The 72,089-nt window shown below is 43.5% G+C and overlaps 1 protein-coding gene across 4 annotated transcripts; it reads right to left on the bottom strand.

The window, feature by feature from the left end:
* Positions 1 to 42,904: 42,904 nt before the first annotated feature.
* LOC141943021 (glycerol-3-phosphate acyltransferase 3) lies at positions 42,905 to 69,186 on the bottom strand. Of its 4 annotated transcripts, none has more exons than XM_074867439.1 (12): positions 68,978 to 69,186; positions 57,288 to 57,360; positions 50,865 to 51,135; positions 50,288 to 50,362; positions 49,695 to 49,784; positions 49,395 to 49,488; positions 48,872 to 48,987; positions 47,270 to 47,325; positions 46,716 to 46,801; positions 45,407 to 45,535; positions 44,841 to 44,920; positions 42,905 to 44,023 (listed from the first exon to the last, which is right to left on the bottom strand). In XM_074867439.1, the coding sequence occupies exons 1-12, from the start codon at positions 69,119 to 69,121 to the stop codon at positions 43,897 to 43,899; spliced, it is 1,341 nt and encodes a 446-aa protein (XP_074723540.1). In that variant the 5' UTR covers positions 69,122 to 69,186; the 3' UTR covers positions 42,905 to 43,896. The 4 variants fall into 4 exon arrangements, with proteins under 4 accessions (XP_074723540.1, XP_074723542.1, XP_074723541.1 ...); XM_074867441.1 differs by lacking the exon at positions 68,978 to 69,186 and adding an exon at positions 67,902 to 67,935; XM_074867440.1 differs by lacking the exon at positions 68,978 to 69,186 and adding an exon at positions 62,555 to 62,599.
* Positions 69,187 to 72,089: the final 2,903 nt, after the last annotated feature.

The raw sequence follows: 72,089 nt of genomic DNA, 5'->3' as shown, positions 1-72,089 counted from the left end.
CCTCATGGACAGCTCTACAAGATCTTCGCTGGTTTTTCATTTGGAAATTTGCTTTGCATTCCAAGTCCCAAGGCTGCAGCAGAGCTGTCAGCTCTCAGAAGTGCCGGAAGGGCAAAGGTAAGATTAGTTTTGATTGATGTGCAGCCATTTAGAGTTTTCTCATGCAGTCACTGCACAACCACTTGTTCAGGTGTACACACATATTTTCTGGGTTGTAAATAGTTCAGTGAAAGGACTGCCTCTACTATCTCTAGCCTTGTATTTGTACAGCACCTAGCACAACACTGCCGAGACCATAACTAGCTTCTCCATGATAATCTGTAATAGAAATGTGAAACACCAAGCAAAGTAAAGAAGCAAGCATTTAAAGGAAACCTATGTCACTGTCAGAAGCTGTAATTTGACAGTATATACATTTAATGCTCTTACATTTAATTATATTTAATAGTCAATGTTTCCTGAGGCAAATCACTGGCAAAAGAAGTTTGGGGACCCACATAAGAAGCTCCTTTTAGAGCTGAGTCAAAAAAACAAGGCAGGCAACAAAAAAATCTCCTCTACAGGAAATGTGGATTAAAACCTTTCTGGGGGGACTGAAGAGCCCATTTTATGATGCTTCCAGTTCAAGGCTCAGAAGAGAAGCAAATTTTTAAAATGCTAAGTAGGCAGAGTTGTCCATTTGACTATTTGGTTCAAGAAAGTTCAGAGGTTGCTCTTGTGATGCACTAGGCTGAGGCTATCATGGAAATCATGATAAATGTGTTTTCCAATGTACTGACCTGGATGTTAGCATATTTTTTTGCTGAACATTATGGGGTACTTCACCTACTACATAATTGATTTTCCAGTAAAGCTTAGACTCCTTTCTGATTCCAACAGAAATCTGCAAACCATTTTCTTTATTATTATCATCCAGCACCAGGGGAGGAGGGGGAGGGGGAGCAGATTATGAAAATTCAGCAGCGTTGCAGAGTACTAGTTTAGTAGCTCTGAGAATAACCTGTCGAATTCTTTGTGTGCATGTGCACACGCTCATATATTCACAAGGAGATCTGCAAAGCCCTAAAGGTCTTTGAAAGCACAATAATACTTAAGCAACTGGATGTGCCCCCAGCACTTATTCAAGTATTCAAAGACATTGGAATGAGACCTGGTAAAAACTCACAGCTGGTACTTTTTTTTTTATGTTCTATGTATGTTAGTTTTTCCCCTTCATCCTTTCACCTTCAGCACAAATATTTTTTAAATTTTCAGATTCCTTCTGTACAAAGCTGGTTTTTTATTCCTGCCAAGTTTTTCTCCAAATTGAACCCAAACTATCAAAGCCTCTTAACAGTAAAAAAAAAAAAAAAAAAAATTAATCAGGGAATCTTGGTATATTTATTTGCTTTTGAAACATATGAAAGGTGGAATTTGGAAAAAGATCTCAGGGCACACAATAGAGGAAGCTAGTGTGTACAGTTCAACGTATATGACAAATGTCACACAGTATGCAGTGTATCACCTGCTTGTAATTAGATCTACCCTATGTAAAGTTTCCCATATAATATATACCATAACTTAGGTCACACTGACAAAAAAAACTCTATCTCTTCTCCTACTCAATATATTCAGGCTGCAGAATTTGTTACTTCTTTCCCAAGTGCTTTCCCAATGAGTGCTACCCCAGGCACTAACATGTATATTCACCCTGCTGCCCTTTCAGGGCAGCTGCCTGTTCCAGGCATTCAGAGAAAACTTAAGACTGTCTGCCAGACCAAAGGAAAGGTGCTAGGTGTGACGTCAGCCTACAAGTAGTTGGATTTCTTTGCAAAGCATCATTGAGAGCCAACTGGCTGCCTTCTGGTCTCACATATACCTCCCTGAAGTGCTAAGGCTTGGACAACAGGCCCAAGCCAGAGTTGACCTATAGATGAATCCTATATATTTTATAACTGATAACCATTGTGCTAGTAGGTATTGTATTAAGTTATAACAACCTATTTATGCTGGTGTAAAAAGTGCTAAAGCATTGAAATACTGCAGCCTGAACAACAGGCCCCAAGCTGAAGCTGCTAACTTAGCATGTAGTCATTAGTAAAATATGTAAACTCACTAGTGAAAGACAAAATATAATCATGTTCAAGGCTGAGAACCTAAGTATTTGGCCTTGTTAGAAACTCCCTTGGTTCCCCGCCCTGAGCCCTGGCCAGGCTTCGGGTGGAATCCAACAGGAAAATGAAACCAGATATTTTCCGCTCAAAACAAAGGTGCCAGCTATTCTGGCTTGTTGATCTCTGGTATATAAGGCTGGACCCGTTTGCAGAGACTTTGGATGCCTCACCTATGGGTGGATGCACCGCGTAGGATTTCCCACTTGCCGGGACAGGCTCTCCAAATCCTCGCTGTAACCGGGGCTGCCCAGCGTCTGCGGATCTGGATGATGATGATAATATATGCAAGTGGTCATGTATTTCTCTTAATTACTATTCTCTCTCTCTCTCGTGTAGTAATGATTTGATGCATTCCCCTGTATTTTCCTGTTTGTTGCTTTAAGTGCACTATTCTGCTTCTTCTTACTGCATGTTTTCTGTATTACGCTGTTACATTACTTGGTTATCACCAGTAAAGTACACGTACTCTTTTCACTCTGGTGTTTGAGTTTAATTGGTATCCTTAATCAGCAAAACACTCCCTCTACTCACATGACTCCATATTACCATTTCTCTGACAGTATCTAGATATGCAAGACTGCCCCTTTCTAGTACAGGGACACAGTGCTGGTCAAGAAAGTAGCCCTCAGTGCTTGATGAAGGCTTGCTTGCCACTGCTAGCAGTACACTGTTAGAGTAATAGGAGCTGTGTGGCATACAGGTGAAATGCAGCTAGTTTGCACTCTTATTCCTTCAAAAGTGGGTCCAAGTACTACAGCACTTAAAATGCACCCTGCAGGAAGTAAACAACAGTCACTAAAACTGTCGAAGGGGTACACAGCAACAAATCAAGGCATTATCCTGCTCAGCCCTCAGGCTGACCCAGCCATGCTAACTGATGCTCTTTTCCAGGATAGTCCGAATTAAAACTATCCCCCAGTGTAAAAGCTCCTTTCCCCTCTACAATAATTTACTTCACAGTCGGGCTTTCCTCAAAAAGATTACAACGTACACGGGGACAAAACGAGTGCACAAACAGCAGTAATCTATGGAGAAGGTGGGAGGAACAGACCAAGTGTATCAGTGCACCCATGGGCTTGCCAGAGCCCCGTTTCTAAAAAGGTTCATCATATTCCAGCAGCGATGGCTTTGACTGCTTTAATTCAGCAGTACGTGTCCAGGGGCTAAGGCCGCCTTGTCATTGATACACTTGACTGGCAGGCATGGATCTTCCCTGTCAAAATACCCAAGTGTTTAAGTAATGACTAGTGCCACTTGAGTGGAAAAAAACTAGGCGAGCTGTCAATACAATGGGTGTCAGAAGCACATTGTTACTCATCCTAATCACAGTAATTGTACACAGGGACAGGCAGGGAAGAAAAGGAAATGAATGCCTATCTGCTGGCAACAATGCAACTTCATTTAACCTTAACAGACCAGGCATTGATATCATTTCTTCCTGGCACTCTCCGCGATCCTGATGTCAAAACAGCTTCTCATTTGCAATGTATGACAATTTCCTCACATCTGAAAAGACACTGCTGCAAGTCAATAGACTATAAATTGCACTTGGAAATGGGATCGTCTTAACTAAAGCCTGCCTGCTTTCCCCAGGAGGCCCAAGCCCGCTCCCCCCTCCTTTTAATAATTTGTATGTTTAGGTGTTCGGTCAATTTACTCTACACTTGTAATGTCTTATAGCCAAGACCATCAATCAGATTCGGTGTGACAAAAATATCCTGCTACAATATTACAGGTTATTAAAGGGATGATGGGAGAAGGCTGCATGCATTTACTGAGCCCCTTTTTTCTCATCTCAGGAAACCTGTCACAGGCCTAAGCTGGTGATTCATCTTCTCTTCACTATCAACAGGTAGCAGCCAAGAGTGGACTTTGATGAGCTGCTTTCACTGCACTTTTCTCCCCACCCTCTATCCTCCTCTACCGCACCCCAGCTCCACCCCACAACTCATTTTTCCCCACTCTTGGGAGAATGCATGGCCCAAGTGCTCTTGTGAAAGCCAAATGGGTCATCAGCACACAACTTCCAAAAAGGCGAGTGAAGAGTCCCAGGAAATTTCAGCGTCCATTGAAGGGCTTTCAGGAAGGGGCCCATCAAAGCCTGGAGCACTGTATTTTTTCAGGGAGCCTGATTCACCCTGCAAATATTTTGCATAAAGCTCTAAAACAAACGTTGAGGTATTGCTACCATTAAGATACTCTTCTTAAAGATTTTAAAAGAAAAAATAAGCTCAATTACATATAATATTCTTGCACATAATGAAACATATAAATAATTTTACTTATTAGGACCCACACAATTTTCTCCAAGTTTTACAGCCTAGGGCAAAGGAGGGAGGAGTGCAAGGGCAACAGCTCACTCCCTGATTTCCCAGGCTACTAACTGTCTGCACGCAGGGTGTCTATTTATGACACTGCACATCACCACCAGAGCCACATGTCAATCCCAAAATTGAAAAAGAAAGGGCTGAAATAAAGTAATAAGCACAAAGAACAACGTGAGGCCTACACGCTACCCTGGGATTTCTACAAGTGACAGCCTGGGTCAGCGAGGGTCTAAAAGGATGTAGCAGCCAGCTCACAGATGCTGAAGAGGGATATGTGATCTCTCCTCCCATGTTTAGTTCAGTGGGAGAGAGTGTCACCCTGACTGCTTGTGATATTCCAGCAGTCTTAACATTTTAAGTCAAGGGTCTTATTCCAATATTGTAACATTTCCTGCCTTCCTTTGGAATAAAGATGATACCATAACACCAGCACAGCATCTCTATGCTGGCAGATCTGACACACAGAGAATCTCTGGGAAAAAACAGGTGTTTATTTTTTGCACAGCATCTGTGCAGTGGTCATAATAGGAAGAGTGTTACTCTCACAATAAAATACATGACTAAATGGGTGAAGCTCTGCTGAAAAACAAGCTACGCACAGCCCATCTGACCTGTGTACTGAAGTATGTTTCTTATGTACATGCAGAAATACGTAAATTACAGATCGACTCAGACCCCATCACCTTGCCTCATGCTTTGCCATAGTGTATTCCTCTAATACCCTCAGGTTCCCATCAACGATCACACAGAAAAGCTCCATGCTGCCAAGGAAGAATGACAGTCTGTATCCAGTGAGTGACCGAACTGCAGAAATCCAAGTGAGACACACTGGTACAAATCCTCCAGCCTTGTTCAGGACAAAGTCTTTAGCAGGACACTACTTAAAAGAACTCTGTCACCATGAGGTACAATCTGGCTTAGTACCTAGGAAACACACTAGGCAATCAGAGACTACAGTCCTTTTAGGCGTTTCCATACATGGTGTCTATTAAATGGTTGCCTGTTTCTGTGAGGGAGCTGACACAGTGATGTCCATGATCCTTAAAATCCTGCATTCCTCATATAATTTTCAAGAAGAAACCCAGGACTGCTTTTGGAACTTTATATCTTGTATATAATTCAGTTATTGTTCTCTATTCTAATTTATTTAAGTCTCTTCTTTTTAAAATCAGTTTATCTGGTGTTTTTTAGCACTAGCTGCCCTGCAAATGTGCAGACACATTTAGGGACCATATAGAGCATTAACCCCAAAGACTTTCACTGCACTCCTGACCACTGGCCAAAATGGCATCACTGTCTGGCTGCAAACATTTCATGAGGTGACACGAACCTATGGCATTTTCTGTGTAAGAAACAGGGCATTGGACTAGACCTTGAGGAGGACACGTTTCCTAGCGCCCTGCCCTCCCATCCTGTGTGCAGGTTGAAAACCTGCTAGTCAGCCTGCCCTAAAATGCTGTTTCCCACCAATAAAAGGCAAGGAAACTTTTCTCCTGGGCTATGCAGGGCTGGGAGGACTTTTCCATGGTCTAATACGGACTAAGATGGTGATCACATCATTAGACAGAAAAGTTAACAGTTTGCCTTCAAAGAGATGGAACAATCGGTCCCAGAGAGGCCATTAAACAAGTAATGCATGAGTGTGCAAATTATTACATCAAAAGCTTTATGTGGCATGAGTGAGGAAGGAAAGACTGGCAAAAAGCATGGATTGCTGGAAATACCCCATGGCTCCGCCGATGGCACTGGGAAGGAGGTGGTAGTGCACTCGTACCTTCAAGAAGGGGTTTCAGTCGCGGGACAGTGGGCCATGCCATGCAGTGAGCCCCCGCGGACCGCCGCAGGCTGGCAGGCAGGCAGGCAGGGCGCTGCTCGCCATGGCTTTTTGTGTGTGATTGCTGACTGATGTCAGCAAGGGGAAAATGCAAATTGTCCCAGAGGGGAAAAATGTATGAGCAGGACAGGCAATGAGGAAAGAAAAGTGTGTCTAGAGCTAAAAAGTAATGGAGCAGGGACTGGTGTTCTTACCTGGATGGCTGTCAGCGCTGATGCTGCGGGACGTGAGCTCCCTCCTCTCCTCCTGAGGTTAGCAGCCGGCATGCCGAGGCCACGGGCCAGCTCTGGTATGTCCCAGCCGAATCACCATGTCTCAGGGGGACTGGAAAAAGCTGTGAGAAAACCCACAGAGGGATGGGACAGGTGAACACATCACAAACAGGGGCAGGACTGCTGAAAGACAGGATCCAAGAGGAAAAACAGCAAGACAGAAAAAGGTGTACAAGACCAGAGGAAGAAAGCCCGTGGAGACTGGCTGGGCAGGGGCATCTGCCAGCTCATGTGGTTTGCTCTGTGGGCCTGTGAAGCGTTTGGGTGGCTATATGTGGTGTGGGGGCTCTGCAGCAGCGATGCTTCCCCCATCTTTCCTCCCTGGCTGGCAGAGCCACCCACTAATCCAACAGTGCTTTCACACCTACATACTTTCCTCTTTCTTCTGTATTCACAACATCATCATTATCCAAAAATGTTGTTTGTTTTTGTGTTTTTTAAGAGTGCAATTTTAAGCATGGTTGGGTTTTGTATACTGTTTATTAAGAGAAAAGGTCACAGTGATTTTGCTTTGCAAGCCATTAAGGAGGATATTCATAAGGCTCAGATCCTCAGCACAAATTAATACAGCCCTCAAACAACCCTGGGCTTTGCAGTTTGCTTTTCCTTAGCGCCAGCCTTTCCTGTAATTTAGGCAGCCCTGCAAGAGGGCTGCAGGGCAACAACCTTATCTGGAAGGCTGAGAAGGAGGGGGATGAATTTAGTGAATGCAATTATTTTTTTTTTTTTTTGAGCAGTGACGAATTTAAAAGGAGCAAAATAGCATTCCCAAAATCACAGGCAATTTCACTAATTTACTATTATCTAGTGTAGCAGAATTTTGACAGCAACGGGCACGGTGTGAGTTACTGCTAGGCGTGTTGTGAGATGCTGTGATCTTTGCACAGCCAGCCCCTTTTTTTTATATTGAACTTTGAACACACTGTAGCGTCTGCGCCTGTGGAGAGATGGCCCAGGAAACAGCTAGAATATTAAGTACCCAGTTATATGTCTCCCAGAGGAGGCTGCTGCTAATATTATACATTACAACAACATTGCCTGAATGGTTTATTAATGGTAGCAAAACAGAGTGAATACGACATACAATGATAATAACAATAAATGTTATTTATACGGTGCCTATCTGCGACAGCGCTCTAGAGGCCTCACAAAAATACACTTAAAATGCTAGCATTGCAGTATTAAAATGTGCCCAAAGCCTCAGCAAATAAAATGGATTTGATGTTTAAAATGTGATTTACTTATACGCAGTGCCCTGAGCAGCAAATTTACATTTTAAATGGACAGATAGACATTTCTAAAAATCCCCAATGGTTGTGTTTGCCCAAGTGTTTAGAAGCCAACTTAAGCTGATATAAAAAGATTTTGAGCTCAAGCCATCTGCAGATTCCTTTTAGGCTCAGAGCAGATTACATGGAAAGAGAAGCTCCTGAAGTAACCCGTTACGTTGGATTATGTGTGCACGCAATTATAACTTTCAGGTAAATATAAATGAACTTCGTTTTAAAATGTAGCCAGAGTGCGAGGCAGCCAAGGTAAACCAAAACGCCCCTGGAGTCTTTGATTCTCCTTTTATATTGCTGGATAAACAGTGCTGCGTATTTGACAGTCCTTCTCTACCTCCCGTGCATTTCTAGCTTTGGAAACACCTTTCTCAGAGCTTATTACGTGCTGGGATTTACCTCCCCGAGAAGCCTGCCGCTCCCTGTGCAGGGGAGGCTGCGCTGGAGCGGCCTGCCCTCTGAGCCCAGCCTAGCTTTCCACGAGGGGTTGGAGCTGGTGTGCTGTCTCATACCTGCACCACCCTGGTTCTCCTCCCAGTGCCCAAAGCCTTTCCTCAACACCCTGGCTCTAACCTCATGCACATAAAACATGGCAGATTCTCAGGTGCCTGCATCAGTGTCCAAATAAGCAACGTTTAGAGGAGCAGCAAGGGCCGAACTGCAAAGCCGACAACTTCCAGGGCTCCAGGACTACAGGATATTTCTTTTCAATATCTATAACTTCAAAAGTTACCAGCAAAGAATGAATGCTAGCTGCCAGGAATTCTGCAGACTAGCCTGGGGAAAGCAGCGGCGTGGTAGGGGACAGAGACTGTAAGTTAATGCATTTATTCATGGTTGGCGATGATAGCTGGGTTGACTGACAAATTCAAATCGGACTCTTCTTTCTTAAATCTGATCAAATAGCCAAAATCATGTTCCACCACTGTGCATGGTATGCAATTGCAGAGCCATCTTCTTTTACACTTTGTAAAAAGTGTTGCACAGCCCAGAGATACCACGATACCATGACCATGTTTAAAAGGTTTATTAAGAAATAATAATGAGACTTTGACCAATGCCCTATTTATCTGCTAAAAACCTTTCCATATGCACTTCTGACATCATCATAGTGTAGCTAAAAGGATCATGAGCTCAGCTTTCTGCCTGAAGACATCTCCCATTGAATGTTCTGAATTAGGAACCAAAAGATCCCACGTTCCCTCACCTCATCTTCCCATGCCCAATAAATTTAAAATGGAAAACACTGACTATGTAAGCAGTGTGTGTGGCACAACCCAGAGGCACGCTGTGCTCATCAAGTGCTATTTTACAAAAGTTCATTTTTTTATATATATATATGTGTGTGAGTGTGCGTGTGTACACACACAAACGTATTTATCCCCATGCAGTTTTCTAAAACCACTATTGCTGTACCATAAAGAGCACACTTTGGTCCAGATTTACTGTGCAAGAGGCACAACTGCAGGGAAAATCCACCAGTCTGACCTTAATGTTACCATTGATAAATTAAGGTTATTAGCATTTATATATTTTAAACATACTTAAGTGTATGGTTTCATTTTTCTGGAAAAAATAAAAATCTGAGGTCACTTACAGGGAGGTCTTACACTCCATGGAACAGAATCTGGCAAATGGGCACAATCTGAGGGTAAAAAAAAAAAAAATTAAAAACCCCAATCAGTCAGTAAAATTTTAGTGGATTGCAAGCAGCAATACCATTTTAAACCAGCAGAAAATTTGGCCCCAGATTCTCCATAGAAGGTCTATCAATAATTACAGTAAAACTGTCCTTAGTCCCAGAGCTTGTCTGTGACCACACAAGGATCTTCTGCCATCCCTCTCCACATAATAAGCACGGTCTTTTTCTTTAACTATGAACAATGACAATTCCTCCATTATCAAAGAACCCGGGGGAGAAAAATCATCTTGTCTTTGCATAAAACACCACTCGTTTTTATGCTTTATATAAAATAATAATGAATGTGGAAGGATCGCTAAGTTCCAAATCAATCACAGTCTTTTGATGTTATTATTAACTGCACATACTCCATTCTTGTGGTTTATGGTATCATCAGAACCCCTCAATTGATTTATACCCTGGTGATCTAGTTGTCTCTATTCATTATCCCATATTTAATTAATATATGCCTCAGAAGGAGTTGTCAAAAGACAAAGTTAATTATAGCAGAAAAAAAAATCTAGTTGAAATCATGTCATATTTTAGTTTAGTGACAGCTCCCACAAAAGATCATTTTAGCTGCTTCTGTATTTTTTCTGCTTCTCTGAATAAATACTATTGTATTTTCCCACCCAAGTAATACAGAAGACTTGACTCTACTATTTACAAGGCACTTCAGACCGCAAAAAGGTTTCTTACATAATTAATCTTTTACTAAGTATTTGCAATTTTTGAGCTACGCTTAAAAACCTGATCCTGAAGAATGGAGAATTTGGCAACAGATTATTAATCTTATTCATCAGGCTCAAGTAACACCCTTTATGAGGGGAAAGCGAGTATTACACAACCTGTAAGTAAATACTTCAGAATTTTTATTCAAAATTATTCCAGCTGTGTGGGCAACCTTTTTTGAGATGCTTTCACCGTGTTCAAACAAATGACTCCTTCTGGAGGAATGTTTGCAGAAACAGTACATTTTAAGTTCACGTTGGAAAATATTGATATAAAATGAACATTTTAAGTCTTAAGTATAAATATTCACTGTGGGAATTTGATTCAAAGCTTTACACTCATCCAGAGGTGTGAGGCTCACATATCCAAAGAAAGCCATCCTGCTTGTCTCGACTTAGGTATATTTAAAATTGTAACTGTCAGAGCCCACTTACAAATAACATTGATTTTAAGACACATTTGCAGAATTTTAATGAATTATTTATAATTATGAATATATTGAGAAAATCCTATCTGTTCCCAGATATAACTTATTAAAAGAAATAAAAAATACTAGTCTTAGTAAGCTGGGGATGAATGCTGCTATGCATGTAGCACTTGTACTCTTTACATTACATATGCTGAAGCAAGCGAACTATTAAGCTGATATTTTTAATACTTGTTTAGGATTCTTTCTTCATATATCTGTGTTCATTTTGCTACTGACCTTTTACTCTAAGTCTAAGAGTAAAATCTTAGAGGGATGGCAAAGTTAGAAATATAAAACATGTCAAAAAAAGATCTAAAACTATTGCACCCATTAAAAATGCCCTTATTCCATATGCTCATACCTTCCTTTACACGAACTCTTACTGTATGTAGCACCCACCTAGATTCCTTTATAGAAATCCCTTTGTGGGACTTCACTGACAGCTGATGTCCCTTCACTACAAAGATTCCCAGATGTTTTAGACTGATGATTGCTGTCACCCCTCAAATCTTCTCCACCGCCACCAGTGCTGCTTAGAAATCTGTGATTATATAAATGTTATTCCAGGTTACAGGTCTGCAGATCTGTCACAGACCACTTATCATGACGTCAGGGACAGCAGACTACCAGGAACCAGGGCTTTGCAGCTCAACTTTCAGGTGTGCGTGTTTACATAGGGTCCACCAACTGTATCTGGGAGACCTCTATAGAATAAATGGTATTGCTGAGAAGCAGTCGAGGGCACCCGAACTCTGCTCTTGATTACAGCACTGTATATATAAAACCACTATAACGCATCTATTTTATTCCCTGAAATCTTTCAGCGGCATGTCCCAGACAGGCACTTGGCAAGCACAGTTGCTATGCTCTTCTCTAGAAAACAGCACTGAATGAAGACCTGACATCCCTCAGCCCCTAAAGCTAGCATTTTCAAAACTGGGCAGACAAAACGGGATTCCTCGGTCAACATTTCAGTATCTGATGTTCTGATCTTGCAAAGCACACACTCATATTCTTTTCTGTCTGGCAGTGTCTTTCACCTCAAGAGGGCTGCTGCTCCACTTACTTACAAAATTGATTACAGTTTTCAATGCTCTGCTAGATTTCCAAAAACTGATCTAAAGATGCCACTGCTGGGTACCACTCCGTCCAGCTCCCTTTTGTTACGGTATCCCCAAAAGCATCAACCTGCACACACACCCCCCCACCAAATCCCAGGGGATGCAATTTCTGGAGGAACCATAATGTCTAACAGAGCTCTTCAGCTCATGCTTTGTAAGTTATACAGCAAACTGACTAACATTATTTTGGTTCATTAACCATTTTTGAGCAGACTTCAATTTTTCACCTATTCGTTTACTGGTTGTAGTCATCTAATGCACCTAACACAAGCAAGTTTTAGCAAGCAGAGAAAACATCTAAGCCTCACTGCTTATTTAAATTCCTTGAATGTGTGACTTAAAACATTTGAAATAGTGAACACAAATAAAGAACACGAGAAACAAGTATAGAACATAAATATGGATAAATATATCATTATATAAAATATTTTTTATACAACTAAAATAAATATAAAAATATTGTTTATATAACTAAAATAATGTCAATATAAAAAACAAATAATAAAAATCAAGCTAGACCCTGTAAGTATCGAAAAAAGGAGATGCATCATGATCGTGAACAAGTCATTCAAAAGGGGAAAATACTTTTGCAACATTTGCAATATTTGACCCATTATGACTTCTCAGAGTGAGACTGACCATAGAACACTACACTTTACAACCACTCAACCTATATAAATCTATTTATCGACTTTCAAGTTTCTCTCTTAATTTTTACCCTTGTTCAATGCCTTTTCTCCTTAATATGCATGCTTTCACAGGTTTGGGATTTTTCTCATACAGCTGTTTAGGCAGGTTTATTGGCATATATCATTCAATAAAGTATTGTGCCCTTGAAATTGTATCTATCTCAGCTGGGACAGTACAGTGACCAGAATCAGAGAGCTCATCTGTAAGGCTGCGGAGCAAACATCTCCCATCACCTTCTCAGAGACACTCCCTTCTCCAGCAACTGCATATTTAAGAATAGAATATGATTTCCTTGCAGCAGTCTTTTCAAGTAACGCACAAATACATGCTGGCACTCAGATACAGTGATAATGGATATGGGTTGAGGAAAACAGAAAAACAGACCTGTATAGGATGGAGGGTATCAATATTCTTTCATCAATACAAGTACACTAAAAACACATTTCAAAAAGCTTCATCAGACCACCTGTGCGCATTCCTGCCACAAATCACCACTGTCCTCATGAATTTACAGAGGAACCTAGTAAGTAAATACCTCTTCTTCACTTCTATAGTAAAAATGGAAGGAAAAAAAAAGGTTGTGAAGTGTCTGCTTGGGAGTATATACAAACTAAATCAAAGGTATTGTTCAAAATTTACAGCAGGTCATCTCTTCTTTTTTCCTATTTCTTTTCAATATCGAATGAAGGGCTGACCAGCAAGGTCAAACTTTCCTTATTAATGAGGCATTGCTAGAGCTTTGTCTCATTAGGGCACTCAGAACTATGCATTTACTGCAATTTGCAGCACTTAATAGAGAAAGGTCAGAGCGGGTTACGTTCAATTTCCACTTGGCAGAGGGAGGAAAAATGGAAGCAATTCATTTGCACAAATTTGAATAATTCTTCTCAGTCTCCTTTTCTTTATCTATGTCTAGATAATTCCTGCATCTTAGCCCGCTCACAATCATCCTAAACCTGCCAACAGCCGGCTTTCTATGAAGGCTGTAATGGAGCTGACAGATTCTATGAATCCAGGTGTCAAAATAAAGCCATTCAGCTCCCCCCCTCCCTCTCTCACAACAGGGAATAGGAGCTGCCTCTAGTGAGCTCTTAAACTTATCATAAATGTATCAAGATTGCTGTGGGCCATGAAACAGCTGTAGACAATTAATCTTTCCACAATTCTTCGGCATAAGAATTGCTTTCCCCGCGAAGTAACATCTGCCATGGTGAGGTGATTATTCATGGGCAATGGGCGCCACCATAGTTTTATGCATAGAGCCATCAGTGGCAATGAAGCAAAATTTATAGTTTTCCCTGGTTCAGTAAAAATAACATTTCAGCTGCATTAAAATGTCATCCATCAGCATTGTCCCAGAGCGCAGGGCCCCATCTCATCCAGAGAAATTAAAAAGTATTCATTTTAATGGTAACTTGCGAAGCTTGCAGTGACATTGCTTTTTTTTTTCCCCCTCTTTTTTTGTAAGCAGTATTGAGGAGGAGGAGGACTGAAGGAAAAGGTTATGTGGTGCAGCGAAGCTGAGGATTAAATGTGCTACTAGGGAGTAATGATATACCAATTACTGGGCTGCTGGTTCTTATTTATTCATAACCCCTGAACGCTTAATCAAAAATCCTTGAATCAAATTGAACAACTAAAGAAGGAAAGTTATTTCACAGAGATAATGTAATTCTTCAACTTAAAAAAAAAAAAAAAGAGAGAGACAGAGAGAGTGCCAAATGGATATAAAGGCAAGACGTGGCTCTTGCCAGAGTGGTAGGGTTAGTCTTTTAAAACATTAGCTTAAAGGAGTAGGGAAATTTAAGCCGGAAATGTAATGATCGTAATTTACAAGCGAGTTTCTATTCTAACTCCTAAAGTAAAGCTGATTAATGTCTGCTTTGGCAGCATGCTCAAGGGAGAGAAGTGTGCAAAAACGTACTCTGTGAGTTTAAAGTGCTCTGCGTTGCTCCTGCGCCACGGGTAGACTGCAACCATCGGGCTGTTCAGGCAGCACCTTGCTCCAGCAAGCACCGGCAAGTCCAGGACTGCTCAGGAACTGAGGTGCCATTCATGGCAGCAAAGACAACGCACCCCAGACTTAAGACTATTTGGATACTTACATGGATGAAAGACATTCTTCCTTGGTAAAGAAGTGACTGAAACAAAGAACGGACTTTTGGAACTGGACCTGGACTGTACAGGCTCCATGGTCCAAAGGCAGTGGAGAGCTGCGGGGGGTCCAACTTGCACTGCTGAGCTACTACTAATGCTCCCGATTTACTTTAGGGTGAAACACTAAAACTAAACAGTGTGTAAAGTAGGATATTATGTACAGAAAAGGTTTCAAAATCTCCAAGAGCTGAATCTAAATATGTCTACATTTAAGTTTTCAGGAAAATTGAGCCAATCTTATTTCTAAAGCATGTTAGTTCAACAGTGGTAGCAATCTGCACACGCAAAGTCTTTTGGCATTAGAATTAGAAGGTATCTTATCTTAACTTTTAAGGATAGAGTATTTACAAAGGCACATCGGCAGTGAGATACTGGATGAAGCACGGTACCTAAGGAAGAGATTACCCACTAGAGCAGACTTGGCTCCAGGCAGCCTGGAGCACGCGCTGAACAAGTTTTGTCTTTACCTACTAGATTTACCGTAGGGTGCACACAGACTGATTTTACTGATCCATTGTAGAGGCATACCTTTACCCACTCAGGGTTTTTTCCATAGCATTTCTGTGGAGACAAGCTTTTCCTGAGGGTTCAAATGCTCTGTGTTTTGTGTTTCTCTCTCTTATGATCCACCTCATTATGACATGAGTGCCCAAAACAGAAACTGAGGCTTGGAATAGAAGTCAGATCTCAAATCCCTCAGAAAGTTAAGTGATACCAAAATATATGCTGCTGAGTCTGGAACAGCTCTAATTTCAATAAAACAATCAGAGCAGGTAGATGGACTTTTACTACACTACCTAATTCTGAAACTACAGCTTGCTCTAAGAAAAAACACCTCCTTCTCTCTTCTGAGAGTCTCTAAAAAATGCCAAACACACAGTAAGAGACAAATTCCCAGTCTAGTGCCTTTATCTGAGAAGGCAATTAATTATGGTCTAAAAGAAAAACTACATTCCCTTAAGTGAGAGGCAGGCTCTTAGGAGCTGAGTGGTGGTGAGAAACTCCAATGAGGAACAAGAAGGCTTGTGATAAATTGTTACCTAAAATGTTTGGCTTTAGCTTCATTCTCCTGTTTCCTATGCAGTAGAAGGACTGACTCAAGGCCCACATCTAGAATGAAGGAGGCTTGAGCTGATCTCTGATGGATCATACACTTTTTACTGTTTTCTGAGGAAAAGAAAAAATTTGTGGCATTATGAGACCTATCCCCAACATGGAAACAAACACAGTCATTTTGATGATTTGCATAAATACTTTCAATCCCACTGCTGATTCATTGGAAAGGACAGGTTCAGCTCTTGGGTCCTGACTGACCTCACTTGAATTATGAGGGCCTTGCCTGGAAGAAATATTACTGTTGGCAAGATCAGAAAACAGCAACAGTGCCTGCCAGGCCCTCTTGAGAATTCAGCGATCAGCTTAAGTGGCACACTGAAGGACACGAGACTCAAGAGCAAAGAAAATACTGAAGGGGAATTGCAAGTAACAAATCCTGTATGGATTCAGTGAGAGAAGGTAACAGCTAGCAAGAAATTTTCTAAGAAATAAATTTGACTTAAGGAGAATATACAGCTAACTCATCAGCGTGGAAAGGAAAAGATGTTTACTAGACTCCTTTGTTGGGTGAGGAAGATGACATTTAAGGAGGCAAAGGAGAAGAAGCCAGAGAACAAAAGCAGAGGGAAAAGCTCTAGCAAAGTTGGGAAGGCAAAGTATAAAATTAGAAAAAAAAAATCACGTGAAGGAGAATGACAAAGATTAAGAAGTAGCAGAGAAAACAGGCATCTGATACAGTGAATTTCCAGCAGTCAAGGCTCCACCGTCTGCAGCCTTACACTCAACTTGTGAAATTCCATCTAGGGAACACCGGTCGCGAGCACTCCTGGTTCCACAAGCGATCTGCACTTTCCTGGATTCAGCCTATGTGCAGAAATAGCAACCTCTGCGTTCTGCTGCAGCTGAGAAAGCACAGCAATCCAGAGAAAGTACACACTTTGCTTTTTCATAGAGATTTTACTTTCGTCTGATCTTGGACTGCATTCCTTAATCTTAAAAAATATGGGGTTTGGCTTATGCATATGCAAGTCTTTATGAAAAGAAAAAGTCTACAGACTGTGGATGACTAGCTTTAAAAAAAAAAACATGAACAAAAAAAGAAAAAATACAAACTCTTCCTCTTCTATTTTTTTCAGTCAGAGGATAAAACAACCCAGAAACTTGAACAAACAAAAATGTCTACCAGATTTCATATGCTTAACTATGGGAATGAAAATAAAGCAACATTTATTTTGTGTGCTACGGAGCTGCCTGGAGGCTTACATCAAACTATTTTAGTTATAAGGTAAGAATTGGGTTTCACAAGCACTGAGAACGGACCCAAGATCCATTCAGTACTGCACCTATCTCTGACAGCTACAAGTAGCAGATTCGCCAGGAATCTGGATGGAGCATTTGTTCTCCTGGGTATTATTCCCAGTTTCCAGCAAGGAATGTGTCAGGGATCTCCTGAGCCAGAGGCTGCCTCTTACACATCACTTGTGATAGCCAGTCCCCTCAACAGCGTAATTGTGCTTTTGATGAACTGACAATTTGGAGCAGCTCTACAGAGCTGTCCTTAACTCAGTGCTATCCCCACCCCTTTCCACTACCACCCATCTCTGGAGAAGGGCATTAAGATGGACGTTGGTCAGTGCTACTGGCAATGGCCTGGGCAGAAGAGCATCATGTGAAGGGCTCATGGAGAGGTTGCCCTTCCTTGGCAATAACCCACCTTGAGCTCTCCAGCTTTTCCCAGCAGCTCTCCGGGTATTTGCAAGAGACCGAGGAGGTCAGGTCTCTTGTGCTTTCAGAGGAGAGAAAGAATCCCTCTACGTGACTCCTTTGAATCTCAAGAAGGGAAATTTGCTGAGGTGTTCAAGTAGACGAACCCCTTTCTGGAAGTTAGTAATAGAAGCATGATTTGGCTTTCAATTAAAAATGTTTCTACTCAAATTGTAAGCCACAAGGCTTTTAAAATTTGGCTCTTTTTTAAGCTGTACAATTACCCTTCCCAAGAAATGTTAGGACAAGACAATTAACCATGCTATTGATTTTCTCAAATAGCAATCTTACTGTGACTTCATCAGGAAAGCTGCTGATGCCGGGCCATAACTGCACTCACTGGCCACACCAAGCCATCTTTTCTAACTGGAAAGGTCTCTCTCACCTTGAAGGTGCCTGGGTTTCACCATGACACCAGTTGAACACTTCGAGGGATTCGTGAAGAGCTCTTAATTATCATTTATTATCTGAGGCCCAGTACGACTGCACTTCCCTTTTGCTGGGCAAACATACCAGTGTGATTAGGAACAGCGTGTCAGCTCCAGCCAGAGGAGCTACCCATAGGCAAAAAAGAATAGGGAAACCCTGGCACATAAGTACTCTGTTAGTCACTTGAGAGGTGAGGTGATGAGGAGGTTACAGGTGATCTACTTAAAGTCACATGAGACCGCAAGCAACCTGGGAACTGTCCTCAGATCTGCAGTCACACTCATCCATCAAGCACTCCTTCATATTCATCTTTCTTCTTGCTACATGGCAAGAGGCACTACCATCCAGCACTTCTCAGCAGCAACGCCCGTGCGCACTGAAAGAAACAATTTAAGGAGAGCTGAGGGCCTTCTGTTAATTTAGCAAACCGCCATTTTTTCTATCCTACCAAAGTCACTGCAAGGAGAGAATCTGCAGTGAGAAGGAACAACATGTTTCTGCAACTTCAACTCTGAGCCAACAGCATCCATTCAGTCACTTTCTAGCAATAACAAAAAATATGAGGTGTTCACATTTGGAGCCAAGGAGAGAGCAAATTAATTTTTTTCTCATATTCTTCCCATAGAGCTAAACACCTTTTCTTTTTAATATGGTTATTTACTATAACCTTACTTCATTAGTGTTAAAGACATTATTTCATGGTGAATGTTGTGGGTCTTTTAAAATAGGAGGCACTGGGAAAAAATAGAGGGTTGTTTTATCAAACACATTAAACTCTATCTCTATCTGATTTTAAAAAATTGTGAAGCACAAATTATCCGGAGCTTAGCACTCAGTGTCTCTTCCTTGGCCTATAAAGTCAACAGTTATGGTGTTAAAGTTTAATCAATCCCATAAAATGTTACTCAGAAAGTGACCCTGGTGTTATGGCTGAAGTACATCTCCTACATTAAAAAGCACTTTCATGGAAGCCAGAGCAGTGTTATTGTAAGAGAGAGCTAATAGGTATCTAGATGAGGTTATGAAAGGAAGGTGGAAGTAAAGGAGAGCATTGGGAAAGGCAGTGGAAGGAGGAAAGTAACAGAAAAGGAAGGAGAAAATCCCTTTCTCCAAGTGGTTTCCCACAGAGCTAAATGTAAACACATGAATGTTCAGGTTGGAAGGATAAAAAGGACTTCTGGCAGTTGCTCAAAAGCAGAGTTCTTCATGAATTTCATAGCGAAGTCGGATGCAATTTTCACAGTCAACATGGGAAGATTACAGCAAACAAGACAGATGGTAACATCACTGTAGACCCAACCCTCCACTGATTCCTGCAAAGACTAGGTTTTCAGATACTGTTAAGATAAGGTTAATTAAACTACAACTTCATCAGAACATTATATTTGGCAAAAACATAAAGCCAAAAGATCACTAATTATGGTCCACGAACGTTCTTTTTGATCACTATCATCTTGGCTACTGATTCATTTCCTAACACCCAGTTATCTCCCACTGCAGCATGCAAGCACTAGATAGGATATACTAGGCCTTGCCACATATTCTGCTTCCCCTGTGTTTTGGGTTGGACAGCTCGCATCCTTCGGTATTTCCGTCACAGTACAATCATAACGCTGTTAGGTTGTTGTCATCACTGGAGACAATGAAAGCACATAAGCACTTCTTAGGGAGGCAATATGGCTTAAAATCAGAACAGCTGAGCCTACCAAGAAGTTCAAACCCACAGAGTGTGCTGCCAGAACTGTATTTAACCCAGCAGAATTTAGACTCCACCATTCACCAACAGATTCCTAAAAGTCTGCCAGATTTCAGGTCAAGATTATCAACTCTGCTGAACCTTTGGTGCAATATACCATGTCTTTCAGACCCATGTCCAAGCATATGCAAACCACTAAGATTATCAGAGGCATTCAGAAACTACTTAAGTTAGTACCTTACCAGAAATAGTCTCCTATGTTAGATGCTATGCAGTAAGAACTAAATAGAGACAGAGTCTGAGGACAACTCAGTTTTAAGAAGCAGCTGAATAAAAACTACTTTAAGATGGAAAAAAAAAAATCTCTTTCAAAGGCTTGTCGCCAAATTACCCATCAGTGACTAGCAGCATATTCCCAAACCCTAAAGAAAACAACATTTGTTTGCTTACTACTTATGAGAAATTTCAAGTCACTTTTTTTTTTTCAGGCTATAGACGAGGAGAGGGCCATATTGTAGATATTATTTCAAGTGAGAATGTCATCTGCAGCATCATAACACAGTAAGGTGCTAGTGTTTCAGCCTATTTTAACTAAGGTAGTTAGTATTTGCTATTTACTAAAAGATTATCCAAGCCTGACCTGGGGTGGCTTCCAGTAATGCTATTCCAGAGCATCTTTGACTGCAGTAGGGATTTTCTTCTAGTTCTGAGCAGGAAAACAGGAAAGCGCTCATCTTAAGGGAAAAAAAAAATAATTGTAAGAATCACCATTGCAAAATTCATATAGAAAACAAAGCTGGACAGCTCCCTCAGCCTGCTGGGCCCTCCCAGATAGACCCATCAGCTGCCAGCCTTCCTTCCACAGCTGTTCTCCTCCAGAATCTCTTATGGCACCCAAAAGGAAACATTCTCCAAACTAATTTGAGTTACACTTCAAATAACCATATGTTCATTATCAAGTGAATAAATTACAAGGAAGCAGATACCTGCAATGACTCAAATAGATAAGTATTGACTTTGACGGCTTTGCAGGTTAGACAACATCAGAAACAAGAGCACAACCTAAAGAGTAAATTATGACAAGCTATTCACAATTTCTACATGTTTACAGTTCTGCACAAGCTAATCTGTAAAGGCTATTATATGCTAGAACTCACCTGAACAAACTTGAATGTACAAGGGCATCAGAACGTATCATCCAGGCTCATATCAAATTATATTAATCTGAATTTCACTTTGAACCTCTCAGTTCACACAATTTGGAACTCCTCCAAGTTTTTATAGTCTTCAGAGCTGAGGTTTTGACTAGTTTAATCTTGAAATGTATGGCAGTGCAAGAAATATTTTAATAAATGTAATCCTTTAATCAGAAGGGAAATCATAGTAAAAATTCAGTTGTTACTTCTAAGCAGCACTTAAACACTGAGGTATTCTGTACAGTGTTTATACCTAACTATGCCAAAACTTGTCTTTGACATACCTATTCTGACTGCAAGGCAAAGGTATTGGATAAAATGATGAGAAAACCCACCTTATTAACTCAAAGACCTTGAATAGTTCAGGTGAATTTGCAAACGTCCAGAGTTGACATCAACGAAACAGCTTTTGAAGTCCTCAACTTGCTGATGGGTCCAGATCTCCAGAATGACCAAAGCTGCAAGCACAAAAGACCAATGAACTTATTGTATCCATCTTTCAGTCCGCTAGGGCAGTTTATATGCTTTTTTACCCCCCAGACTATCTTTAAACAGATTTAACCACAGGTTTTCCTCCCTGCCAAGAGACTACTGCAAAGCCACGGCTGCCACTACCAAAGCTTTCCTTCAATATTTAAACTAAACACCCTCCTTTTCATCCTGCTATTCTAGATTGTTATGTCCTATATACAATAAATAATTTTTCCCCCTTTAAAATTTTTTTCCTGATGAAAAATATTTGTAGGCCATGATTCCTTGCTCAAAATGGAGATGTTTGTAAGGCAAACAGTAAATCATTTGTCTCCCTGCCATGTCTCAGTATAATAAAAATCAAAGTGAGGTTCTCTTTAAATAATTTCACACCAAAATAAAGCTCTTTATCATCATCTCAACTAGAAACATACTGCTAGTGAACACACATATAATCTCCAATGGGAGGAAGGTCTAATATTTAGCAGGGATGCAATGAATTATGAGTAAATAAATATGCTTTCACTACAAAATTTAGATACAGATTAGTGTTTGAATCTCCCCAGCACAGAGGGAGGGTTGCTATTTCAGTATTCTTCTGACCAGTCTATTCAAATTAAGAGCTAAAAAGGTCTTCTTTTTTTTTATTCCCTTAAATAACTTATTAGTTAAAAGGATGTGAATTAACTTAGAATGAATGTTCAATTCATATAGTAGAATCGCCATCATCATTATTACAGGAAGCTCTAATCATTACGCAGCCACTAATATAAGACATTCTGCTAGCTTGCCTTTAATGAACATGACTCACATTTCACTTTAATGATTCCTACACCCGTGTCTCCTCTGCGCCTTCTCGTTCTACCCAACCATGGGGGAAGGGTAGCCTACATAGCTTTTTAAGATGAAAGGCTACTTTTTAAGAAGGGAGCAATTTCCAGTACCTCTATTTTATATGAGCTCACACTGCAAAGCCTTGGAGAAATGTGAAGTCCAGAAGGAGCGCAGAGCCATCTCCTTTCAAGGAGTCTCCAAGTGGGCCACCCAAAATGGTGGCACACTGAAGGAGTGAGGTCCTCAAGGGGGCTGAACAGTCCGCAGCATTTCCTCCAGGAGAGTCACCTTCTCATCTTGCTCAGTCAGCTCACTATTTTCTACAAGAGAATGCAGCAGCTTGAGCAGAGCAGAGCTCACAGGGAGGGGGCTTGCAGAGGTGGCAATACAGAGATGCAAGGGCACTGCATTAAGGAGACACAGCCTGAAGACCCTGTGGGAATATTCCAAAAAGAAGCCCAGCACCTCACACCCTCCTTTCTCACCCAGATCTAGCCTCACTGTAAAGATCAGGTATTGAGGTACGGAAGCTTCAGATAGCTAAAGTAGTCCACATGGTCCACTTACCTCCACCTCCTAGGGTGTTAAATATCTTCACAGCATAGACCATTTCTCAAAAAATCCACCTCAATCAGGTCACAGTCAGAAATATCTCTGTGGCAACCATAAACTATTGTTTAAGAAGCATTGCTAGTAACAGCCAAGGATAAGGACAATGTTAGGTATCCATGTATCTGCTACGTAAAAAACCCAGCCAACTGCATTCATGGAATGAGGGATAAATAAAACGGCTAATTTTCACAGGACTTCCATTACATTCCTTAACTTTTGTCGCCAGTAACTACACAAGTGAACTGCAGAATTAATTTCACTACAAAGCCCATCATTTAAACAGAGTTCTACTCCTATTAACCTGACTGCTAGACCCAACTCCATGCCATGTGTTATCACAGCCTTCCCGAAGGATAAGACTAATAGTTTGACACAGTCAGGTTCTGGTTTTATGGGTGGTGGTCACAGGTGTAAATAAATTACTTCTTTACACACCAAGAAATTCTCTATTGCACTCCTCAGTCAAACAGACTAAAACATTTTACAGCATTCCTGGGAAAGAGATAAAGATAAAGCAGGGAGGACTTCACAGAAGTTCCTTCACACCCATCCCATCCAGGTGTGATGTCTGGTACATAACCACAAAGTGCCTGGCCACCTGAGGCCAGGGCTGAACAGTACGACAGCCACTTAAAACAGTGGCATTAGTCTAGGAGGGGACGATGTCATTACTAAAACTGGTTACAAAGTTTAACAATACGGTTTCCTTCCCTTTATTTGGTGGCCTTTAGTTTTTTCTTAACTTTTACGCACACAAACTCCTTTCCTCCCGGCATTACATTTAAAGAGGCTGGCAAAGTCAAATTTCACTAACTTTCTTAAATTACTTTAATTGTCCAGAACCTGTTTAATATCCAGTCTTATAGGCAGCACTGTATAGGAATGAGGCTTGGTCCACTCCTGACTTAGAGGCTCAAAACATAACTGTCACTCAGAATATAACCGTCACTCAAAATGTAACTGTCACTCAAACTCCAGTGGGTGTTCCTAGCAAGGGACAAGGATGGGGCACAGAGTGCAGTTCCCATGTCAAGAGACTTGACTGCAAGCAGGGGACAACATAACATTTTAGGAGCAAAAGGGGTCTCTGATCCTGCACTAAAGCAACAAGGAACCCCCTCCTAATTCCCCGAGAAAGACAAGAGACTGCCCTTTCCCTACACTCTTTGGCTAGCGCTATACGTGACATCTATGCCATGCTCAGCTCCCCAGTTTCCGTCGTTACCTGCTTACAGCACATCCCCTTATGCTCAGTGCTCTTAAGAGACGCAGGACATTACTCCATTTCTGGTTTGGAGGAACAACGAAGTCATCTAAAGCAACATTTCTGGCATGAAATGTTGACCAAAGCTTTTAGTGATCCCAGAACACGATGTTTTCATTTTTGGTTTTGATGATAATAAGTTCATCTCCCCAGTACTCACTCACTGCTGTCATCCTGCCTCACATGCACTACGACCAAGAATAGAAGCAGAATTGCAGATTACCATCAGAAAGACTGTTTGCTATGTTGACCGGCAGAGGGAAAAAAAAGGTAACCCAGAGGAAAATGTGGTACGACTTCAGAAGCCTGCGAAATCATCCCAAGGCACCCAGGTATCGCCCACACAAAGTCCCTGAGTCTTTCGGGCCAAAATCAAACATTTCAGCTGGTGCTGAATAGCACCTTTCTCAAGTGGCTGCACAAGAAGTGACTGTGAGCCCGTGCGTCAGACTCTGACCCTCACAGGCTTGTTCAAGTTCACAATTATCCCAAAATGTATTCTTGTCAACAACACACAATTTTCAATACATCACTTGCTTTTCAAGTCAAATTAACACTTCACAGTCAGATTCTGCTTCCTAGACAACTCTATCTTAATTGAGACTTCCGTGATTTTATTTCAAGAGAGAGCAGGAGGTTTCATTTGTGATTTTAGCTGCAGGGACAGATAGATAATGAACTGTGTAGGTGTCTCCAAACAAAATATCACGTCCCCTGAATGCAGCTACCTGACAAAAGACATTAGACCACAGGAGCTGGGACTGTGCTTAAGCTCAGACATGTATTGTTAAATGTGACATGCTCAATTTATCATTAGTTATGAAGTGAAAACGGATGAATACACATTCAATTTAGTTCAGCTGCTTTCTTCATTTATCACACTCTTTCATCATCCATCATTCTTCCCTGCCACCGTTTTGATTTGAACAAATAACACACTTTCATAAGTTTAATCTAATTAATCATAATTGTAAGGTAATGTTCCCTTAATGAAGCGTATATTGGGCTTTATAAAGTTTGTTGCAATTTTAATAAAATCTGTTCCAGATAAAATCTACAAATGTTTTCAATGGAGCCAAAACCAGCCCTATCTCTCTCCCACTCATTACTAAGGTTGATGATGATGTATCAGTACAAAGAGTTGCTCAAGCATATTGCTCTTTTATAGAACCACTGTTTCAATAAATTGGAAAGCGTTCATCATTTTATGAGACAAGACATGCAGTTAAAAAAGTTAATTGAAGTAGAAACAAATTAGAAAACCAACCTAAAAGATTTTTCACACATTATTGCTATGAAATGCACAATACTCACTATCTTCGGAGGGCATCTCACATGCCAAAGACTGTATAAAGAAGAAGTTACTCCTTAGCTGCAGAAGCAGTGTACAGAGATACTAAGTTTTGTGGCAGTTCTCCAACCACAGTTAACCCAGAAGAGACCTCTCTCCAGCAACATCAGGGAACATGGGTCTTCATGTATCAGACCAAGGCAAGAAATCTCAGCTCTTCTCAGGACAAGTCGGCTTTGTTCACTGAAAGTTTTTGAGTCATTATGACCCCAGATTTCATTTCCCCCCACCACTGCCTACACTAGACAAAATTTCTGACCTCATTTTGCTGTGATTTTCAGAAGTTTGTAAAACATTTTGGAGCATCTGGGTGGAAAGTGCTGTGGAGATCAATATTACTTATGATAATTATTAAGGAGAAATTTTATTTGATTATTATTAACATACATGGACTCTTCATACCAAGACTAACATAACCTCCACTTGCTAACAGCATAGCATACTCATTTGTATCTGTTCCCACTCTTATATTGGCAATTATTTCTAAGTTGCAGAAGTGGAAACAGCACATTAGAAAATAGACTTATTTTCCCACCGACAGGACTTCACATCTCTGGGTCGCTAATGACAGATGTTAGTACTTTTCAAAATCTGGTTGAAAGTTGTACTTTGCTTCAGGGATTTTTTGCCCAAGTCAGTACCCTGGTCATAAAGATTGCTGCAGAAGTATTGGTAAGTTCATCCAAACATTTATGTGCAATGTAATGCCCTTATTTTCATTCTGAAGTGCAGTTTTACTAGTTTTGCTTAAGCCTGTTTCCAAACTAGTGAGAAATTTCAGCGAGAGGAACAATTCTAACCATCATATGTTACTACCACCACCTCCATCAAGATGAAGGTTCACCTGGCAAGATGACAGGTGAACAACCCAGAAAGCACCTATTGCAGCACCTTATTGTGATGCAAGTCATTATAGGATCCTTTCTCCTCTCATCAGGAAGGAGGAAAGACAATGTAGTTCTACAGCTTGTTCCCTGGTTTACATTGAGGAGTTGCAGAGCTTTTTCCTTCCACTTTGTGAAATGAATGTGTGATGGTTTCTGGCAGATTGTTAGATAAAATGTGATTGTGACTCTCCCTTGTCGCACACAAGATTAGAGCTGCACAGCTGCCAGTGCTCCCTTTAGACCTGGCAAGTTATTTTACATACCACACAAACAGGGGCGGAAAATAGGCATTTACTGGTTACAAAGACAAAGGCAACACTAACAGGAACTAACTTCACATCTAACATGGACTAAAAGTGGCCGATTGCCTCTTTTAACAGCCACTTATTTCTGTAACTCAACCCTTGAAACACAGGAGTACAGGGCTTAATAATCCACCAAGGACACAGAGCACCTAAGCAGTAATGCCAGGAAGAGGAAATAACACAACAGCGGTAACAAGCCCTTGTAGCTGGAGTTCACTGCAATAAATTCATTTGTAAAGGAGCAGATACCCGGGACAGACATCTGGGTCAGCCTGTTTCTAGAGAGAGGCTGGTACAGCAATATTATGCGAGAGAAACTTCAGGCATTTAACAGAGTTCTGTATTCTTATGAAAAAAGAAAAAATGATGTCTCAGCTGGTAAGGGAGAAGGATGCAATGCAAGCTCTTCGCTCCAGACAGGGAGTTTCCACATCTTCCCATCTGGGAGCATTCCTGCTGTAGTCCTCTTCCCCTTACACCCATTTTACCCACAACAATTATGCGGGCCAGTGAGGTGGCACTTTCTGTTCCTTGTCCTATGCCCCTCCACGTTTTTTTTTTTTTTTAATTTTTACTCATAATGAGTATATCCTCTAAGGCTAAGTTGCTAGACCAGTCAGTGTGGCCAAAGCACTGCTACCAATTAAGTTAAGTACAAAGTATGAGATTAATTAATCATTCATTATCTTTACAATGTAATAGCTGAAGCTCCAGGGTAGGCAATCCAATAATCCTTAGAACCCCCAAAGTGCTCATCTTTTCCTAAGTTGATCATTCATTATCCAGAGTGTACCAGCACAGAATACTTTTTTTCATTTTTCAAGGCAGTCAGTGTAGTAGAAATGACAAGTCTTCGAACCTCTGGTCCACCTTAAGCACATGAAGAGGCCCGTAAACACGTGTTTAATCTTAAACGGGTTTAAGGCTTCATCCTGCCTTCAGTGAAAGCAAAGGGAAAACTCTTACCAAGTACATGGAATTCAGGTTCATTCCACAATACTGACAAAACCAGGTAACCTTACCAAATGCACTGGTCTGCTCTAAGCAGCCTGTCCCAGTGCAGAAATAGATAAGAATCCAATCCAAGTGATGCATATGCAATGAAGAAATCTGCCTTTGGTAAACTGAACGTAGGCAAGAAGTGCCTTCAGGTTGCTGGTGTATGAAAGCTGGAAAGCACACGTGCAGAATATCCCAGCTCCTGCCTTCCTTGCTCTGAAATGACCTGCAACCTCCGACGCAGAACAAATAGCAAGCTGGCAGCACAAACCACAGAAATCCCAGGAGGTACATGTGCAAGTTAACTCCCTACTAGAAAACATTCAGACACAAAGTGATGTTAATTGTCTTGTGGCATGGTGCACCCATTCACCTTTTTAACAAAAAAGGTACTTTATGATGAACCATCTCAACCTTGCAGAGGAAGATTCTGCAGGAAAAAAGGTTCTGCAATGCATCTCTGCTCCTCAAAACAGGTCAGTAACAAAGAGAAGAGAATAAACTACTCTATGGGCGTGGCGAAGCCTATGACCTTAAGCTCTCAAAACCAGAGTAATATAGAGCATTATTTAGAGAAAAGTCACTGCCAAAAAGAGAATAACTTAGCTGATGTAATGGGAGTGTCCAATTCAAAGGAATATGCTGGTCGGCACAGACTTTGATTTACCACCACAAGATCACACAGCTGCCCTCCTACTCTTTTGCTCCCCAAACCTCCTTTCTTTCAGACTCCAACCTTCAAGGCCTCCCACATAACCCCGTATCCCAGTCAAAGCCCAGTTCCTAACTACACAGGCCACCCGACAGCCAGAGGGTCTGGGACTCTTCAGGCCAGGGCAAGGCAGGCAACTGGGTGGGGCAGCGGTGGTGTGTGCATACGTGCAGTCCATAAACACCACCTGTGACAAAAGATGATTTAACCAAAAAGTGAGGCAGCAAGCAAGGAAGCAAGAGCATTTTCAGTGCTGGGAAGCATAAACAGCTCACACATCTGTGGGGGCAGTAGGGCTTGGGGAAGGGCTGTTACCTAGCTGTGACTTTGCCACAGTTTTGGAAGCTTTTCAGATGGCATTCAAAGTTCACTCAGACATCAGTCTAAAGAACCTTTGCCACAGTTTTGGAAGCTTTTCAGATGGCATTCAAAGACATCAGTTTAAAGAACCTTGCCTCCAGTCCTTTCCCTCCCTCTGTGGGAGCTCCTTTGGTACAGTAGGACTAAAGATGTTTGCTCACATCTGGGAAATGGGAATGAGTAGGAATGATATTCCCCAAACTGCTAAAGAAATCCGGTCCAACTTTTCTAAATAAAAGATCTCCCATGCAAAAAAACCCACCTTTCTCCTTCCAAAATGAAAAAAATACAACAAACCCTCAGAATCTACTTCCTTTCTACTTTTCATAATTTTTGAAGGAAACTGATGAGTGGGAAGAAGATTTTTCTGCGTATGGAAGTGTTTGTCCTCCTGCTTTTCCTTGGAAATGAAAGGGGAAGAAAGGATAAACCTTAACACAGAGCTCTAACATGGTATTTTCGCTAAGATCCTTCCAAATTCAATTCTTGGCAGTTCAGTTTCCATAAGGTTTCCACCAGCTCTCATGCAAAGAAGTAGCATTCTTGGAGAAAACTGCTTCCCTCCGAACATATCCAAGCTAAGGGTCTAGAGGCACCTTTTCTTTCTGAACAACAATAGTGTGCTCAAGACAGAATTGTCTCTTCCAGTGCAGTGGGCAGCAAGCAGGCAGGAGTTACCTACACACTTGACTCCACCTGCCCAGCAGAGACTAGAGCTGCTGGAGGGTTCCTCTCAGAGCTAGACTTGGCTCTTTACTCAGAGCCAGTGGCCAAGACAACCTCACCTCCTATTATTTTGTCAGCAATTTTCTCTTCTGGTTTTCCCACCCCTGCAACTCACATACCGCAAAGGATTTGAGGCCACTCAGGAGTTGTGTCCTACTTATTATTGGCAACTGCATCCACTTCAGCGCACTCATTGAGTCAGGAGGCTTCATCTGGTGAAGCTGGTGGAAGACTCTTCCATTCAAGAACTGATTTATTACAAAGAACGATCTCTCGCATTTGGTTGTTGTTTGCCCAGGGAGTTCCTTTGTCATTTACTTGCTTGGTGCAAGGTATTTACTGAGCACTGCATTCCTGGCAGCAGCACAGAAACTGTTTGGACTCAATTCATTAGCGTTTAACATTATATTTGTAATAAGATCCACCACTTTAAAAGCACTAGCAAACCTTGCCACCATATTATGCTGCAAGCACAAGATAAGAAGAGGAGAAAATATACTAAACCTCATCTTTGTTACATACCTGCCAATGCTAACTTTGCAGTATGTGGCCATTATAACCTTGCTTTCAACTCTACTGAAACAGCCCATAAAATCTGCCTCTGCCGTACAGCGCTGTCTGCTCACACAGTGCTAATGTTTAATTAAATGGATACTCTACAAGAAAAGCACAAGGAAGGACAAGTACCTTTCCAGTTTTGGCAAGACCGTAAGTCACTCACACACAAACATATCCACTGTTTCAAGTTTATGAGTGTCTAACAGTACACAATCAACACACCCCAACTCCCGAGGTTTGCAGGTGTATTTGTTCAACACCCACACTCAACACAAAAAAGCATGTCATTTGGGCAGAAGCTTGACTTAAAAAAAAAAAAATAAAAATGTTAACAGCATGTTGCTATTCAAATTTTCTTAAGTAAGCAATTATTTTTTCTTTTGTTTTCTAACTTTTGGTTAAAAAGGTGTTTTCTTGGAATTGTTTATAATAAAATCGCCAGGGGATGGAGCTGATCAATTAACACCAGGAAAGAAGAGTGGCATGCATATGCATAAGTAGGAAGGAATTGCAGGGAGAAAAAGAGGCAGTAATGAATGGATAGACAAGAAAATGAGTTGAGCGTTTCCTGTGAATTGTCTTCTGTATGTTGCCACCTTATCCCAGCTTTTAAAAGGAGAGACACAGTCTAGAGAGAAAATTCAGCAGTGTCTACTTGAAAGGTAAGAGTAAACTTAGACCCTGACAATTACTAAATAAGAACATAATTAATTATTTCTTCAACTGAATAGTCCTGAATCCTACCACAAATCAATCAGCTCTTCTTGCCTAAGAAGCTCTGACTCTATTTTAGCTCAATGAAAACAAAATCAATGAAGGCCAATTATAGCCCATCTCGTTAGAGTATGCAAATAGTGCACCATATAGACGAGCTGCTATTGCTTCGGGCACTGCTGAGGAAGACACTTGTCAGGCAAACGCAAACGTGAGCTGGTGCTGGCCCCTAGCTGCCTGTGCTGTAAAACACCAGCTCCTTTCCGATTTATTCAAAGGGGATGCAAAAGTAGCAGAGACTCTGGGCCCTACAGCACTTGTTCATCAGCTTCCTGCTCAGTCATTTCAGCTGCAGAAAGCCCACCAGTGTGTCTCAGAAAGCAGATTCAAGGTTAATTACAAGAACTGGTGCATGCAAAGCTACAGAAAACCGAGCCGACCTTCCTTTCATCATCTTACATCAAGAAGAAAAGGCACTTTAAGCAGCGCATAATTATATTGCAAGGAAAAGGATTTCATCCAACCGCTACCCGCATCAATTAAACATCTTGCCCTCTCAAATGACAACTCTTAGTCTCCAGAAGAGAGTTCTGGCTACCAGCATAAACATTAATATACACCCACCCTGCCAGCACTCTAATCTGAGCCGTCTTTTCCCCCCACCAAACCAAAAATAATTTTAGGAAAAGAGCATTTCAGGAAGCTTTGTCCTCTTCCCTGCAAAAATTCAAACCACAAAGGAAAAGTTTGCCAGGATGTTCACGCCTAGCTGTCTGGAGAAACAAGACTACCGCCAAGTGAACTGTTTGGAGTTGAAGCTGTTTTCCTGCCAGCGCTCCACAGCTCCGCACACCCCAGCCACGGGAGTACTGAGGCTGGGCGGTGACTGCACGCACATCCTTGCAGCGGGCATGCGGTGGGCAGTGGACAGTGTGATCCAGTTCCATACACCCGCAAAATTCTGGCCTTCCTGTGTCCTGTTCATCTTGACTGATTTTCCCATAGTTTGCTCATAACAGACAGGATTATTCCTTTCAAGGTGTCACCTGCAGGCACTGAGTTTCCCAGTTCTCTGGCTACAGCCCAAGTATATTTTTGGCCAAAAGCCTCCTGCACAGCGGCTTTCTGCCCAGGTAGTGAGACTCTACCCTTGGCTTTATAGACAACTTTGATAGACAGCTTCATCTGTCCGTTGGTTACCTAAAAATCATGATGTAATGCTTTACTGCCACGCTTGTCAGTGGTGCCAGGACTTGCAGTAAACTACATAACAGCAGCTACGGAAGGACTGAAAATGAAGTATGTGACTTCTGCGGGACCAGGGTGCCTCCAATTTTGTTTGTGATGTGGAAACTCTGACCTCACAAGATAGCCCAGGCTTTTGGGTTATGTTTGAGGGTTTTGGGGTTGTGTTGGGGATTTTTTTCTCTCTGTTATTTTTATGTTAGTCATGTTATAGCTAGATAGTTTTTTAAGCACCTTGAAAAGGAACATAATTATGCTGTATTTGAAGCATGGAAGACAAACCGTAACTGCCTTTAACACTAAATCTTGACACACATACCTAAGAGACGTGAGAAGCCAAATCTGGGGGTTCAGCTGCTCCAAAAACAGTTGACCCTCACTCCCTTTGCATATTTGCAGGTAACTCTGATTCCTGAGCTAAATCCAGACATTAGCATTTTTGCCATTCAAAAAATTCATCCCATTTAAATACTATGCATCTCTAACTTCAAGAAATGAAAGCGTTAGAACTGAAACCTTTAAAACAAAAAAGTGGAAAAAAAAAAATTATTCATTACTTCACAAGCCGCTATATAGAGTGAAAAGCACCCTCTTCAGACAGTTTTGAAAACAATGACCAAATCCTTGTGCAAAGTAACATGATGCTCAGTAGCATAATAGCCTCCTTGAAAAAGTATCCTGTAGAGTTTATTTTACCTTTCTGCTAAGAGAATAGTGTGAAATAACCACTCTCATTTCAGGACACAAACACAAATGCACACAATTAGGAGGCTGTCTGAGATGCTGCAGTAAGGGAATTCTGTAAGCTGCAGCGAGGTCTGCTGGAATTGTCATCACATGCCCATGAAAAAAATTTCAGGGCTATCAAGGGCATTCTCGAGACAGCACTTCCCCTGTCGCATCCTGGGATGTATTTCTTCTGCTTTCTCTCTGGGTCACAACCAATTCAAATAGCAATTTTCTTAATGGCTAAGAGTTTTACTCCCTACAGAGTCCATCTTCTTAAAGAACCACAGTGACACATACAAGCAACCTCATTCTTTATCTATTTACTGACATCTCTCTCTCTTTTTTTAGGCCTACAGGAGAAGATGCTCCGCAAACAGCCAGAATATAACAGCAGACAAGATGAGGAAGGCTGCCTTACTGCTGGAAAATCTCAAGGACAGCAACAAGCCTGCAGCAAGCCAAGAGAACTGGCAGGAGTACCGTAACTTGCTGTGAGGAAGGCAGCCCTTTGTAGAGGGGGCTACAATGCGACCCCACGCAAGCTTCAACAGTGGGCCCATTTACACAGATGCCATCTTTGCCCAGCTGCATTTCAGCTGGTGATGGCGCAAGGCAAATAAAGCTACCTCAAGCAAATATTAATCCCGTTTAAGCTCCCAGATTGTTAAGACACTTCAACTCTGCAAAGCTGGACAGTACAGTTTTAAGCAAATAATTTTATCTTTCTGACAATAAGCCTGTACTTGGCTGGCTTCCTCAACTGGATTTCTATAATACGAGCTTATTGTGATTTAGCCAGATCAAACTCAAACGCTATGTGAGAATTTCCGCCAGGAGAGGCCAAATGGTCTTGTTTGCTCCTACAAAGTAAGGCCCAAAGTGAGAGTAGCAGTATCCCCAGAGCAGCACAGCTACCAGTTCCTGGTGCTGCCATCAGCAACGACTGTAAACCTCCCACATCCCACGCAGAGCCCATCAGAGAAGCAAGGTCTGATTTGCTACGTACGGATTTGAATAACCTTAGAGTATGAAAATCCCCATTTCCCTACGTATCTGATCCTCTACAAGACTACTTGAATCTTTGTTGTCTTTAAATTACTGGTGCACTCAATGCTGGGGTTGGGGTCTGGGGTTTTTGTTTGTTTACTTGTTGGGGGTTTTTTGTTACTCTAAAGCCTCAAGAGATTCCAGTGCAAATTAGGAAGCTGAATGTCATTGGCATAAACCTTGAGGACACACGGGAAGCATGTGGATCTGTTTTCACCAAATTACATGCAACTGTTTTATTCTTTTTTCAATAAAATTTACAATTAATCATGTCCCCAGAATCGGTCTATCTAAAGAGCTGGAAGAGTTGCTAGTGAACCTCCTTGGTCCCAATGACTTGGGAATTTTCTTTATCTAGGGGTGCTGTCAGAACATGAGGTAACACAGATTTCCAGGGAGCTTTTTTGCCAAGCAATCAGGCAAGATGTGAAAATGGAGCCTGGTCCTTTTACACCACACATGTGATGGTACTTATGTCAAAGGCATATTCATTTTTCATGAAACATGGAGGATTCAAAGCAGTAAAACTTACCTACACAGTTCATGGTCTGAGATTTTGCCAATGGATTCTGGCAGTATTTTGGGTTCATAATCACTCTAGGCTGTGTGAAATAGATAGAGATCAATAAGCGGAACTGGAAACATACATATATCTCTATATATATTTTTTTAAAAAAGCCAGACACTCACTGCCAATGTCCTGCTGGAAGATGCAGTATCTGAAAAGAACCTAAAATGAGGAGTATATGCAGTTTAAAAGGATGTGAAATTCATTTGACAGAAATGTAGCTATGCCAGAGGCTGATTATTGTATAAAAATCATAACAATAATTTAAAGAAAGTAACAGCATGCCTTAATTTGGGCACCTGGAGATGGCACCTGTAGTGGTGATTAAATAAGACAGGCTGGTTAGTACTTGCTAGTGAGCACACACATGCATCTAACCTTAATCTTTTCTCTACGTTTCATAGTAACATGACAGTGATGCCACTCTGAGTAAAAGTTAACTCACAGTCTTAGCCCTTAGTACAAATCTTAGCCCTTTTGCCAAACCACTCCAGCCCTCTCAGTGTGCTTTGAAAACCTCTGTAAATACAGCACTGAACACCCTGCTCACAGCACTTATGGACCAGAAATCAACCTATCTATGGAAACTGGAAATCCTAGACCTGAGATAGCACTGGTTATCAACTCCCCATGAGTTTTCTTAAAGAGAGAAATGAGTGTGTGTGATTTCAAGGGAGGAGCGGGATGCAAGACCAACACTGCTGCCATCCGTAAGGTTTATTTTGACCTCCTTTGAAACACAGTAAATCCTGTACTGAGTGAAGGGGGAGCACAGGTGAATCCTGACCAAAACACATTCAAAACTGCAAGGACAACATCACAAGTCTGAACACAAGCAAAAGTTTTGCCCCTTTGATGCATGAAGAGGTGGTTGTTAGACTGCCCAGCACAGATCCAAAAGATACTGAGATGAGTACAAATTAAAGATGATAAAGTGGCTTGAGCGTTACATTTCTGAGCAGTAAGTTATTTCAAAAGCCATAACTGCATTCCCTCCCCAGTCATGCCTTCCTTATAAGTCATGTGTTATTTGTAGTTTCACAGAAGTAGTCTAAGCCTGTTCTGAACTTATTAAGATTCAAGACTTATATTTGGGTGCTACCTTTCTCAAGGTGTCAGGGACAATTTCCAAAGATCTTTTGGCACCTGAAGATTAAGACACAAGTTTTTTAGGCATCCCAAGACAGCATGCAATACCCACCAGGCACTTAACAACCCTAGAAGCCCAAGTACCTTCCCTTACTCTCCAGCCCTTGCCCAAAACACCAGACAAAATGTTTAACTTTTATCCTGAGCCAGCCCAGCTACATAAACAGGTGGGGTTGGGACTTCAGTTGATCACTGGTTTCTTCATGTGGCTGACTTGGGCATTGACTACCTCCTAACCCAGGTTCTTCTTCTCCCTCCCCAACAGTTACAGTCATTATTATTGTTAAGCACGACAAGGAAGAAATTTCTGCTGCTGACAAGAGATGGTGCTTCTGAATTCCTATCCCTTCCCCTAAGCACGAACACAGCATTAGGAGTCGAGTGCACGAGTGGAAGTTTGATTGCAATTGTTGGAAAGGATTAATCCCTGCCCAGGCAGCTGACTTCTGCAGTGCGATAATTAAGTGGAACCGTTGCACGAGATGAAGCAGGAGGAAGAAAATGAAGAGTATGCCATGCCAGCGTTGTTTTGTGCTAGAGCTGTCCCCACATGGGCTTGCACTCCATCACATTCACTTTATGCAATGCTGTCAAGCATCTGGACTAATCCATTATCCTAGGATGAAGTGAGGAGAACACAGGGCCAATCTCATCGTTCTTCTATGTAACTAATTGCAGGAGACAGTGACTTGCTACTGTGTGGGAATGGAGGTAAAGAGACAGAGCCCACAGGCAAGCAATATGAGAAGATCAAAACTGAAAGTACATACAGACATCATTCTTCAGTGACAGAACTTGTGCCTTTCTTTTGAAAAAAAAAAACAAAACAAAAACAAAACCAAAAAACATCACGCATGAAATGGCACAGCCAGAAAAAAAACCCAAACGCATGACAAAAAATATGGAAAGGTGAGAAGTCCTAATGAGCAAAAGCACGCATAAAACCCCACCACTGTTCAATAAAGCTCTGACTCACGTCAACAAGTCACTTCAGAGGCAGAAAGTCTGAGCATGTCTAGCCTAACACCAGCACAGGGCCCCCAGCTGTCAGTGGCAGCGCTCTGGTAAGAATTCCCTTTACCTGAAAACTCCAAGAGCATCAAGACTTGAGCATGAGTCCCCTGCTCCCATCCTACCTCAGCACCAGCTCATCCCAAAAGCCCTCTTCACCACCCAAAGTAAGAACATTTACACCATTTTGTAGAAAGATCAGGTTATAAATTAATCCAAAGCCAATCCATTGCACAAGGATGTAATTTGGGGAAAAAAAAACCAAACAAACCACAAAACCGTCATGCAGTCGTCAGTTGAAAGACAAGACTGCTTGGCAAGGAAGTCTCTGTCCTGCAATGCATTCAGCACATGGCTGGATTCAGGCGATGGCCTCAAGGTTCCCAGGCAAATTACCCTTAGATTTACATGCAACTTGTTTTTACATGAGACAACTCTGGAACGATCAGGACTTAAAAGCTTAAGACAGGACATGTGTTCAAGGTATAGCTAAAAACCTCACTCCTCAGATCCATTCTTGGTTTAAACTGACATGACTCCAGTAAAATGAACCAAGTTACACTGGTGGAATAGTGTCAAGACAGCACATGGCAGAGCAACTCACAGAAGTTAAGGTTATTAATCTCTCACACTCTCTCTCAAATTAAAATCCCTACAAAGATAGGTCTCCAAGACATGCTGTGCACACAGAATGTCATCCGGTGTGCGAGAAACGATTGAATACAATCCAGCCCATGAGTTGTACGCTATGATGGTGTAAGGACAAGACAGAGCCGCTGCCGCTAATGGGAGCACTGCAAATGTCCTGGAGTTGGGTGAGGCCAGGTCCAGGCCAGGTGGCCCTTCCCGCCACAGAGATGTACAAACTGCAACTGGCTACCTCTAGCTGAGTTTCCACCCCTGGCATACAGAGGAAGGAAGCTGGCAGGGAGATTCCTCTGTGCCTCCTCACCACATTGCAGGGCAGCTTCACTGAAGCTCAGATACGGACAACTCACAGAATCACGGAACCATCTCGGTTGGAAAAGCCCTTGAAGATCCTCCAGTCCAACCATTAACCTCACACTGACCGTTCCCAACTCCACCAGATCCCTCAGCATTGGGTCAACCCGACTCTTCAACCCCTCCAGGGATGGGGACTCCACCCCTGCCCTGGGCAGCCCATTCCAACGCCCAACAACCCCTTCTGCAAAGAAATACTTCCTAAGAGCCAGTCTAACCCTGCCCTGGCGCAGCTTGAGGCCATTCCCTCTTGTCCTGGCGCTTGTTCCTTGGGTCAAGAGACTCATCCCCCCTCTCTGCACCCTCCTTTCAGGGAGTTGTAGAGGGCGATGAGGTCTCCCCTCAGCCTCCTCTTCTCCAGACTAAACCCCCCCAGTTCCCTCAGCTGCTCCCCATCAGACCTGTGCTCCAGACCCTGCACCAGCTTCGTTGCCCTTCTCTGGACACACTCGAGTCATTCAATGGCCTTTTTGTAGTGACGAGCCCAAAACTGAACCCAGCCATCGAGGGGCAGCCTCACCAGTGCCGAGTCCAGGGGTAAGACCACTTCCCTGTCCCTGTTGGCCACGCTAGTGCTGATACAAGCCAGGATGCCACTGGCCTTCTTGGCCACCTGGGCACACTGCTGGCTCCTGTTCAGCTGGCTGGCAATCACCCCACCTCAGGTCCCTCTCTGACTGGCAGCTCTCCAGCCACTCCATACCGCCCTGCCCCATCACCAGTCTCCAATTTGGCAAACTGAGCCAGGCACTTGCCCATTCCATGCCATTCAACAGCAGTATCAGTCTTATCCATGGAACTCTCATCTCTTCTGTGTGTCTTGTATTTAAAAACAAAATCATTTTTCTTATTAGCCAAAGGGTAAGAAGAGGCCACACAAACCCTTAAAGAGACTAAAAGCCAGATATTAATTTTGAACGACTGTAATAGCTTCGTGATCGACAAACCCAAAAGCTCACCATCATTCCAGATGATGTCTTACATGCACTGGCTTCTCTGTAAAATGAATTTACCTTTTCATTATTATTTACTGACTGTGCCTGTATTTCATTTGTATGGATTTTATCCAGCAAATCAAGGGAAAAAACACAGCCTCCGAAAATCTAATAAAAAGATGGAGACAGTGAACAATCATTGGAGTCTGTATCTTGACTCTTGAGGTCACATTTCTGCCTTTTTTATGATGTTCATTTCAGGGAAACAAAAGCAACATTCTGGATGGGAACAAATCAGAGCTGGTCATGGCATGGACACATTCTTCAGGAGCAGCAGTGCTGAAAAGCACAGCTGTGACAAAACCAAGGGCTCTCCCTCACTGTTAGGCTTGAACAGCTCATTTCTCATCCAAATCAATATTAAAAATCCCCAAGACTTTTTAGCACCTTCCTAGTACAACTCCATACGCTCACACACGACTGAGCCGAGATCCATGTTTTGCAGAACATACTGGCCTCCATCCATGCTCCAAATGGTGGCCCTCAGGGGCCGTACTGGGACCAGTATGTTTACTATCTTCATCAGTGATGTAGTGGGATTGAGCGCACCCTCAGCAAATCCGCAGATGACACTAAACTAAGTGGTGCTGCTGACATAACTGAAGGAGGCGATGCCAGAGGGACCTGGACAAGCTCAAGAAACAGGCCCATGTGACCTTCATGAAGTTCAACAAGGCCAAGTGCAAGGTCCTGCCAATGGGTTGGGGCAATCCCAAGCACAAATCCAGGCTGGGTGATGAGTGGATTGAGAGCAGCCCTGCAGAAAAGGACTTGGGGGTGTTGGTGGATGGAAAACTGACTGTGAGCCAGCAATGTGCGCTCACAGCCCAGAAAGCCACCCGTGTGCTGGGCTGCATCAAGAGAAGCATGACCAGCAGGGTGAGGGAGGGGATTCTCCCCCTCTGCTCTGCTCTCGTGAGACCCCCCTGCAGTGCTGGGTCCAGTTCTGGAGTCCTGAGCACAGGAAAGACACGGACCTGCTCAAGCAGGTCCAGAGGAGGCAACAAAAATGATTGTAGAAGAGATGTTCCATCCTTCTGAGGACAGGCTGAGAGAGTTGGGGGGGTTGAGCCTGGAGAAGAGAAGACTCCGGGGAGACCTTATTGCAGCCTTTCACTACTTCCAAGGGGGCTTGTAAAAAAGATGGGGACAGACTTTTGAGGAGGGCCTGTAGCAACAGGACAAGGGGTAGTGGTTTTAAACTAAAAGGTAGATTCAGACTAGATAGAAGTAAGAAATTTTTTTTGAGGGTGGTGAAACACTGGTACAGGTTGCCCAGAGAGGTGGTAGATGCCCCATCCCTGGAAACATTCAAGGTCAGGCTGGACGGGGCTCTGAGTAACCTGGTCAAGTTGAAGATGTCCCTGCTCATTGCAGGCAGGGTGGGTAGATGACTTTTAAAGGTCCCTTCCAACCCAAACCATCCTATGATTCTATGAAAACACCATTATTATACCACAACTTCAGTTAGAGCTTGCAATTTAAGTTGAGACACAATTGCATGTAAAATCAGGCTTCCTTAGTGTTAGTGCTGGTAATTTTTTTGTTTCTCCAACACCTAGGTATAGTCCAACATCCAGTAACTAGGAACCTCCTTCTAGGGCACTGGTACTAGTCCCTTGGACTGCTTTTATCTTAGTTATGTGTCTTTAGGGTGTTCTTTGGCCCCTTCCTCACATACCTCAACACTGCTAAAATCCTTTCCACTCCTCAAGCAAGAATTTGCAGATTGGATAATATCCGGACTGTTTAGTTCTTGAGAAGTACTAGTCAAAACAAAGAAGAGCAGAAATACATCACATTTGCCAGCTTAAAGTCTTCTAGAAGTTATATCAGCTAAACAGTGGGGGAGAGGAGGGTAGGAAGACCTAAATCTTAACCAGAAACCTCTATCAATCTGTTCAGTAGCAGAGAGGACAAGGACATTTTTAACTACCTTAAATCTCAGGGCAAAACATAATTTAGATTTGGGCCCAGGAGCTTCCAGAGTCAATACTGAGGTTTTTTGTAACAAATTTCCAAGGACTCTAGATTTGAGTATTTTCATTAGCCTCCATGTCAAGCATGAGTTTTCTATAATGACACCCTGCATGTGTCTCATGTATCAGAGGCAGAGCAACTTAACAGGATACAAACAGAACCCTTGGCTATACCCACTGTGCTCAAGGAAGAAACAGTCTGTAGAGTTCAGCAACAGAAAAAGAATAAATGACATCTGAATTGGATTCCATCATCACTGGAACCCAACTAGCTGAGTTTTTTATGCCCAAAGCCAGTGAGGAACATACATGTTCTATTAGAGCTTGAAAGGGGCCATCCCTTCTCTAAACTCAAAGATCTTCCTCTAAATCTAAACAAAAATATTATGTACTTAGGTCCTTAAATAAGAATCAGTGCTCTATGCGCCCAGCACAAGGAACTAAGACTTCAAGTTCAACTGCTGCACGGATTTCTTGAGCTGTCTCTACCCTTCCAATCAAATTTAGCAGCATCATTTCCCAGATCTATCAGGGGAAAAGGAAAAAATTGTACAAAAAGCTTTCCAAAGGCAGTAGAGAGCTGCTTAACCAGCATTGAGCCAAGCGACCCCTTCTATTCACTGTCCTGCTGTCAGCCATTGTGGTACACATTGCTGCCCTATAAAATACTTCTCCAAAGTTAGCAGACTCATTTCCAAACCACCTGAATGTGGATCTCATGTCTGTAACAAATCTGGGATATGGTCCAGAATCATCTATTAGTAGTCACCACTGCTCACACAGCCTCTCTGAACACAACATTTTCAGACATGTGTGAGAAGTCTAGGGCTAGTGCCAAAAACCTATCAAGCAGGGCAACATTTTGCTTAGTAAAGATGTATGAGCAACTGCAGGTTCAAGAAACCTCATCAGCTTATTCATTCACCTGTATCTTCTCCACTCTTGCAGCAATTAAGAACTGAGTGAATGATGCCTCATCTTATGGCCATAGCAATATACTCATTCAGCTAATCTACATGTTTTCTTGGTAAGTTCTCTCCAAGATAATGCAGATTTTGTTTAACACCAAGTTCAGTAGAGGCTATTGGTAAATCTGTTGAAGTCACAGGTTCTAAAAAAGTCTTTAGCTTGCCAGACATTTCATTACAACATCCTTGTACTACTTTATTGTCATCATCCTTCTTCTTAGCAGGGCTTCTTGTCTTCCAATCCAGCTTTGCCCTAAGCAAGAAGCAAACTGCAGTCTTCGGCACTTCTCCCAAAACTCACAATCCTGCTGCTGTAAACATGTGCACCTAAGAGGGCATCCTAGTGAGCACAGTTAAGATTTCAAAAACCACCACAGTTCATCTACTGATGATCAAAAGCAGGAAGAAAGCAGAGGGACGTCAGCCCACAGACTGTGAAGATTCTCTTAGGAATCATGTATTTAAGCCTTCACCAAACCAATTCCTGTTCCATCTATAGACGACTACATCACAAGCTATACCTTAGAAGAAAAGTTATATTTATACACACCCCCCAATATTTATACATAATAGATTTTTAATGTTACCTAATTGTATTTTATGTGCACATGCATGTGCACACATGCAGGTGTGTTTTTAAAAAGGTAAATTGTCCTTACAAAGCTTCCTACCATGACTGCAATCCAGGAAAGCTCAAGCTCACAGCTAATATCCATGAATTATGACAAACATATTTATCAGTCCAAATCTTGCATGACCAGTTCATCTTAATAATAATACTGTAACTCAGTTCAAAGTTGAACTAGGTTCACATTAAGCATAAAGCCTTTGCTGTGTCTCACTCATCTTGCCACTCTAACCCTCTTAATATAAACAATTTTGTTCTCAAAGGCCTGCCATGTTAACCCAAAAACAATTCTCTAAGACTCCCTTGCCAATGTTTTTTTCCAGGGTCACACACCTCCAACAGGCTTCATGACCAGATTTCCAAAGCAAAGTACGATATGCTGCATGCCTATATAATATTCACTGAACAAATATATTTGTTCTTGTGTAAGTGCATGGACTGAGGGATAATGGAAAACACATCAGGAACCCCTTTTTTTGGAGACTATGTTCTAACAGATTTTTAAACTTGATTATGGGCTGTGGAACAGTAATTTATTTTCAGCATTAAATTAGAAATTTCTTTGCTACGGGAAAGGACTACTTACAAATGAACTCAGTTTGTTACAAATTTAGAAGCTTAGAGTTGCTTTCCAGTTAACTATAGAATCTTTAGTTGAGTCTCCCTGATGTGACTTCATGTTGTAATTTCAAGTTCAGTGTGTGTGATGAGCCACTCCTACCCTAGAAAGGATAAATGCTAAGCCATGTATGTTCCTTAGAGTACAAGGAAGTGAAAAAAAGGAAGAGTCAGGTTAGAAATTGGGTAAGAGCTCAACTACAATTGATCCACTGACTAAAGTTTTCATGACCCTAATTTTAAGTTTTCAGGAAGTGTAACTGTTTTATTTATACACATTTAGAGAAGAGTATAAATGCCACACAAAACCCATTAGAAATATAGAATTTATTTTTCTTTACATTCAGACAGCAATATATTGCAGATTTGAACATGCCACATCTTGTATCACAGGTGACTGAGGGATCCTATGTTTATAGTTGTGATAGCTATTGCTAGCCCAGGCCAACAGAAAGTGTGTTTCTGGAATGGCTCTCTTGAGATCTTTAAGCCATTAGCAGTGATTTTTGCAGAAGGGTTGTCTTGAAAACCCACTTCATAAAAATTCACTTATCACAGCTACATTATCCAGCTGCTTACTGTATCTTACCTTTACAGCTCCAGATCTCAAGAAAGCCATCTTGACAGTAGCAGTGGACAAGGAGATTGAGGACTTGCCCCTTATCTTCCCTCAGGTAGCAGTTCTCAATAAAGGCAATACCATGTTATAAGGCCACCAAATTCCTCATGGTCCATGAACTGTGCTTTTGACAGGGCAGCTCCTTGCCCATCCTTGAGGGTCTGCGGCCCTTGCTTCCCTTCCCCCCTTGCACATCCAGGTGCAAGCTAACCAAGAGAGTCAACCTTACAGCTCTGACAACACCCTAAAACATGTTATTTAAGTCATCTACAACTAAAAGTCTGAGCAACAGGAAAAAGGAATTTTATGTTTAAAGCTTCTGAGTACCATAAACAAGAGGTATCTTCACAACCAGTGTCCTGACAGCATCTGTTCAGTGTACTCCCCTTCATCCTGACAAACTCATGGTGCTTTTGGCCTTTTGTCCCTCCACACATTCAGCTCAAGAATACCAGGAGCTGCAGTGCACCATCACATGAATATGGGGAGGGGGCACAGAGCGAGAAGAGTGAAAAGGGAAGGAGATAGAGACACTGCCCTTGGCAGGCTCTGCACCAGCCACACAGGCAATATGCATACATATGAGGGATTTTGTTGCTCCAGTTTGTGTTTGGGGTTTTTTAAATTACAAAACATTATTCCTGCTAAGGCTGGTTGTGCAAAATTAGTTTTCAAGAACCACCACTCAGTCTGACTCTGTTCCTGTAGACAGACTTCCTATTGATCCATTTCTTACTAGCATCTTGCTGTAGTTTTTCTGCTGTTCTTCTTTGAAAGTATCTTTGACTTTTGCTCGTTTCAGACCTCCATCCCTAGAACAGAGCAAGAGAAAAAATAGTAACCCATCATGATTTTTACCACTGTTAGAAACTACGTATTGTATTATCTTAGTCAACTCTAGAGTCTTAAGCTAAAAGATTATTAAGAAAGCTTTTCTTCAAAACTTCTAGAACACCCAAGTTGAAGCATGTTTAATGCTTACACAGTCCAAATTTTGAGTTTAGCCCATTAAAGCAGCCTACTCATGTAGGTAACAGGTTGCACCTACCATAGAAATCTTTGCCAATCTGGGATGCTATTTCCCTAGACTGTAGAGGCAGTCAATCTTCTGCAACACCATGGTCGTTTCTTGCCTTGCATCACTCAGAGGGCCAGCTGGGCCTCGTAGTTGAATGAGTTTGCCAGTTCTCTTCATCAGAATCTTGCTCTCAAGTTTGTTTCATACAGTCCTATGACACCTAGACATTATGCTGCTACCTACTGAGGTAGGACATGAGGCTTTCTGCTCCAACTTCCTCAAGCCCCGTGTTTTATTTTCTGTTGTTCATCAGCTTTGCCAAGTAACTTCACTTCCGCTCCTTAATCTCAACATGAGAAATAACTGTGAAGGGGCCCTTCTTCAAAAGCATCAAGCCTTTAGGTGAAACTCACTGCATAAGAGCTACATGCTCCACAGACTTTATGCATCTTTTTTATTTGTACTTTCACATACATGCATGTGAAGTTATTCCCTCATTGTCTCCTGAGTGGAATAAAGTTGAACATTATGTGTCACAAAGCTAAGGGAGGAAGCACATCTCAAACTAACACGAATAGTCCACCAAGTCTCACAAGGATAGCACCACTCACCAGGGAAGTTCAGTCAGTCCTCCTTGGCGAGCAATGGCTGACCTCACTCTGTTGGCAAACTGAACTGCATCTTCGCCTTCCTTCAAGGGTCATGAATCCAACATAATCAGAGAGAAGTGAATTTGAAACAGACTTCCATAACACTTTTCATCTGCTGCCTCATCAAATTAGCTCACTGCCAAATGATCCATCCCTTATCATGCCAACACAATCTGATGTTCCAATGTGACAATCATTTAGCTCATTCTTCCCCTAAAGTGTTTGAAATTAGGGGAAAATGTTGCTCCAACAGGATGGAACATTAAGACCGTTGCTACTGTGAATAGCACTATATTTACTGCTATCCTTTGCATATTTGATGCACTGCTGATGGTACCAAGCTGCATCAGAAAAAGCTAAGTCCAATCATACATCAAAGTCAACATTAACAAAAGTCTAGTATAAAACTCTGATTTGAAGACATGGGGTGGGGAGGTGTTTTGGGGAGAAAAAAAAGACTAAAGAGAGGCACTTACAGACACAGTCAGGTTCTTAAACAGTGATCAGTTAACCAAATGCTAGATTACCTTTCTAACCATTGGTGGCATGTACCAGACGTTGCAGACAATGGCCCAGCTGGTCATTATTCGCAGCAGATAGCTCACAATGTTGTATTTGCTGCTGTTCCAGAACGCGTCTCCAAACTGAGGATCATACTGTAAGGGGTCACAAAACACAATTTGTAGAAGAATTTTAAATACAACCTCTGGTATATTTGAGACAGATTTTAAGGCCTAGTGAAATGTGTTCAGGACTGAGCTATCTTGTGATACTACCAAGGTAACCAGAATGCTGCTCCACAGGTCTGAGAAGTGTTCTTAGCCTGGTCCTTGTATAGTCCCAGCCCAAGGCTGGTTTAAAACCCCATCAAGCTAATCCTCGAGAGACAGTTTTAACAAAGGATGATGAATCAACTAAACACAGGGGTTTTGCTAGATTAAGAGAATTTAGGACATAGAAACTGCTTGCTCTACCTAAGCTTTTAACAGAACATCTTGAAGTCTCAGAATTGTGTGAGATAAAACTGTGAAGGAAGATGAAGAAGATGATGACCCGAAAGATGACCCTGAAAGTGAAACAAGGATTGGAACCAGAAGAGAAGATTTCAGCTGAGACGGGGGATTGTAGTGAACTTTAATAAATGATGAGAATCAAGAACTAAAAGGTTGAGTGGAAATTTACAAAGACTTTGGACTTGGGTAACAGATTTAGGAACAGTATAGAAACTGCGCAAGTCCTTCGGATATTGGCCATTCACTACGGCGTTGGCCCAATTCTGAGTTGTTAATAAAGCAAACCTAGATACACCCACATCTGGTCATTCTGTTTCTTCCTTGAACACAAGGGATAAAACCCTTTCCCCATAAGACCACCAGAGCCTGTCTCAGATCCAAGGTGGATGCTCTTCAGTCACGTGCCAGAGTAAGAAAATTCACTACTGACATGTTTGCTTAGAAAAATCAGCCTGTGCTTATTAGTGCTGCTTGTGATTACATGACAGGTCCAGCAGCAGATGTCACCCATTTGCCCAAACAGACAAGTCTGCTGCAAACTGCCTGATTCTCTTCCCTTCAGTGCTGAGGACTAGCTGAATCTCCCTTCCTTCCAGCTCTCCAGAGGAAGAAGCTGACCCCACCAGGCTGACCCCAGACAGGCTCCACAGGCTGAAGGCCTTCACTTTCTCCTTTCAGTCACTTATCCTCCCGGAGTCATCCACAACATGGAGCCAATTGCCAGAGCCACTGTGCTTTCATTAGCAGTTGTACTGAGACAGCTTCCTACCACCCTGGCAAAAAACAGAACCCAAACTTTCAATAGCCAGCTATTTCCACTTACTTTGATTGCAACAGGATAGATTGTCCCTCCTATTTCAAAGCTCCCCTTCTTGAACATCATCACAGATGTATTGTTTATGCAGGTGCCTGTCCAGAAGAGAAACTAAAGTCATTACTTCACACAACCTACCACATTTCAGTAGCAACACTACATCAAGATACAGGTCTTACGCTCACTGAAGAGCAAATGCAGACCCTTTGGGAGTAAGTTAAGCATCTCCCCCCCGCTTGCTTTCATTCTTTGTCTCGTGACTGACTGCCTGAATGAAGTCAGAACACGTGTAAGACAAAAAGCACAAGGCTGAGGTTAGATCTGTAGGATGGTGAAATATTCACAGGGCAAAAGAAACCATCTTCCCACTTATGCCTACAGCTTCTGCCAGGAGACCCAACAGCATTGTGTTGTTTTCATCTAATCTCACATTAAAGATGAAAAATAGGAGTGCCCTAATAAAATCTAAGCCAGAGGTAAAGATACATTTGAGCACCAGAAGCCATGAAAAGAGAACAGGGATGACATCTACACTGAGTGGAGATAAGGAAAATTCAGCTTACCTTCTGGAAAAATTAAGATCGGGAGCTTGCTTTTATCTGCCACATGTTCCCTGAGTCTGTGGAAGCACAATGAAAGCTTAAAAACCAGCTCCTTTCCACTCTTCTTTAGCCAGACATGCACATTAGAAATATATTTACAAATAACACATTTGTTTAAAACCAAAGGCTTTTACTGTACACTAATTTGTACTTGCTTTTCTGTTTCTGACAAACCTGAAGCTTTGTGCAAGCCATGCCTTAGGCCCCTGGTGTATTATACTGAGACAACATCCTGTTTTCTTTCCTCTGTATTATTTTATTAATGACTGTCAGGGAAGCTAACAAATGTATGTCATTAAGTCAGTCCAATTAACTCTGATCAACTCAACCTGCAGGGAATTACCTACATAAAAGTCTTGTGCAGTGGTCCATCCAGGCTCTGCTTACTTAACAGCAGATTTCTTAAAAAGGAGGACTCCTAAATGCTTACAGCTCACAGGATTTGAGTAACAAGTGGCAAAGCTGTCCTGCTGCACAGAGGCCAATGAGGTGGTGAAGAGGTTCACCTGTCAAAATTAACCTGAAAGTTCTTTAAAAATCAGGAAGAATTTCTCTCACAGTACTACACATACCAAATGGGTATGCTTTTGGTGACATTCTACAGACAACTGCCCTCATAAGCAGCTCACTTTTATAACTAGGCACATTTTTGCCCCTCACCCAAATGAGCAAAGCTTGTTATTTCTAGTGGCTCACAATATTGAATGAAGTCAAGACAGTTCACACCACAGAAAGCCCATTTTTTCATCAGTATTTCTCTTCAGCAGAAAGTCCCAGAATTTGAAGTATCTTTACATCCTTTCAAAACATCTATCTGAATTCATCACACCAGTTATTATGCTGATGGCTACCCAAACAAGATGTTTTGTGACAGTCTGCTGCAATCCAGACCTTATCAGAGCCTCTGCTCTGAACTGTTTCACCCTGTATAAACTTTTCAAGCCTTCCTCAGTGACCTGGGAAGCTGACATTTTGACTGCAGTCTACTGTTCCAAAGCCCACTCAAGCAGGCATATTTGGGTCACTCTGAATGATCCAGTTTGCTGCATACCACCCCTCCAACTCACTCCTGTTGAGCCACTACTACAGTGATTGCTTCCACTTCTACCTACATCTACCCCCATTTCACAGAATCACAGAACCATCTAGGTTGGAAAAGACCTTGAAGATCATCTAGTCCAACCACTGACTTTGCAATGCCCTGAACCATCCCAGCCTACAGTAACGTGGAATTACAGATAACTCATAACCCTGTGATCAGCACTGATAAGCAGCAGTCATCATTTGGAATAAGATAACTAGATACAGCTCCTGCTAAAAGAAGACACTTTCGCAAGTCGGCCTTTTGCCCTCTCAAGAGCCCAAGGTTCCAAGTTCCCTGTCTCCCACTGCAACCTCATCAGCTTCTTGGGCTTCCGTCTTTCCCAAGTTCTAATTCCTCATCTGGGTCTTTGATTGTTCCATGACTCTTTGGGGATTAGATACCCGGGCGTGGCTCTCAGGCACTAGTAGTTACCAGAGTTACAGCAGCACTGCAATCCCCTGCTCCAGCCCACACCTCACCTTTTGGTCACTAGAAGGCGGTCTTTCATTTCTGAGCGCTCAAACCAGACGTGAGGACAGGCCTTGACCGCAGCTCTCTGAATAACTCCCATTAGTCCACCGTGAACCTGGCCAACCTGCAAGCCCAACAGGAGCATATGAGACGCCTGAAAAAGTGGAAGTTCCTCTTCTGCACCCCCCTCAAAAAACCCAAACACACTGGAGACTGCAAACCAGGATTGGGCAGTGTCCAGAAAAGCTATTAAAACGCATTCCCTTGGAAGGATCTAGATGCATGTGTGGAAGCAGATCTCAAGTGTTTCACCAGATGGAGCACCTAGCATTGACACTGCCAGGACAACCTCACCAGCATAGAACTTGTAGACCAACTTCAACACAATTTACACTCTTCCCCCCTGACTGGTGCTCAAGCTATTATCTCTCCTGTCAAAATTAAATACTGAACTTCACAATCAATACCACACAATCTCTCCCTTTCCTGGCCTCTCTCCCTTGGCTGTGGTCGTCACAGATCTCCTCATACCATTGCATAGCATCCATCATTCGTCAAAATGATCGCATCTATTGGTGATGTGTGGTTGGCAACACAGATTCCTCCTTTCTGAGGTTTGTTTTCCCTGCAATTACATTAATTTTTGTTAGACTACTAGCGCACTAATCACCACATGACACACACAGCAGTTTCACAAAGCTGTCAGGTGACTCAGCATCTAGTGTGACATTAACCTGCAGGTCAGGAGAGAGCTGCCCCGTTTCAAAAGGGTTAACTCACACACGTAGAAGTACACACACGCTTTTGTTATCGTAACACCAGCTCACTTACTTGTTATGGTAATGGATAGTACCAGACAGAGCTCTGACAAGGATGCGAGAGCACGTGAGGTGGACCACTTCACTCAGATAGTTTTTCACACTGAAAGAAATAACAGGCATCTGGAGCATCCTGGAAAGCAGCTAGACACACACAATAACTTTCAGCCTACTCAACACAACTCAGGACTGAAATTTTCCTGGTACTCTGGAGCACAGAGGGATATTCCCAGCTCTACCACTCACTCTCTACAGCAGCTCAGCCAAGACATGTCATACCCTTGCTCTCACTTACCCAGGCAAGGCTGTCATCTCCTCACTGGGTATTTTTTTATCCCAGCACTGTTCTCCCTTACAATGTTCCCTTGAGTCTCTCATGACAGTAAGAGGAGCCCATCAGAAACCACCAACTTCACTGCCAAGCCTGGCAAGAAGCCAACCTCAGCCCAAGTTCAAAATGTCACTAAAAGCAAGGCCACAAGCTTGTGGGTGGAGTGGGCTATCAGTAGTCCACCACTTGTAAAATCTGTCCAGTCCTAATCTTGAGCAGTTTGCACTGATATAACTTGGCAAGTTCATTCCGCACACACCACAGGCAGCACCTACCTGCTGTTTGGCAGCTGTCCCACCATTGTTGTCCCCACAATCATTGAGGTAATCCCAATGGCAGCGAGGGTAAAGCTACAGACAAAAGAGACATTAAATCAAAATAAGTAGTTTTGCTCGTTTAAATATACTTTTCCCTTTAAAATGGAAAGGGATTGCAGGAATTCAATTATTCCTCAGATGCTTCACATATCCAGTTCTCTAACCCGGTAATTCCCTGACACATTGCTCAAAATCATGGTCCAGCAAAGGCAGCAGATTCAGATCCTCAGTGCATATAGTGTCAGGGAGTGTCAGAGCTCACCCAACTTATGCTTATGTTGACAATACAGACAACTTTGGGGAAGCATTCACAGAAAAGATGACCCACCGGCCCTGACCTACTCTCCCCAGTAAATGGCAAGATAAAAGTGTTCTGAATGGCTTCTTAACCATTCAAAGGTGAGTTCAGGTGGGTTTATCTTCTGTATCTGCTAATGATGCTTTTGGGTTAAAAAAGCTGAGATGCCATTTCTCAAGAAAACACGTATTTACGTGTTCCCAGGCTGACAAAATCCCTCAGCACCCACGAGCTTACCGCAGTGGCAGCAGGAAGCAGTACCGCACTATAACCCCGATGCCCCACACTACGCTCAGCCTCAGGCTGATGTAGTGGAAGTTGACATTAGTCCTTGTGAGGAGATTCCAGGACACCAGCTCTTCAGAGGAAAACCTTTGGGTGACTTCATCTTCCACAATAGCCTCAAACCCTTTTCTGCAGAAGTAGAATATGTCAGAGAATTCGAAGTCCACTCGATGCAGACGTGCAATTTCTTTCTCCATAGGTGTTTCATCTCTTTCAATGATACCTTGGGAATGAAAGAGTAACCATGAGGAAATAATTCTATACAGTAACAATCACCCTCCAAATCACTCACTGCTCTGCATTACAAGGCAAGACAAATTTACTGTCCTATGAGAGCAAGATCAGACGGGTAGCTGAACACAGCATACTCAGGCCAGTTTTAGCTCCCCTTCCTCACATAAACACCTCGAGCAGCAAATATATCACATTCTGTTGCCTACTGAAGGTGAAGCAAGGCAGCAAACCCTTTCCCACCATCCCACTTAGCAACTTTACCCAAGACCATCTTATGCTTCCAGAGGAAACCAAGCGAGACCCTGGCCTTCCCATTCTCTTCTCCTGGTGCTCTGAGTATTTAAGGGCATTCAGTCTCCTCCACAGGGGCTTCCCTTCCCCCTAGGCCTGTCTCCTGTCAGACATTCCAGTGTCCCACAGCCACATTCAGCTGAGACATGCTCGACAGCTGCCCGTCAAAGCCCCAGACCACCACAGCTACCTGACATCTGCGCACAGACCAGCTTTGAACTAAACACACCTCCCTCGCTTCACAACACACGTCCTTTCTATATGCAGACAGGACCACACTATTTTTTATTTTAGTTTAAATCAAACAAAAACCCTCCAAAAAAAGAGAAAGTCAAAATAAATTGTGCCTAGAGGTACCTTTATGTAATTTAGTTTGTCACTAACAGCTGTGTTTCAATTGAACTCTGCCCACATAATGCCTGGCAATAGAAAAGAAACCTGAAGAGTTCAGAACTGCTGCACAAATAGTCAAGTATTCCCTCTCCTCCCCCCGTTTTGATTTCTTTATATTTATGGTCTGATAAGCACCAATTTCTCACTAGAGCTTTCAAAGGCAAGGACAAATTGTGTAAGCTAAATATAAAGATCAAGTAGCTGCTTTCTGGTAAGCAAGTTTGGCTCCAAAAATTGATGACTGAAGAAATCTAGAGTAACATTTAACCAGAACAACCATCCCCTGAGACACTCAACTAGGATTACAGAGGTCCAAGTTCAGGTTGCTACTCTGTCAGACACCCTCTGACAAGTTGCATAATCTCTGTGCTTCCATGTGGAGATAAAAAACAGGAGAGGAGGAAGCACCTAACTGTTTTAAGCTACTAGGCACCTTCCCACAAATACACATCCCACAATGTGGAAATCTGCATCCCAAGGAAGTCTTGCCAGCAGAAAAACTCTGTGAATATATCTGCTGTGCAAATCACATGCAACATTTAAAATTACAAGTGACATGGAAAATCTTTGTATTGCACTGCAGCATACATACAAGAAGCTCCAAGATACAAGTCCCACAAATCACTGAGGTAAACACTAAAGAACAACATGCAGGAGAGATGTCATACTGCAACAAAGCCTATTAGCACCTCAGCTCTGAACTTGGTGGCCACGACATGCAATTCCAACAGTGGACCATCTCAGTGCACTGTTCTATCACTAGCCTATAAACATAAATCATTAATATGACACATCCAAACACCCACATGCCCTTCAGGATCTAAATTATACAAACATGCACCGCATCAGACATTTAGCACAATGGACTACACTTGTGTTGTGTTTTAAACCCGGACCAGAGGCCTGGTTTGTGGTTCAATTTTTCTCTCAGTCAGTCCTTTAAACCTCCAAGCTGTGAAACATCCAGGACTGTAGGCGAGTGAGCCCAACCTGTCTGCTACAAGCTGCTGCTGGGGTGGGAGACAGCAGCCCATAGCCAAGAAACTGGGCAGGGGAACTCTCCAGCACCCATCGCACAAGTACCGCTCTCCTCTCCAGTTCCCAGGAAAACTGGGAACGCTTCCTCCTTATCCAACCCCTGGTTCAGCACCAGCCAAGCAGCTGGCTCGCCCGGCTCCAAGGCTTGACTGAAACCAGCCCAGGGTTCGAGTTTCACTCACTGCTGGCACAGCCGATAGCGATAGCGTGGCTGTAGCTTCTTGCCTCACCAGCCTGCACTGTCATTGTCACACGACACCCCACGCACAAGCTGCCTGGCAGCCTTGGCACAAGCTACTCTGAGCCAAGATCTCAGCAGCACCTGAACATATGAACAGAATTAAAACACATGCTGTTCAGGTGATCTTGTAATCAGAAGTAACATTTAATGGCCTTTAATCCCTTGGCCATGGGTAGAGCTGAGTTTGCCAAAGACAGCTAAAAGGCAGCATTATGCAGCAGTACAGCAAACATCACTCGACCTAAAAACACTGTAGCTGCTGCTTTACTCAGTGTCTCAGCACAACCCCTAAGTCTTTGAGCTCACATACTCTTAGTCAGCTAATTACACCAGACTCATATTTTACACTATCTACTTACAGTAACATTATTTGCATAAGACTTTCTTTTAGTGGATGTCACTTTCTGAACTCTGACTTAACAGCATTTTTGTGGTTTTTAAACCCACCAACTTGAAGTGAACAGCCTTCTGACACAGCCAACACCCACACCAAGAGCTGAGAGCTGGTTATTCTGCTGCGATGAGATAGACATCTAACCTCCAAGCATCTGCTGAGCCAAGAGCTACCACTGGGTCCAGCACATAAACATGCTGCCCTCTAACACAGCAGGACCTTGAGGTGACAGCACCAGGTAATTCCCCACACAGCAGCTACACCAGCCAACATTTTTCTTGGGACTATTCCTTATCACACCAATGCAGGGGCACTGGCTGACATTTGTGGCAACAGTTGTGAAATACACTGGATTTGGTATTGCAGAGAAAGGTGGTGTCTCCTCAGTCATGCTCTCTTGTCTCTCATATTGAGGGACACTGGATTTTCACAGAATCACAGAATTGTCTAGGTTGGAAGAGACCTTGAAGATCATCCAATCCAACCACCAACACAACATTAACAGTTCCCAACTACACCAGATACCTCAGCACTAAGTCGACCCTACTCTTAAACACCTCCAGGGTTGGGGACTCCACCACCTCCCTGGGCAGCCCATTCCAACACCCAACAACTCCTTCTGGAAAGAAATGCTTCCTAATATCTAGTCTAAACCTTCCCTGGTGCAGCTTGAGGCCATTCCCTCTTGTCCCATCGCTTATTACTTGGTTAAGGAGACTCATCCCCAGTTCTCTGTAACCTCCTTTCAGGTAGTTGTAGAGGGCAATGAGGTCTCCCCTCAGCCTCCTCTTCTTCAGACTAAAAGCTTTTTTTTTTTTTAAGGCCTTTGGGGAGGACAATTTTTGCTCTGCCTGGGAACAGGAGAACTTGCCCTTGCACATACATCTGCAACGCTCCCTCCTATCCTGACCCAACTCCTAGTGAGGACTGGATGTTCAGAAAAGATGGAAGAGGTGCTACACATTCTCCTTCAGCACTTAACATGCATATGTGTACACACCATAGACACTTAACCTTTACCCCGTTTTAATCAGCTACTCCATAATTTGTTATCACCAGGAATTTCTCCTCCCTCAGTAAATATTGCATAATACAATTGGGCCTCTCCACCTGTCCATGTTCTGTCACCTCAGGGGATGCCAGCTTATCTACTGCACTGTTAGAGCTACACCTGTCCTGGCCCTTAAGTACTTTCATCTGCATACGGGAACCCAGACTCCTAATCACAAGTCAGACCTATGCTTAAAAAGCTCTCAAAAGCTATATACAGAGCCCAGCTTGGCACTGCAGACTCCACATCTCCCCTGCTCCCCATACCTTCTCAAGTGAGGAATAGTTAGACTCCAGCTTACTGCAGTAAGAGCCACCTACAACGGAAAAAGGTTTTAATTTTCATTTCAAATATAAAAAGGACATTAAAAAGTCTGCTTCAGGCTGCCAGTGCGATTGTGTATCCCCATCCATAAAACCACCTGAACACAGCCTGCATACAATCATCTATATGAATTACCTAGAGTCATTATAGACTCATTCAGGTTGGAAAAGACCTTTAAGATCGAGTCCAACCATAAACGTAACACTGCCAAGTCCACCACTAAACCATGTCCCTAAGCACCACATCCACACATCTTTTAAATGCCTCCCGGGATGGTGACTCAGCCACTCCCCTCGGCAGCCTGTGCCAATGCCTGATAACCCTTTTGGTGAAGAAATTTTTCCTAATATCCACTCTAAACCTCCCCTGGTGCTACTTGAGGCTGTGTCCTCTTGTCCTATCACTTGTCCTCACTCCAACCTCCTTTCAGGTAGTTGTAGAGAACAATAAGTTCTCCCCTCAGCCTCCTCTTCCCCAGTTCCCTCAGTTGCTCCTCTAGGACTTGTTCTCTAGAGCCTCCAGCAGCTTCATTGCTCTTCTTTGAAGATGCTTCAGCACCTCAATGTCTTTCTTATAGTGAGGGCCCAGTTCTTGAAAGACAGAGTGGCAACTTGTCATCACAGCTGATGAGATCTTGGGCTGATCTCCACTTACTTCTCTGCATGAGCCCAGAGGAGAGGTCCTGGTCACTGAAATGGGAATCCTCCTCTTGGGATACCCAGAGGACTCTGCAGAGGCCATTTTACTATCACTGAATGCTCCAGAGAGTGGAATGCACTCAGATTAGCCCAGGTTCTGAACTACAGCACATATTAGCACTATACACATTAGTCACACATACAGGGGGGAACAGGCACTTGTAGTTTTATGGAAACATAGCTTATAGAACATAATCTACTAGCTGGGTCCCCTCCTCCTTTACCTTTCTTTTCTAGAGAAGAAAAAACTACATGCCAGAATGATCAGATGTCTAGGAAGAGCACCTACTGCATGGCTAAAGCAGCACAGTTGAATCTCTTGCCCTGTCACTGACCCGTGACACGATGGGACACTATCACCCTTACAGGAAGAAAAGGATATCTTGTTGCATCACTGACAACCTGTGAAACACAGATAGCAGGGCACTGACATTATTTGGAAGTCACTCACCTTGCCTTCCCCTCACCCCAAAAAAAACAACCCCACAACTTTCAGGACACTGGTGAGTGATACAGGATGTACTTTTTGTCAGCCACTTTAAAGTCAGCAATTAAGTAAGACAAATTTTAACCTGTTTTTAAGAGCTGCTGTACAGTACCTCCAGTTTATTATTACAGGTGCTAACTGACAGTCAGATCTGCTACTATCAGAGCCTGTTTCATGCCTGGCCTGCAGATAGTACAATACCAGTGTTTTGATAAAGATATTCCTTTGGAGACAAAACAGTAGTTCCATCCCATATACTGTATCATGTTCACATGAGCTAATTCATAAAATCAGGTAACAATTGACTTGTCTACTAACTGGCAAGCTGGTCTTGTTTCCAGCTGTGCTGCCTAATGAGGGAGCACACAGAAAATGCTGACACTGATGTCAAAAGCAAGTACTGAGGCAGTCAGGAATCAGGAGAAAACCAAGCACTGGCTGCAGTGCCTTGTGCAGCCTTCTCCTATTTCTGGGGCAACTTCAGACTGCTCCCTGCACTTACAACTCCAAAGTCCTACAGCCAACTCTGACCTAGTACAGCCTACCACAGCACACACAGAGTATGGGTTAAGATATAGTAGAAGAACTAGTTTCAAAATTGGGCTAAAGGAAGAAATATGAAGCAACTCTTCAGCTGCCTTTCTACAGATAATGATTTAAGAAGTTCATCTGGGAAACACAGTTAACTCCAGGGGGTGAAACACCACATGCTTCCATCCAGCAGTCCTACAACAGAACAAGCACGAAGCTTGGGAAAGAAAAGTGCTGTCCCCTAAACATTCTCCTCCGAGATCGTAAGTGTACTCTGATCATGGGAGGACTAAGACAGCTGGCCAGCAGCCCAGCAAAGAGACCTAAAGCCAGCTTTCAAGACAAAAATCAAGCTCATACCGTATTTCAAAAATTTCCCTCAACAGAGGACAGTCTCCATCTTAAGCTCTACTTCGTTTTGTTAAACTTAATGTTATTTCATACCCTTTATTTCCTCATCCCCTGATTTTTCAATCATTCAGTACAAGTCAGTAAAAGCAGCATTTCATTCTGCAGGAACCGTTCTTGTGCCAGTAGCATTGCAAAACAATTCGACGTAACAGTTAGCTTGCAACCACCCCACCTCTTCCCCAGTTCTCTCACGCACACATCTAACTTCTCCATTTGAAGGGATTCAGTTCTCCTACTTTAGAACATCAGTCTTACCAATTTGACTTTACCCCAAGCTCTCACCATTAGTAGCAGGAGTCTTTAGCATCTGTGGCTGTGGCTTTTTGACACCTTTTTCTATCCGTATGGTGGCCCACTGTTGAAGAGAAAGAAAACAATTTCACAAATGTAGTACTGACTTAAGAAAAAGAGTCACCTAAAAAAGCAACAGTTAATCAGACAGGTTGTGATTTTCAAAGAATATCTTTACCAAGTAATCACCATCCATCTTCCTCAGAGATGTGTCCACAAACCCACACACAGTTCCTCTGAAGAAACACTGCCTCGGTGTATTTAATAATCAAAAAAACCCACTCAGTGCTGGCAAGTACTTCTCAACTCTGCTTGCCTGTCTTCGGCGAGCTGACTCAGCGCTTCACAGGTGTTTCAGCTGCAGTTCAGACACACAGCCCCGCCAAGCCTGACGGGCCTCAGTCTGCCTTGCTACTTGCACACCAGACACGGAGCCGTGGCTGCACAGAAAGCTCCACAAGCCGAGCTAGACAACAGCCCCTGAGCACACAGCATGTGCTCACAGAGCTGACACATCGCAACTCAGCTTGTCTTCTTTCAGAGTAGTTTCACCATACTGAAGCAAAAAAACACAGTCCTGACTGGATTAAGTCAAACTGAGGCCTGCACACAGCTAACTCTGCTAAAAACCAGAACAGCACTTGCAGTCATGGTTAGTCTTATTTAAGTTCAGTCTCAGTCTAAAGAGGATCGCACCCAGGATTTTTCCAAACTCAACAAAACTGAAATTTCCCTTGACTCTGCAACTGCTCATTTCTTGGCATTTTAGAACTCTGAGCAGCAGAGAAACAGGTCAAAACACCAGATGTAGTGTACAGCTGGAGAGAGCCCCTTTCCCTGCCCTTGGGAAGAGCTGTCAGCTCACTGGGGTTAACCTGTTCTTTTCTAGTGGGTAGGCTGGGAGAAGGAGATTGAAATAGGTGATAAAGTAAGCTCTGCTCTCCAAGTGTCAAAGCTTCCCAGCAACTCTGCTCCCTGCAAATCACTGTGGCAGAACCACAGGGGTGTCAGGAGACCTCCTCATTTCCAGGCCGGATGGTTCTGGAGCCAGTTTAACCTCTTCTCAGGCCAAAAGGCTTTCTTCACCTTCAGCTGACTCAGTTCCACACAGTGCTTTTAAACAGCCCCTCTTCCTCCTACATCTCAACTCATTTTTACTGGGTTAACGATTACAAGCCCTTTGCTGCCCCAAAGCCTGCCCGTGATGACAGAGTAGCCCTTATGGCCTGGATCCTTCCTTTCCCTATGGGGCAGCTTTGCAGAGGGATGGAAAGCTCAGCCAAAGAGGACTGACTGTGTGGCTCCCCGTTACACACATTAATTCCTCCCTCACGAGAGAAATTCCTGTTTCTAGGAATGCTGTTATAATAGACATTTCCAAGACAGACAGATGACCTGGCAGCAGTGAGCTCATATCAAAAGATCAGGACATTATCCTGTTCAAACCGTAACAATTTAAGCAGTATCAAAGGCATACTTTTTTTAACAGCATACAGATGGTCCTCGCTGGTCTGCCTAGAAAGGACCCAGACCAATGTTAAACCATGCAGTTTTCACCTCCAACAGAGCTGTGAGGCATCTGGGGATGCAGTTCCCTTCTGAAGGGTCAGTATCCTGACTCATGAAGATAATCTCCACCACATAACTTCCCAGGAACAGACAGGACTGCTTACTATATCGGGCCTTGCTGAATCACAACCTACCCTGTCAATATATTTGTTTTCTCAGTCCTGCTGCTAAGGCAATAGCTGTTCCAAGAACTAATTTTACCTGTAGGAGTAACTCAGTACTTTCCAGCTACACATCATCCTTGGCAGTGCTAGGGCCATAAAAGATCTGGGAAATACCAAAATGAAACATAATTCAAGGAAGAAACTATTCACAATACCTCCATTTCTACATTTTTTTTCCACTAAATTGATTTGGGGGTACACACCAACCAGCAAATACATTGACACAATCATTCTCTGATCAGACTTGAACCACTGTATTCAACGAATTAAAATCTCTGTAAGCAGGTAAGTCACTTATTACATTGAAGAGTCAGAACATACTTGGCTAATGGGTCTCAGCCATATACACTAGCTGAGAAAGTAAGTTTTCATCTTCCAAATACTCTAAAACAGGTAATCAAAACCTAGCCCACCAGTAACCCTGTCGTAGAAGGCCACCAAATTCATCAGGCCCTTAGTGAAGCCATGTTAGCTGTCACCAGTCACCTCCTTAATTTCCATGTGCCCTAGCATAGTTTCCAGGAGGATATGTTCCATGATCTTGCCAGGCCCAGAGGTGAGACTGAACAGCCTGTAGTTCCCTGGGTCCTCTTTATTTCCCTTGTTAAAAGGGGGGGTTATGTTTCCCCTTTTCCAGTCAGCAGGAACTTCACCAGGACTTCTCAAACATGATGGACAGTGGCTTGGCCACTTCATCTGTCAGTTCCCTCAAGACCCATGGATGCATCTCATCAGGTCCCATGGACTTGTGCAACTTCAGGTTCCTTAGAAGGCCTCAAACCTGATCTTCTCCTGCAGTGGGTGGTTCTTCCTTCTCCCAGTCCCCACCTTCACCTTCTGCAACTTGGACAGTGTAGCTGGAGCCCTTGCTGGTGAAGACTGAGGCAAAAAAAGTTGTTAAGTACCTCAGTCTTGTCTATACCCCAGGCAACCAGATCTCCCTTTACCTTCCAGAGAGAGCCTCCATTTTCCCTACTCTTCCTTTTATCTCCAACATACCTGTAAAAAGGGTTTTTGTTGCCCTTGACTTCCCTGGCCAGATTTAATTCTATCAGGGCTTTGGCCTGCCTAACCTGATCCCTGGCTACCCAGACAGTTTCTCTATACTCCTTCCAGGCTACCTGTCCTTGCTTCCACCCTCTACAGGCTTCCTTTCTGTGTTTGAGCTTGTCCAGGAGCTCCTTGTTCATGAATGCAGGCCTCCTTGCAGTCTTACCTGACTTCCTCTTTGTTGGGATGCACCACTCCTGAGCTTGGAGGAGGTGATCCTTGAATATTAACCAGCTTTCTTGGGCCTCTCTTCCCCCCAGGGCCTAATCCCTTCCTACCCTGTCAAGCAGATCCCTGAAGATGCCAAAGTTCGCTCTCCTGAAGACCAGAGTGGTGAGCTTGCTGCACACTCTCCTCGCTGCCCTATGGATCTTGAACTCCACCATTTCATGGTCAGTGTAGCCAAGGCTGCCTTTGAGCTTCACACTCCCCACCAGCCCCCTCCTTGTTGGTGAGAACAAGGTCCAACATAGCACCTCTCGTCGCTGGCTCCGCTGTCACTTGGAGAAGGAAGCTTTCATCAACACATTCCAGGAACTTCCCGGATTGCTCACGCACTGCAGCGATGTCCTTCCAACAGATATCAGGGTGGTTGAAGTCCCCCATGAGGCCCAGGGCTTGTGAACAAGAGGCTGCTCCTGTGTGTCTACAGAGAGCCTCATCCACTCAGTCTTCCTGGTCAGGTGACCTGTAGCAGACCCCCACTATAACATCTCCTGCCCCTGCCTTCCCTTTAATCCTGAGCCATAAGCTCTCCTGAAGTTACAAGTCCATGCTAGACAGTGTCAAAAAGTTTGAGCCTCAGCACAAGCCACTGAGACAAAAAAGTTTGCAACATCCTACTGTACTTCAGTATTTTTGACACTTGGCTATGCAGAGGCGGCAGTGGAGTCTTCCCGAAGCTGACAAAAAGTGCAAAGTCACATAACCCAAGTAAGTTCCTACTGCTTAGATGCATTTATCTGCCCCATTCACAAAAGTACATTCCTGATTCCAAAGTAGCCTGGCCTTTGGTCCACAGGTTCATCTTACTCCAGAAAGCTGCAGTACCCCACCTGGGGGACGAGGGGACAGACAGGGGCACAGAGAAATGCTGGAGAGAATAGTTCCCTTTGCCCTCTAACCCATGCCTTCCCAGGAGATGGGAGCACCGCCACAAGCTTGACACCAGAGTGGCACGTTGTACAAAGGTTGCACAGAGCGTTCCAGGGGACAGCTGACTTGTGCTCCACAAATCAATAGCTGAGGCAGTTTTACTCTTGGTGTCAGATCTCCCAGGGGATTTAAGCATGCTTCCTAAAACCAGCAAGGATGAGACCAGCTATCCCTCTTGGCCAGGAGCCTTCAGGCATTCACAAGGGCCCATGTCTACCAGATGGTACACCAAACCAGTCCTCTATGTCAGCTTTCTTCTTCTCTCAATCCACTATATTTCCAAAAACTATGCATGTTCCAACAAACAAGCAGCAAGACATTTTTACTTAATCTAATCCGCTTATTCTCAGGCACCTGAAATAAAGGCACTATCATCAAAACCAAAATTTGAACACTGATCAAGTGAAAAGCTTGCTTACACCCAGTTTGGAGAACAAGTGACAGCGCATGCAGCAATGCGAGTAACTTCCCTTCCTTCCCGCTAGCTAGGGATTTGCGGCACCCATCACCGTTTCAGCTGGTTCCTATGCTAAAGACCAGCTTTATGCTACAAAGAGCCATCGCAATGTAAACTGAGCCATCCCACAGAGGGGAAAATAATGTGTTTGTGTACTAGGGATCAAAAAGTGTGAAAAAATTATAAGCCATAGCCTCCATTCTACTCTGAAGATGAACAAAAAGCAGACTGGCAGGTCTTCTGGATTTATCACTTACCAGTAACACTGACACAAATCTACGTGGCTTCTCCCAGATTGTCAGCTAGTGCTGAGCTGGCAGTCTTGAGTACCTTGGTGCAGATCTAAGCCTTTAGCAGGGATTCCTGAAGCAGTTTTGGGGAATGAGCGTAAAACACCAGGCTCCTGAACAGATTAAAAATAGCTTTGCAGCTGGGGCTACCCACTGAACTCATACATAAAGTTAAAACACAGGATGATCACAGAAACTACACAATACTGCTACAGGTCTGATTCTGAAATTTTGATATTCCAACTACTCAGGACAAAGTAGTTTGGATGCTTTAAGCACACAAGGCACAGTCTGAAGATACTACACTTCGCTAAGCAAGGAAAACGTATTAACCTTTCACTGAGAAGGTTTTTCTCCTCATCCTCATAGGAAAGGCTTCTAATTTATCAGCACCTTAAAAAAACCAAACACAGCAAGTCAACAGCCTATACAAAATGCCAAAAGATACATTTCACTTATGCATCACTAAGCAATTCCCATATATATAGGGCCTATGCAGTACTTGAGAAAGATCCAATTAGACCTCAGAGGCAAAAAATCACACATTTACAAGAGACATCAAAAAAACCTTACTCCAAAGCCAAGCTTGACATGTTGTTTCATGGAAGCACATCTAGAGACACTTTGTTAGGATCAATCATAAGTCAAGTTATTTGGAACTATTTCAGGGACTTCCCCTGTTTCCCTAACAGAGCTTTGCCTTTCACCCCATTTATCACCTTTACATCACCTCTGGCTTAATAGCAATGCTTGACAATTATTCAAAAGAGAATTACTGATGATGACTGAAATTTGGAGTCATATGGAGTTAGATCACTGGTGATCCCTTACTTAAAGGCACTGCCAGGTCATGTTCAGGGCAAAAGTTTATATGCTAATTTAGATGCAACTCCTCCTTGGAGGCTCTCCAAACCTCAGTAACAGCAAGATTTCACAGCACCTCCCATCCAATGCTACATTGTTTAATGCAGCAAAACCTGCATGCCAATTATTGGGTTGTTTCGTGTGAGGAGTAGAGGAAAACACCACCACAAACAGGAGCAACCATCTCCGAGTGAGGGCAAAAGGTCCTCTGTGGTCTCCCAAGCCATCTTTTCCTCATTCTGATGGGACATCCTTGTCACTGCCTCCAAGCAGCTTTCCAAATTCTTCTGCACACGAGTTGAATAGCAAGTCCTTCCTGATGAACAGGTATCCAAACAACAACAGAGTCCAGCTTTACAGGAAAACACCAAAGGCATCAGCAACAGAAACACTGAACAGCTTCTTTTACACCAGCTCCACAAACTGTTACTTTAAGGCAAGCTCTGAATACAGCTGCTGTTATTTTAACAGCATTTGCTTACCAACGGTATCAGAAATACCAGTGTTCATATGATGTGAAATTGAGAGCAGTTACAGGTCAGAATTGACCAGAAGGATGCTGTATTAGTTAGCAGAGGGTCACCCCCAGCTGTGCCAACCTTACTTAACATGCAAGGAGCCTTGGTTATTAAATCTGTGGAAAACATATATAATCTTTCATGGGACTGGGGTCTAAGTTCAAATCATAGAATCATTTAGGTTGGAAAAAACCTTTAAGATCATCCAGTCCAACCATAAACCTAACACTGCCAAATCCACCACCAAACCTTGTCCCCAAGCACCACATCTAACATCTTTTAAATACATCCCAGGATGGTGACTCAGCCACTTCCCTGGGTAAGCAGACAGCATATTGCAGGGAAAGACAAGAATCTGACAAAAATCACCTCCCCCCTCCACAAAGTGAGTGTGTCACTAGAACTAAGAAGGATGAAAAAAGGGGAAAAAAACCCCAAACATGTAGAAGTATGTGAGAACTCTTGAATCCCACTGCTACTTCAGGCCTGATGCTCTAAGATGCCAAGTACATGGCAAAGACAACACTCAGGTAAGCAAGATGTTATCCTGCATTCTTAGCAGAACATTCAGAGTTTTGTATTCTTAGGTTAGTTATAAGCATCCTATGAGATTACATAGCTATAAATTATTACCATGGAACCCCTAGAAATCCACACTCTTCTATCGTTTAACTGTCACACAAGTGACTGAAGTACCCAGCTGGAGACAGAAGTTAACACATTTAACCTCAAGATTATGCAGCAGATTTTCTAAAATACTATTCCCAAAGTCAGTCCAAGCCCTGTAAACGGGGATGCGTCATTCACATCAGGCACATCTCCAAGACGTGCCTCTTGTTAACATCTGAGCTGGCAGCCTTCAGTTACTCCCTCACTTCAGATTTCTCCGTTTCTCCTCTGCCCAGCAGTTCTTACACAGAGGCCTTCACTGACACTGCGCAATGACATTAGTCAGCAGAGCTTGCTTCAAAGGCCACTGAGTTAAAGAGGAAACAGTCAAAAACCCACAATGATTCACCTATTTATTAGCTTACCCATTCCCCTTTTCCCTTCCCCACCCTTACACCCAGAACCACACGCAATCCTGAGGGTGGTTCATGGGAAGAAGCTGCAGCCTGGCATACCCGAGACAGGACGTAACAGCCCATTCCACCTACCCTGCACAGCCACCACCTACAGTTTCACCACAGCCATTTCCCCTACAGGTATATTATTCTCAAGTTTAGGTCCATTCTCATTGTCGGGGTCATCTGCAACACAAGTACCTTTGGCTGCACCTCCTAGCTACCAAATAGTGTTGTCTAGCAAATGCACATTCTCTGCAGGGCAGCAGCAGCTATCAGAAATTGCTTCTGCGACAAGGGGCCATTATTAAACCCAGATGGATCAGCTGCAGGACATGAAAAACACCTACTACTTCAAGCATCTGTTGTGCATTACAGCACAACCAGCAAAACCAACCACCCAAGAAATGCTTTCTCTGCTAACTCCAAGCCCCACAACAGAAGAGCCTTGAGAGATCAGGGAGAGGGGGAGTGCATTCAAACTGCTTGCAGCTGTCAACAAAGCACGAGCCTAAAAATACACAATAACATCATGCTAGTTACAGCCAGGCTGTTTCTTAACACAAGTGTGACTTAGTAACTTCACTTCCCTCAGGCCAGCGCATTTCTTAACACTTCACAAGTAACATGCACTACGCAGTTTAAAAATAAATGTTTTCCCTTTAGAAAGGGTAAACAGGGCAGTCTGCCACAAGTGTTGCTGACAAGTCTCTGGGAGCTAGGCGCACCCCAAAAAACACAGCAGACTGGGGGAAAAAAATGTGTATTGGAATTACTTAACAGGGTGAGCAGCAGTCTGTCAAGCAGAGATCATCACTCAAGGGGATCATCGCTACTGCCAAATACATAGGCACACAGGCTAAACTAGTCCTCCAGATTTTCTACAAACTGATGGGAATAGGGAGAAGTGCAACATGCCGTGATGATTGCAAGAGGCAGTCCCCAGCATTTCAGCAATAGGAAAGATTTCTGTGCAAGCGATTTCACAAGCATCAGCGTGGCAGGTCACTAGCACAGACTAGCTCCTCATAGGAGCAAACAGCTGCTGGAGATGCTTTTGTAGCAGTAATCCAACATTTAAAAAAAAGAAACATGCTAACATTGTGCCAGAGATCCTTCTATTAACACTGAAAGGGAAGCCACCAGCAGAAGTGAGCAGTTTTGTAGAAGTTTGCTTAATTTGGTAAGACAATTCAGAAGCAAGTTAATGCACCTGAAGGATGTGAGGGGGGAAGCAGGTTTTCTAACAGCAAGTGGTCTGCCTGCCATACTGCATTCCTCTGGTATTACCACAGCTGGTTATGCTTTTCTGCTCTTTTTTCCTTTTTCACATAGGAAAAAAAAATATATAATCACACAGAAAAAAATAGATACTCCATATAAAGCTGGCCATCCCTAGTGCAGTACTTAAGGGTCAAATGGGACCCAGAACACAGCCCAACAGGAGAACACTGCTGTCTGTACATGCTGTATTTTTGCTTAGAAGCACGTGCCTTGCTGAGGCAGCGCAGCATAGAGAAAAACCTATTGTGCACTAACTGATCTCCCTTGTCAGTAATACCACATAGTCAAAGTACAAGAACACTTTGTTCCTAAAAGGAGCTTTTCCCCTCCCTTTTCTTGGGCCATACTTGCACCACTGGGAACAAGCTTCTGCCCTCCTGAAACAAGCAGGAACAGATTTATTTTTATTGGCAGGAAAAAAATTCAAGCACAAGTCCAGTATCATCCTCAACTTGCTCCATACCACAGCATAGACAACAACTGAACACCACAGACTCATTTTTATATGCCTTGTTTCATCTGACATGACAGTGGACCACAGTGAACTGTACCACACAACAGACAGAACTAAAGACTCTTCATCTACTTAGTCTCTGGTACCATGGTGCCCAAATTGACAGACTTGGGCCCTCACAACAGATTAGCTTGAATAATGCACATGCCATTACCTGACAATATATGCTGTAGGAAACAAACCGCATAGTCCCTGTGCTCCCACTGTGCCAACACCTGGGATATAAAGAGGCAAAGCCAAAGAGCAACTTGGTATCCAGCTGAGGTGCACGAACAGCCACCACTTTGCAGACAGTTCCCGTGATCTAGCCCAAAGAGTCAACGAAGGCAGCAGAAGCAGCACCATCCTGACTGAGTGCTCTGCAGGCCCAGGAGCCCACCCTCCTGCAAAGAGACACAGGAGACCACCTTGGCTGTCAGCCCTGGATCTCCCAAGAGGAAGCTTAAGGAAGCTATCAAGTTAACCACTGTGCTGAAAAAGGTCTCAGCCATCAGACTGCAGCACCCTATGACTCAACACAGCCACAAAACAGACTGCTGCTTCTCAGGAGAAAACCTGCACACTCAATTCAACAGCCCAGGAAGCTTCAGGCACCTGGGCAACTGCACAAGGCTAGCAGCTACATATTTAACACTTTCCATTGTTAACATGATTTTTGGCAGGGAAAAGTCAGGTGTGACAACACATATCTTGCAGTGGTTCTTGCAGGCACCACTTGGAACTGGCTGGCAGACTATCAGACTGTCAGGCTGCTAACCAAGACAGACTTGTGAGCCAAAAGACATTTCACAACAAGACACTTACTTTCAGGGATTCTCCCCATGCAGGTATTCTGAGGGCATAAAGAATTCACAGGCAGAGCAAGGCCAAGTTGAGGTAAGTGGATTACCTAGGTGGACTGAGCTTCTTCACTCTCCTGTAACAAGTCCAAGTTACCAGACTCTTCTCCTCAGAAGACTTCCCAATTTGTCACTGGCTTCTCTTTTTTATATATAGATAGTATTTTATATAGATAATGTTTGTGTACAATATAATTATGCATTAATATCATATATTTTAAATATAACAAATGTCATGTAATTCCAGAAAATATTTCATGCAAAAGTAATGGCAACTCTCAAGATAAGTCATTATTTCCTCCCTTAGGCATCAGAAGAGCTCTTACAAGTCACCATCATCAATATGCCATCAGCTGCTCCTCCATATTTCTGCCCAAGACATTTTGGGTCACCTCCTGCCACAACATTTGTTGACACTAAAAAAATAATGATTAATGATCTAAGGATAAAGAATGTGAATTGTGGTTAATCACACGTGAAGGCAAGTCATCCAAACAAGACTATCTTACTAGGCCATCTGGATTGCTCCCTCAGGCCATTGTGACCTTCACCTTCTCACCTTCTGCTATACAAATATTTTCTTCCAGTAACAGCCACATTTCCTACCCTTAACAGTTATCCTCATACCATCAGGGCCCCAGAAATTACTTCAAGTAGGTGCACTTTCACCAAAAGCCTTAAACATTTTAACTGAAGATGCATTTAACAGATGCCATTTTTATTAGGTGGCTGGTGGGTTTTTTTGGCAGCGCACCAAGGATCCTGAAGGCACTGAACTACATGAGCAAGGTTTGACTGAAAACCTCATCGAACAAGTTGAAATTAGACAAAACCTACTTTCCATAGTCACATACTGATGTATATTGCGTTGCCAAAGACTGTGCCTTGCATCATTTTACTTTTCCTTCTTACAACTGCTTCGTTGGTTTGGGTTCCCCTCCTCCTTGAAAAAAAAAGCATAAAGATTTAAACCAGATCATTTCCACTTGCCATTTGAAAACACCCTTCCTCACCACCGTGAGCTTCAGAAGGAGCATTTTCACACACATAAAAACTAAACCACATCCAGAAATCAGTTCCTTTGCGAGAAACCTGCTATTCCAGAGAATTTGGGGGAAGACAGCGACTGAGGCGCTCGACTCCGATGGCAGTCCGTATCTCTGAGCATCAGCACTCCTGGCACTTGCTGTCACAGGCACTGGGGATGCTGCCAGGCTTTTATATCCAAGCACGCAGTTTTTCTCTTGGGTGGGGAACAGCTAACACTAAGCAGAGACAACCGCACCCAGGACATGGTACAGCCTTAGGTAACAAGGTTTATTTCACACTCCTGCGGGTTCAAGGAGCACACGCCGGAGTCTGCATAACCACTAAATTCGTACAGATTTCGGTCTCTGCCTAAGGGCTTGAATTCCAAAACTACAAACGGATGACGCCAGACAGGAGGGAACCGACCCCCTCCCCTCCGCGGCCCTCGCTCGCTCCCCAAGGCGGGTCGGGGGCACAGACGCTCCTCTCGGCTCCCCAGCCCCGGGCAGGGCCTCACGGGCGGGACCGGCCCCTCACCTGCCCGCCGGGCCTCCGGGGGGCCGCCACCGCCCAGGGCGCGGCGGGAGGCGGCGGAGCACTTACGCTTCCTCCGGCCGGAGGGAGCCGTCCCCGGCCAGCGGAGCCCGCCGGCTCCTCTCAGGACGAGGCACAAACGCGCCGGCCGGCGCCGCAGGCCGGACAGCAGCAGCCCAGGCCGGGGGAAGGGGAAACAGGCCCAGCCGCCCCCCTCACGCCGACCCTGGGGGCGCCATTTTGGAGTCCCTCGGGGTGGCGGGACAGGCCCCGCGGGCCACCCCGGCGTGTTCGGGAAGGGCAGCGGGCTGAGGGGGCAGCGGGCTGAGGGGACAGCAGACCCCGCCTACCTCCAGCGTCTTCACCAGCACCCACATGTAGGCCTCGGAGATGCCCAGCGAGACGCCCAGCGCCGAGGGCAGCACGATGAGGGCGAGCACCAGCGCCAGCCACACTGCGCCCACCCGCGCCGCCACCAACCCCACGTCCTCCATCGCGGGCAGCGCCCGACGAGGCCACCGACACCGTCCCCTCCGCCGCCCTAAAGCCCCGCGGCCGCCCCCGGCCCGCCCCGCCCCGCCCTCCCGGGGCCGGGCAAGGGCCGTAGCACCGCCCCGCCGCTGCGTGAAGCTGGAGGGGCTACAGGCGCTTTACTTTAAGATGTTTCTACAGCGAGTGTCACCTTGTAGAGGGGAACAGAGGGTGCTCCTTACCGAACCCATCCTTTTGGAAGCACAGGACCGTGGGGCTTCCCCCTGGGAGGTGATGCTTGTTTGGGCGGAAAGCAGCTAAAAACAGGCACGTCCGCCCTGAAGACTCCTCGTGTAGGAAAAAAGGCGCCGACGGAGCTGGGCAGGAGGGCAGCGGTGATGCCACAGCGGAACGCTGTGCTTCCCGACAGGTGCATGGGCGGGAAAACCACAGAAAACCCCAAAAGCGGCTCAGGAAGTAAAAGAGCAAAGGGAAATTGGGGAAACCTCATGGATCTATGGCTGGTAAAGTAGATCAGGACAGCTTAAAAAGCGAAAAGGGTCAGGGTCTGGAGCCGCTCTGGGGAGCGGCTGATGGAACTGGGGGGGTTTAGTCTGGAGAAGAGGAGGCTGAGAGGAGACCTCATCGCCCTCTACAACTGCCTGAAAGGAGGGTGCAGAGAGGGGGGATGAGTCTCTTGACCCAAGGAACAAGCGCCAGGACAAGAGGGAATGGCCTCAAGCTGCACCAGGGCAGGGTTAGACTGGCTCTTAGGAAGTATTTCTTTGCAGAAGGGGTTGTTGGGTGTTGGAATGGGCTGCCCAGGGCAGGGGGGTAGTCCCCATCCCTGGAGGGGTTGAAGAGTCGGGTTGACCTAGCACTGAGGAATCTGGTGGAGTTGAGAACAGTCAGTGTGAGGTTAATGGTTGGACTGGAGGATCTTCAAGGGCTTTTCCAACCGAGATAATTCTGTGATTCTGTCCGCACGTGAGGGACCAGCCCTGAGGGTACAACCAGGCACTAGGCGCACACCAAGAGAAATAAAACTTTGTGGGAAACAGCTCGGGGAGGGCTCCTCTGCCTGGGCTGCTGGTCGTATAGCACTTGGCATGACAGAATCTATACTAAGAAAGCAGTGTTAGCAGAAAGAGACTGAAGTAGCAGAGGGATGCCAGCCTTGCCGAAGCATCCTGGAGTAAGGGAAGAACATTTTCCTCCAGGAAAAAGGGCTTCAACCTAATGTCTGCATGCATCTTTCATAGGTGTTTCCTAGAAAAGGGACATTTGATTTCCCTCTTCGTATTCAAAAGGTCAGAGATGTATCTAAGAGCCCAGTGCTTAGGATCCAAGGAAAAACCTGAATTAGACTCCAAGGCCTTAAGAACTATTTCCAGGAGAGTCACGTGGACAAGGGCATTGGATTCTGGCTCCTATTTTTGGCTCTGGCACTGCATCGTCGTGGACAAGTCTTCTCTGCTCTCAGCATCTCACCTCTCGTCCCACTCTTTCCCTCATCCAGTTAGATAATTTCTCTGAGGCAGACAGCATGATCTCTGATGAAGCCTCTGGGCACAACAACCACAGAAATAATCAACCAGCTAGATCTGAGATTGCCAACCAGCACTTCAGTGTTTTCATCCATCTAACTGTTTAGTTGTGATCATGCCCGAAAGGCCCAGTTAGGACTGAAGGCAGTAGCCTGTCAGTGCCATACACACATTAATGCAAGAGTCCCTACTCCAAAGAGCTGTGTGATTTTCAAGTGTTACAGGGCTGTGTGGATCCAAGTCAATTAAGAGTGCCCAAAGTCTGGGACAGAAGCAAATCAAAAGGACATTACTTTCCAAACCGGGTGATATTCACAACACATACACCCATCGGTAGCTTATTTTAAAATTGTGTTTTGTCCGTTGCTTCAAAAGCAGGAAGTGATACAGGGCATTTAGTACTTGCTCATGAATTTTCATCTGGGGTGCAAATGGCAGAGGACAAAGGCTTCATCAGTTGGTTTTTACCCGGCATTAAGGAGCAGAAGTCTCCATCCAAAGGACAGATATAGCCCAGGTAGCAACAGTGGACGCTGTCTAGCTCCTGAGGAAAATGATACCGTGTTCACAGTATCATGTCATACAGATTTCATCTCCATTACATTTCAATATCTTCATTTAGATAGTAACATCTAAAATTGCCATCAGAAGCAAGAACTGCAATACAGATAATCTTGTCCAAAGGCAAAGCTTTTTGTGTTGACAAAACCTTGAAAACTGAAAAAAAAAAAGTTTGTTTGCCTTAGTCCACGTGCTTGTTAACCTCTGCTTTAGTAAAATGCAAAAAAGCCTTGACTCAGCACAGCATATGTCAAATTTGGTGACATATGGCAAATTCCTGAGGCTCAGAGGGTTGAAATCCATCAGTGTCCCTGAAGCATCAAAAGAACATTCTGGAGAGCTCTACTTGTAACATCACGTGGAATTAAGGCATCGCTTTTCTGCCGCAGTAGCATGGCTCTTGGAACTATTGCCACTGTCCGCAGGCTCCATAAACAAATAGTAGGAAATGAGCAGTCTCTACCAACATTTGTACTGCAGAGCAGGGGAACATAACTGTTTTGATCCCTGCTGTCATTGCACACCAGTGGGGAAAAAAAAATGGTGAAAAGGTGTTTTGCTGGGAGGCAGTTTCAGGCACAGGTAGCCATTCTGTATAAACTGAAGCAGGACAGAGGCAAGATTCACACGTAAACAGAAACTCGTATTTTATTGCATCCAGGTTTCCCCTCCACACTTGCATGAATAATTCACAAAGCCATTAATGTTAAATTGGAAAAAAATCAATTCTGTTCTTGAGTTGCTTGAAGAAGCACCTTCTCTGCCTGGAACGGTGGAGAGGAAACGTGCCTGCTAACCTGACAGCCTCCTCCCAGTGACAGAGCTGCTGGCAAAGTCCGATCATGAACATGCTGAAGTTCATCCTTTGCACATATCTTGCACT

The sequence above is a fragment of the Strix uralensis genome, chromosome 4, assembly GCF_047716275.1.
Source record: "Strix uralensis isolate ZFMK-TIS-50842 chromosome 4, bStrUra1, whole genome shotgun sequence".
In the NCBI taxonomy this organism is placed as follows: Eukaryota; Metazoa; Chordata; class Aves; order Strigiformes; family Strigidae; genus Strix; species Strix uralensis.
Note: the sequence above shows the minus strand (reverse complement) of the source record. Positions and strands in the feature narration are given on the sequence as shown.

Bases quoted from the DNA above. Each gene is read 5' to 3' on its own strand.
- LOC141943021 (XM_074867439.1), bottom strand. From the start codon at position 69,121: ATGGAGGACGTGGGGTTGGTGGCGGCGCGGGTGGGCGCAGTGTGGCTG. The intron at 57,361-68,977 runs GTAGGCGGGGTC...TCTCTTCAACAG, and splicing joins TGCTGGTGAAGACGCTGGAG to TGGGCCACCATACGGATAGA. The intron at 45,536-46,715 runs GTAAGTGGAAAT...GACCCCTTACAG, and splicing joins TCTATCCTGTTGCAATCAAA to TATGATCCTCAGTTTGGAGA.